The sequence below is a fragment of the Petromyzon marinus genome, unplaced genomic scaffold (genome assembly GCF_048934315.1).
Source record: "Petromyzon marinus isolate PM22_M1 ecotype Great Lakes invasive population unplaced genomic scaffold, UKy_Petmar_22M1.pri1.0 PM_G_Scaffold_6, whole genome shotgun sequence".
Taxonomy (NCBI): Eukaryota; Metazoa; Chordata; class Hyperoartia; order Petromyzontiformes; family Petromyzontidae; genus Petromyzon; species Petromyzon marinus.
This window is the reverse complement of record NW_027423013.1, coordinates 5,808,243-5,880,331: the sequence shown is the minus strand read 5'-3', so window position 1 is coordinate 5,880,331 and position 72,089 is coordinate 5,808,243. Positions and strand designations below refer to the sequence as shown.

The 72,089-nt window shown below is 47.4% G+C and overlaps 3 protein-coding genes, 1 long non-coding RNA gene and 1 pseudogene across 5 annotated transcripts; 2 read left to right on the top strand and 3 right to left on the bottom strand.

The window, feature by feature from the left end:
- Window positions 1–289: 289 nt before the first annotated feature.
- On the top strand, window positions 290–4,471 carry LOC142918280 (uncharacterized). The gene is made up of 3 exons (XM_076062414.1): window positions 290–354; window positions 635–703; window positions 1,830–4,471. Exon 3 carries the CDS (start codon window positions 1,844–1,846, stop codon window positions 3,131–3,133), a length of 1,290 nt encoding a protein of 429 aa, XP_075918529.1. The 5' UTR covers window positions 290–354; window positions 635–703; window positions 1,830–1,843; the 3' UTR covers window positions 3,134–4,471.
- A 20,557-nt stretch (window positions 4,472–25,028) lies between these two features.
- LOC142918278 (uncharacterized) lies at window positions 25,029–32,763 on the top strand. The gene is made up of 4 exons (XM_076062413.1): window positions 25,029–25,165; window positions 27,550–28,026; window positions 28,948–29,166; window positions 30,147–32,763. The coding sequence occupies exons 2-4, from the start codon at window positions 27,573–27,575 to the stop codon at window positions 30,443–30,445; spliced, it is 972 nt and encodes a 323-aa protein (XP_075918528.1). The 5' UTR covers window positions 25,029–25,165; window positions 27,550–27,572; the 3' UTR covers window positions 30,446–32,763.
- On the bottom strand, window positions 29,231–37,909 carry LOC142918279 (uncharacterized). Of its 2 annotated transcripts, none has more exons than XR_012937457.1 (3): window positions 37,824–37,909; window positions 36,619–36,681; window positions 29,231–30,476 (listed from the first exon to the last, which is right to left on the bottom strand). It is a non-coding gene; the product is annotated as an uncharacterized LOC142918279 (long non-coding RNA). The 2 variants fall into 2 exon arrangements; XR_012937458.1 differs by lacking the exon at window positions 29,231–30,476 and adding an exon at window positions 33,634–35,501.
- Window positions 37,910–40,095: 2,186 nt separating this feature from the next.
- LOC142918277 (uncharacterized) lies at window positions 40,096–45,013 on the bottom strand. The gene is made up of 2 exons (XM_076062412.1): window positions 44,949–45,013; window positions 40,096–43,190 (listed from the first exon to the last, which is right to left on the bottom strand). Exons 1-2 carry the CDS (start codon window positions 44,965–44,967, stop codon window positions 42,331–42,333), a joined length of 879 nt encoding a protein of 292 aa, XP_075918527.1. The 5' UTR covers window positions 44,968–45,013; the 3' UTR covers window positions 40,096–42,330.
- A 6,909-nt stretch (window positions 45,014–51,922) lies between these two features.
- LOC142918274 (uncharacterized) lies at window positions 51,923–54,758 on the bottom strand (annotated as a pseudogene).
- Window positions 54,759–72,089: the final 17,331 nt, after the last annotated feature.

Sequence of the window (72,089 nt, the reverse complement as noted above, 5' to 3'; positions counted from 1 at the left end):
CCCCAACCCCGTCCACGGCGCTCTTGATCGTGACGTCACCTCCGCTTGGGTTACTGCCGATATCAATCCAGTGGCAATCCTTATTTGGGCAAAGCTACGCCCAGTGACTGGCGGTTCATTAACATAATGTCTTCGTTGAAGCCGTCGAGAGTTTATTGCGATGGGTTCAGCAGCCACGCCCCATCCCTCGACATATGGGCCGGGCTCATTAACATAATTTATTCAGCTACAGAGCCGCTTATTATGGGAGGGGCGTGTCTCTTACCCAGGAAGTGACGTCATGTTACCTGCTGACCCGCGTGGTGTCGCGAGGTAACAGGAGGCTGCCGATCCGCGCTTGCACTGAAATCCGAGGTGAGAAATTCTCATGGTGGTGGTTGTTGTTGTTTACCAAGGTAGAGCCTCGCTCTCTCTCGTAGGGATGTCAGTTGAGTAGCAGCGAGCATGGGAATCGACGTCCAGGTTGGAACTTTAAAACGCGGGGCCTAGCCATGCGGGGCCTTGCCTCCTGCCCTCGCCTGATTGCATTCACTTTAATTATCTCGCTTAAGTTTAATTTGTCGTCACCCGGCTCGCCACTTTGTAACTTTGTTTTATTGTCAATTTTCACGCAGTTTTTATTTTCTTTTGTTAGCAGGCCAAGCCCGCTTAAGCTGCTATACCGCTCTTGTTACCAGAAGTGACCTGCCCACAACAACACAAGGTGAGGCATTGTCAACGTGTGTGAATGTTTTGACTTTAAACTGTGGTGACTGCAGCAATTAATATTCTTGGTTCTTTCGGTAAAGTCACGTAGATAGAAAGTTAAATGAAAATAACAATAAAATAAAAATTACAAATAATTGTAAATAAAGCAAAAAAAAACTCACGTCGTTTTGATCGCAACACAAGTGGTCTTTATTTCATGTAATTGTATTATCTGTTATTGTTATTTTCTATCTACGTAACTTTACCGAAATCAACAAGAATACGTGTGTCAATGTCTATCGGTCAAAGATGCTAAACGGAGTGACGCGCAAACTCCAAATATACAGCAGGCGTCAGGGTCGGGATCGAACCCACGACTTCCTGTATACCAGGTGAGGTAGTTAACATCTCACCACGGAGAGAGACACGCAAACTCCAGTTAGCCTCGGCTGTGTTCATTGATCCTCAATTAATTACTTGGTGGAGTGAGGAAGCATTCATGCCAAGCAGATGAAGGTGGCCAGGCATGATTCTAGACACGCCACCACCTGTTTACCCAGTGACAGTGTACAGTTTGTGTTTGCAGTAACGTCTATTAACTCTGTTGAACATGGAGGTTATAGCATAACAATAGTTTATTTTTGTTTTCCTCTGGAACTCTTTATAAGAATGGAAACAGGAAGTTAACACAGCACACACATTCAGCTGAAGTCGGAACTGTTCATCCCAGCATTTAAGGACATCTGAGCCTGGATTCACACCTCAAAGTTGCGATTGAACGTTAATTTATGCATTTCTGCCTAACACATATAGTATTGTTTTCACCACCCTTTGCTATGTCAGCTGAATTTAGCTCTCATAAATATTCCTTTTGTAGCCAGACAGCTGAAATTGTGTGCTCGGAGTTTTGGGTGGACATTCATTTTGAAAATACGAGGGCTTCCAGGCATGTTTATGACCATTTGCCCTCTCATTGTGTGCCATAACAGCCCTGTGATGAATTTGGGACACTTCTTCACTACTTCATGAATATATGAATAAGTATAGACGTGTAAGTCACGTGTTACTGTGTATATATTCATTCCTCTGTGCCTCGATACTGACGTGTAGATGATGTGGATATTATTTTTTTCTGTCTGCAGCTGACGCTGGTCTGATGGAGCAAGGGCACTCAGCGCAGCTCGGTACGACAAGGAAACAATGCGACCAGCGTGCATACAGCACGGATCGGACTGGAAATTTGACACGGCACCAGAGAACTCGCACGGGAGAGAAACCCTTCAAGTGCACTGTGTGTGGGAAGGCATTTGCATGGCCATCAGTTCTTGAGATCCACCAGAGAACACACACGGGAGAGAAACCCTTCAGGTGCACGGTGTGCGGGAAGGCATTTTCACAGTCATCACATCTGCAAAGACATCAGAGTACACACACAGGAGAGAAACCCTTCAAGTGCACTCTGTGCGGGAAGGCGTTTGCACAGTCCCCACATCTTTTAGTACACCAGAAAACACACACGGGAGAGAAACCCTTCAAGTGCAGTGTGTGTGGGAAGGCATTTTCACGGTCATCTGTTGTTAAAAGACACCAGAGAACACACACAGGAGAGAAACCCTTCAAGTGTAATCTGTGCAGGATGGCGTTTGCACAGCAACAACATCTTCAAGTACACCAGAGAACACACACGGGAGAAAAACCCTTCAAGTGCAGTGTGTGTGGGAAGGAGTTTGCACATTCATCTGCTCTGGTAACACACCAGAGAACACACACGGGAGAGAAACCCTTCAAGTGCACTCTGTGCGGGAAGCCGTTTGCACTTTCATCACATCTTCAAGTACACCATAGAACACACACGGGAGAGAAACCCTTCAAGTGCAGTGTGTGTGGGAAGGCGTTTGCACGTTCATCTGCTCTTAAAAAACGCCAGAGAGCACACACAGGAGAGAAACCCTTCAGGTACACTCTGTGCGGGATGGCGTTTGCACAGTCATCACATCTTCAAGTACACCAGAGAACGCACAAGCATCAGAAGGTCCACAAGGAGTGGAGTCTGAAATCAGCTTGTGAAAGTCAAAGTGCCACAATAAGCCCATCCCTCATGAAACAAGAACCGAAAGAAAATCCCAGCTTGGACACTTTTAAAGGTATCGAGGTGAAATATGAAGAGGTGATGGTGAAGAGGGAAGAAGTGATGGTGAAGAGCAAAGAAGTGAAGGTGAAATGTGAAGAAGTGATGGTGAAGAGCGAAGAAGTGAAGGTGAAATATGAAGATGAAGATTCAACTCCAAAATGGGACCTTCACATCGATGGAGGCAACGTGAAGCAGAAGGAGAATTCTGACTGTGAGGCAGAGCGAGGCAACTCCCAGCAGTTTGTGGAAGTGGAGGTGTGGGTGGACTTCCTCCAAGACAATACAAAGTCAAGTGGAGACCCGGTAGATGTGTAAACTTTGCGTTTTAATAATTGTGTTATTTTATTTTGGGCACCTTTATAATATATGCCACAGGACCCGCACGAGCTTAATCCGGCAATGTCCGGGATACCGTTCCAGTGGCCAACCAGGCAGTGTTGAAAACACTGCGGGTGGAGTTGAGGGTGACGGTGGAGGGCGCGAAGGGGCCGAGTGATGCCGATCGGCGGCGAGAGGGTCACCCGAGAGGATGCCCAGTGGGGAGACGAAGCAATGAAATCGCTACACGTGTCAGGCGCTGGGTGGATCACCGCACAGCGGCATCGTGGGAGGTGGCGACGGCACGGGAAAGTCTCTACCCGCCAGTGGATTGACCGTGGCTGATGGTGATGACGACGACGATGGATGTTACTCACTCAACTTTGCGACGTACGAAACGACGGAGACGCGCGGCGATGTGCGGGGTGTTCAGCGGCACGGTGGAGCCGATGGCCTCCTTGCAGCCGCTGTACAGCTGACGCACGACGTGGAGCAGGGCAGGGAGCACGCTGTCCACTATGTCCTGGCAGCTGCCGCTCAGCTGACCCATAGCCTGCACTAGGGCAGGGGGCACGCTGTCCACTATGTCCTCACTGTGGCTACTGTACAGCTGACCCATAGCCTGCACTAGGGCAGGGAGCACGCTGTCCACTATGTCCTGGCAGCTGCCGCTCAGCTGACCCATAGCCTGCACTAGGGCAGGGGGCACGCTGTCCACTATGTCCTCACTGTGGCTACTGTACAGCTGACCCATAGCCTGCACTAGGGCAGGGAGCACGCTGTCCACTATGTCCTGGCAGCTGCTGTACAGCTGACCCATAGCCTGCAGTAGGGCAGGGAGCACGCTGTCCACAATGTCCTCACTGTGGCTACTGCACAGCTGACCCATAGCCTGCACTAGGGCAGGGAGCACGCTGTCCACAATGTCCTCACTGTGGCTACTGCACAGCTGACCCGCAGCGTGCAGGAGAGGAGTCGGCGCGCTGGCCATGAGCCAGGACATCCCGGGGGGGCAGGCTGGGCCGTCCCTCTCCTGTCCGTCTGCGTGGCCGCTGGTGAACATCGGTCCCCAGGTGGCGACCGCTGCCGGTGGAGAGACATCCTTCACGAGTCCCGAGTAGTTCATATTCTTAGTTTTTTCGGTAAAGTCACGTTGAAGAGAAACAACAAAATAACAAAATATATATAAAACAATAAAAATTCTCACGACGTTTCGACCATAACTCAAACGGTCATCATCAGGTGTGTCGGTTTGCATAAATGTATTTTGAAAACGGCATATTTATTTATTTATATAAAAATAACGTTTGCGTCACGCGCAACGATTGGCTGTTTGCCAGGACTACTCCCGAGTAGTTGTTGATCGTGGTGGTGGCGGTGGAGCCGTTGATGTTCGTACCCCCACGCCGAGATCCTCCGAGGAGTTCAACCACTGGCTGCGTGAGCAGCAGAACCACAGTGAGCACAGCCGTGAAGATCGCCACGCTGGTGGTGGTGGCGAAGTTCTCCGCAGACCTCGAAGTGGAGGAGCAGCGTGGGGCAAGGTGGTTGCCTCTCCCGGAGCCGACTCCACTCTGGTCGCTCCAATGGATGCACCTTAGTCACAGGCCTTTAATGACAAGAACGTGAAGTTGAACACTCAGTTCCTAGGTTAAACCTGCATGGTGAGAGCGGCCAGTCTTTGTGGACCTGTGGGTTGGGTTGATCTCTAACCATGAGCGAGAGCCAATAAGCTCCCAAGCATTCACTCGGTTTTAATAATTCCATTCTAGATTTGAAGCTTTCGTGACTGCAAGGATCCATACTCTTTGGTTCTATTCGGTAAAGTCACGTAGGTAAAAAGATAAAGTAACAAAAATCACGACGTTTCGGCCACAACACAAGTGGCCTTCATCATGACAGCACGGTCCCTTCACCTGATGAAGGCCACTTGTGTTGTGGCCGAAACGTCGTGATTTTTGTTATTTAATAATTCCACTTATATGGTGCTTGCTTAATCGCCTCTGGCAATTCGGAGTTTTGTATCTCGTCTCAGACACACGAAGAGCATCCCCAAGTAGCAGCTGCCCCTGTGTGGCACAAGGTGGTGGCCCTGCACCAGCCTGCATGTGGACAAGAGCCTGTCAGTAGGGGGCGATGGTTGATGTGGCATCTTAGTTGTGGAGTTTGTAGGTAATGTTTAGAATTTGATAAATTTTGACTCAGACGCCAGCATGCAATGGCCTACTCGTTTTGAATGACGCAACAATAGTACGTTGTACATACACTGTTAAGCAGACGGTGCGTATTTTTTTAAATAGCTTCTTGTTAATGCGATGTAACGTGATGCAGTATATTTCAGTGCAGTAATTAAATTTTGTTAATATGCCTGTCAATAATTTAGAATGAATACTTGTTTGATTGTGTGCGTACATGTAACATTTTGTCTGAGGGTCAAACATTGAATAAATGATGTTAGGACAAAGTGTGTGTGTGTGTTTGGAAGTAACCTGTACAGATAACTCAGGTGACACTCATTGTTCTTGTGATACAGGTCAAAGGGTATTTTTGTTTTTCGATTTAAAGCTTTCGTGACTGCAAGGATTCATCTTCTGTGGTTCTTTCGGTAAAGTCATGTAGAATGAGAATAAAATATTAAATTGATAAAATAAAATAACACAATAAAATTATGACGTTTCGGCCACAACACAAGTGGCCTTCAACAGGTGAAGGGACGAGACTGTCTGGAGGAAAGAACCAAAGAAGGGTATTTTTGTGTTTTCAGGAAGCATCTCCCTCTGGAGCAACTCATTGTCTTTGAAATAGGGAGAACACTCGGATCATTAATCAGTTACATGGCACACCACTCAAAGGTTACACGTAGAGGAGGTTCATTCTCTGCAACACGAATTGTAGTTTTGTATTACGTGTTGACGTAGATTTTGTCGAACTAGGACATAGTTCATTTATTTGGTATAGCCCTGTGAGCCATTCGGCTCTTGAATCGGGTGCAACCACAACAAACAAAAAACATGAACAAGAAAACATCTTAAAGTGACTTTGTGTGACTGTGCAAACAGAAAATACAGGAAAAAAATATCAAAATATTCCTGAAATAGCACCATACACCAACGCTGTATGCAAAAATCCCAGTGGGATGCAAGTCAAATAACAACAACCACAAGACAACTAAGATTAAGGCGATCAGTCTAACTCCGTACTACAATAAAGAAAAACATGGCCAAAACAAAACAAACTTTTCGAAATCACCAAAATAAAAGCCATAAATCCAATGTAACAGTGATCATAGGGACTGTGACCGAATTTTTAACAATAAACTACATAAATTATAACACCAAAATCTAGAGCCATATTTTAGGCCACTGAATAGCAGTGGCAGCTAGGGTTGTACAACTCCTCTAGAGCAGTTTTGAGTGAAAATCTCATAGGTAGTGATTCAAGTTGCAGTTTATTGGCAATAGCATTCCAGACCCTGGGGGCATCAATAGCAAAGGACCTTCCTCCAGTTTTTGTACGGCAATAGGGAATGTGAAGCTGGTAAATGAGCGAAGACCTGAGGTCAAATTTGTTCTTTGAAACAGGAGATCCAGTAGGTAGTCTGCGGAATTTTTTGTAAGTACATCGTGAATAAATAAGATCTGGTGCACAAGCCGTCGAACATTAAGAGATGTTAAGTTTGACCCAGTGTAGAGATCACAGTGGTGAGTCCTATATGGGCAGTTCAATGCAAATCTTAAGGCCGAGTGATAGATGGAATGAAGCTTCTTCAGTACAGTACTTGGGGCTGATTTATACACAATGTCACAGTAGTCAAGTAGAGGCAGTATTGTAGCTTTTATCAATTCCAAACGGAACATTGGGGGGAAGCAGTGCTTGTGTCGATACAGAAAACCAATTTTTATTTTTGTCTTTTTACCAATATAATCAATGTGATCTTCAAAACTAAGTTTTGAATCCAGGATGACCCCAAGATACTTATAGATCTTGACTTGCTCTATTTGATAATTATTCAAGGAATTATAATTGGGGAAAAATAACTTCCTGCTTTAGTCCCGGAGAGAAGCATAGCACCTTGGTTTTGGAGGTATTCAGGACTAGATTAAGAGAAACTAGCTGATGTTGTAGTTTGTTGAAATCACCCTGGAGCTTAGCAATCACGTCATCCGGAGAGCGGCCAGCAGTAATCAGTATCGTGACATCTGCAAGAAGATTTACCCTGGAATGATCCAGTTCAGTGCCCAAGTCATTGACATAAAGAGAGAACAAGAGGGGGCCGAGGATGGAACCCTGTGGAACCCCTTTTGTTATCTTAACACTGTTTGACCTCCAACCATCTGTGAATACAGTTTGGGTGCGAGAAAAGAGGTAATTTTTTAACCATTGTACTGTGTTCTCGGAAAAACCGAGGCAACTTAGTTTACTAAGCAGGGTGTTGTGGTCAACTATCAAAAGCTTTGGACAGGTCAAGAAAAAGACAGGCACAGTACTACTTATTATCAAGGCTATTGTAAATTTGATTCAAAGAGTCTAATGCAGCAGATGTGGTGCTGTATTTTTTCTGGAACCCAGATTGTTTTAGATCTAGTAGATTGTTGGTGGACAGGAAACTGCTAATTTGGTAGTTCAATAATTTTTCCAAAATTTTCATCAATGGGGACAAAATTGAGACAGGTCGGTAGTTATTGGGATCATCTTTAGGGCCCCCTTTGTAAAGTGGACGGACGTAGGAATGTTTCCATTCTAGAGGAACTGATGCTTCTTTGATGGACAGGTTGAAAATATGGGCTATAGGTTTGTATATTAGGTGACCAACAGTTAGTAGAGCAAAGACGGGAAAACTATCTGCTCCGGTAGAGGAGGACCCTTTGAGGTAGGACAGTTGTTTCAGAACATTATTTTCGTGGATTGGTTGGAAACTAAATTCGTTTAATGTTTGGACAGGGGTGTAGGAATTTGCAGGAGCAGGGGTGACTCCCAATACATTATCAAAAAGATTACCAGCTTCAGAAAAATGAAGGTTAAAATTGTCAACTATTTTTTTGGGATCTGAAAAATATTCCCCATTTCGGTGAAGCTCAACAGGCAGATTTTCTGTTTTGGATGCCTTTTCGATAGATTTGATTGTTTTCCAAAAAATCCTGGCATTTCTATGTGATTCCAGGAGAGTGGAGGAAAAATAGGCATTTTTTGCATGCCGTATTTTTTACGCATCTATTCCTTAAAATCCTGTATTCTAGCCAGTCATTTACCAAATTACTTTTCTGAGCACATGCCCAAGCCTTGTCCCTAGTTTTCATGAGCTTTGTAATCAAAGGATCATACCATGGTGGGCGGTTGCCTTTTGTTTTAAATCTAACCAACGGAGCATGTTTGTTAAGAATTTGGAGAAACGTGTACCTGAAAGTCTCCCAAGCCGTAGTCAGGTTGGGGATATCACAGACCTTATCAATATCCGAGTGAAGCACATCATTTGTAAATGCCTGAGTGCTGAAGTGCCTCAAAGAGTGCTTCTCAACAATTTTAAGGGGGGCTTTGGGTCTGGCTGATGATCTCACACCAAAAATGAAGGAGTGATCACTAAGTTTCGATTTAAAGCTTTCGTGACTGCAATGATTCATCTTCTTTGGTTCTTTCGGTAAAGTCACGTAGAATGATAATACAATAATAAATTGATAAAATAAAATTACACGACTCTAAGGTAATACCAACCGCATTTACACTAACCTCTGCTGTTGCAACTTCTCTCAATGCAAAACGAATTCTAGCTAGAACTAGCTTCGCTCTTATCTCGGAAAAAATCAGACTTACACGCACCGAACTCGATCAGACAAGACACTCTACAAATCACACTTAAAATTGACAGCAACAATGTCTACATCGGATTGGGAACATGTAGACAATATGACTACCTCTTCGGCTGCCACTATGTCGAACAAATGTAGGGAAAATTTGATTCCCAAATTCAATCACCTCTCCAGCAAAAAATCGGATCCACACACCGAAAAGATAGACGTCAACAAAGTCGTATTTAATCGCAGTAACAGTTCCATTTCTGATGGTCTGAAATCCGTTTTAGCTAAAGGTCTAAACTTTGCTGTCACACCGAGACACTTACCGGTTAATGATATCATTGCCCATGTCGACGTTGCACTCAAGGGCTTGAGTCACATCTCTGCAGACGTAGCAAGATCTGAAATCGCTGCAACCCTCAAAAACGCTAAGTTGCCACCCAGCAACATCAGCAAAGACGAACGTTTTTAATTATCTCAATTAAAAAATAGGGATGATATTGTCGTCCTCTCAGCCGACAAAGGCAATGCCACTGTCATCATGGACAAAACAGAATATAACAACAAAATTCAAGAACTACTCAACGATGGCAGCTACACAAAAATAAAAAGAGATCCCACCAACAGCCTGGTCACCAAAACGAACAAAATAATCTCTGATTCAACAGCATTAATTGATGAGATCAAACAGTTCTCGTTGAAGCCCTTTGCTGCCAGACCACCAAGATTATATGGCCTTCCAAAGATACACAAAGAAGATACACCCCTTCGTCCCATCGTCTCTACTATCAGATCCCCCACCTACAAACTGGCACGTTTTCTTGCTGATATACTGCGACCTTTCACTGGAAAAACCACCTCTGCGGTACTAAATTCTACTCACCTGGTATCGACAATCAAAGGCATTTCCCTGTCCCCAAACGACCTGCTTGTCAGTTTTGATGTGGTGTCCTTGTTCACCAAAGTCCCGGTACCTGACACCATCGCTATCATTGAAGACCTGGTTCATCAAGGACTGCATACTGATATACCCCCCCTGGTGAGACATTGCTTAACCAACACTTACTTCACCTGGAATGGAACTTTCTACAAACAAACTGAGGGCACCCCAATGGGCTCCCCCCTATCTCCGGTTGTAGCCAACGTATTCATGGAAAATTTTGAAACTGACGCCATCCAGACTGCCACTCTACGCCCGACCTTATGGAAGAGGTACGTTGATGACACCTTTGTCATCTGGCCACATGGCCAGCCTGCTCTAGACCAATTCCGCGACCACATCAATTCCATACACCCAGCCATCAGATTTACCATGGAGGTCGAAAAAGATGGCAAACTACCCTTTTTGGATGTCTTAATTAAAAGAAGACATGATGGTTCAATGAGCCACTCTGTCTACAGGAAAGCTACCCATACAGATGCTTACTTGAAACCGGATTCCCACCACCATCCATCCCAGAAGAACTCCCTCATCAAGACTCTATACCATAGAGCCCAATGCATTTCCGACCAGGAACACATTACCAGTGAACTCAAGCACGTACACCAGGCTCTCAGGGCTAATGGCTACTCCGACTACACAATCCGCAAAGCCATCACTCCAGTCATGAAGAAGGATTCTCTTGTGGATCCACTCAAAACCATCACCTTACCCTACATTGCAGGGGTCACTAAAAAGATCTCCAAAATCCTGAACAAACACAAGATCCAGGTCCGATTCAACACAGTACATAAAATCCGTGATTTAGTTCCATCTGTAAAAGATGCTGTTCCAGACATACAGTACCCGGGCGTTTACAAACTAAAGTGCCTCTGTGGTAGTAGCTACATTGGAGAAACCAAAATACATATCTGGGACCGCATCCGCGAACACAAAGCAGACTTGAAACATGGTAGGACGAACTCCTCTGCCGTGGCAGATCACTGTTATAATTCAGTGGGCTCACATGACATTGACTTCTCCAAGACGGAGGTTCTTTGCAAACCAACGGCTACCATGAGAGATTCATTCATGAGGCCATTCACATATACAAGCACAGAGACAATTTCAACCGAGAAGATGGATTCAGGCTTAGTAACCACTGGAAAGATGTTTTAAATCATTTCTGTTCTTAATTAATTGTATTTTTACGATGACCATCAGACCACAGCTCTTTCGCCAGCATTGCCTCTTAATACCTCTCACACCACGGTTAATGGTATAGTTTTACAATATGGAGCATACTAGGGCCTCGCAGCTGTCTCTCTCCCCCTCCTCTGTTCCGACCATGGACGAACTCGTCCGTCTGAACGGGACCCGTAGCTATCCGTGGTGCTGAAATTTGAGGGTAAGAATCCACCCATTTTTTCGCCATATAGCATTGTCATATATAACGACTTATTGTTGGTAGCTTAGCTGATTGGAGAATATAGAGTTTATTGATAACATGAAGGTAATTTATATTTTAGTTTTTATTGGTTCACTATATAGTACTGTGAATAGCTCAGATGTGTAGTCATTTCTGTGACCAGTCACTAGCTAATCACTCAGTTGTTTCAATGCTGGATTCGCCTAGTTATTTCAATGCTAAATTCTCCTGTTTGATTTGTACTAAGGGCCTCGGTGAATGTGTATGCTCTGACTTTAACGTAGCTATTTCTGCAGCAGGTACAAGCTCTATTTCTGCAGCAGGTACAAGCTAACCACTCAGCTATCTCAATGCTAAATTCTATGCTAATTCCATTGTCAAGATGTGTATGCCTTAACTTAGCTATTTCAATGCTAAATTCTATGCTAATCCCTTTAACAATGGGTGCCTCTGCGGGTGTGTATGCTTTAACTTTTAACATAGCTATTTCTGTGATCAGTCACAAGCTAATCATTGAGCCATTTCAATGCTAAATTATATGCTAATTCCTTTGTCAAGGCGCTTTGTTCCTCTCACACAGCTTAAAGGTCGTATCTGAACGTGGCTCTTTCACTCCAGCGCTGTCCTACCAGACAGTCTCGCCCCCTTCACTTGATGAAGGCCGCTTGTGTTGTGGCCGAAACGTCGTGAGAATATTATTGTGTTATTTAATTTTATCAATTTATTATTTTATTATCATTCTACGTGACTTTACCGAAAGAACCAAAGAAAGTGATCACTAAGGTTATTACCCAGAACACCAGTCAGTGCGAAATTGTGAGGGGCATTTGTCAATAGGACGTCAAGCAGAGTTGACTGTCCCGGATTTTTTAGGTTGGGTCTTGTGGGGACATTTATTAATTGAAACAAGTTAAATTCATCTGTAAAATTTGTGGCCACGGCCGGCGGGTTTAGCCAATTCCAATTTATATCACCCACTAAAATTATTTCACCTTTAGGGAGGCCCCCAAAAAGCTCTCTCAGTGCCGATGCAGCTTCAACATCCTTCCCACAAGGCAGTCTATAGCAGCACACTACCAATATCTGTTGATTATTTGGGAGAGTTATTCTGAGAGCCAGACGTTCAAAGCAACATTTTTTAAACAAGGAGTGAGCTGGTGAACATGCAATAGTGTTACGAACATAGATGGCAATTCCACCTCCTTTAGATCCTCGGTCAAGCCGAAAAAGGTTGTAGTTTTCAATCGTAATCTGCAAGTCATTGACGGCTGGAGTGAGAAATGTTTCTGTTAGGCAAAAAAAGTCCGGGTCAAGATTTGCCACTTCTAGTTTTAGTTGACTTAATTTAATCACAAGCCCTCTGATGTTGACATGTAGAACACCAACACCTTTCCTGCCAGAAAAATCTACAGAATTATACGAGCTCTTTTCATTTGGGCCAGGATGAAGCTCAATACCACCCAGAAATAAGAAAAGTAGAATTAACAGTTTGCATAAGTATTTTCTGTGAAAGGATGAAGAGCGGCGAACCTTGGACGAATAGCAGCAGCTCGCAGATGGTGTTATTTTTAAGAGCAGAATGAAGTTTGGAAGGAGTGCTGGTGAAGTAATGGGACAAAGATAGGGTTTAAAAGGATACAATGATGGAGTGTAGAAGTGTCTATGAGCTGTTTCATTTGCAGGTGTAGTGGCAAATCGAGCAACAAGTATTGACGCAAAATAACGAGGGTAGCCGTTTGTAGAGTTGAGTGTGGCACTAGATATGGCCGGGAGGGACAGCAGTAGGACACACAGCAGGAGAATTGCCATCTCTAAAATATCCGGGGTATACACAGATTTACACACACGTGGAATAGAAAAATATATATATATACTTGTAGGCCGAGCGTGAGAAAAACGTCTTGCCGCACTCGTCACACATGCACGGCTTCTCGCCCATGTGCTAGGGTTTAACAGCGCCCACCCCCCTCTCCCAGACAGCAGATTCTTGGCTGTTGTGGGCTCGGCTGAACCGCTTGCACCGCCTCCTTTCCCCGCCGCAAGATGGTGCTCGAGCTAGCCCTCCTTGAGCTCAGCCCACGACTGGAATGTCGTTTCTTGGCCTGCTCCACGTGAATGAGTTAGCTGCGGGGTTCGCCACGGTGTGACACATCAGCTGAGCGTCAGCACGCTCCAGGTACCACTGTCAGCGGCAGGTGGGTAGGCCTCCCAGCAGGTGGGTAGGCCTCCCAGCGGCAGGTGGGTAGGCCTCCCAGCAGGTGGGTAGGCCTCCCAGCAGGTGGGTAGGGCTCTCCAGCGGCAGGTGGGTAGGCCTCCCAGCAGGTGGGTAGGCCTCCCAGCAGGTGGGTAGAGCTCTCCAGCGGCAGGTGGGTAGGCCTCCCAGCAGGTGGGTAGGCCTCCCAGCGGTAGGTGGGTAGGCCTCCCAGCAGGTGGGTAGGCCTCCCAGCAGGTGGGTAGGCCTCCCAGCAGGTGGGTAGGCCTCCCAGCGGCAGGTGGGTAGGCCTCCCAGCAGGTGGGTAGGCCACTCCAGCGGCAGGTGGGTAGGCCTCTCCAGCGGCAGGTGGGTAGGCCTCCCAGCAGGTGGGTAGGCCTCCCAGCGGCAGGTGGGTAGGCCTCCCAGCGGCAGGTGGGTAGGCCTCCCAGCAGGTGGGTAGGCCTCCCAGCGGCAGGTGGGTAGGCCTCTCCAGCGGCAGGTGGGTAGGCCTCCCAGCAGGTGGGTAGGCCTCCCAGCGGCAGGTGGGTAGGCCTCCCAGCGGCAGGTGGGTAGGCCTCCCAGCGGCAGGTGGGTAGGCCTCCCAGCAGGTGGGTAGGCCTCTCCGGGGCACAGTGTGGTGAGCAGTGTGTGTGAACAGTGTGTGTGAACAGTGTGGTGAGCGTTTGTGGTGAGTGTGGTGAGTGTGTGGTGTGGTGAGTGTAGTGTGGTGTGTGTGGTGTGTGTGTGGTGAGTGTATGGTGAGCGTTTGTGGTGAGTGTGTGGTGAGTGTGTGGTGTGTGTTTGTGGTGAGTGTGGTGTGTGTGGTGTGTGTGTGTGGTGAGTGTGATGAGTGTGTGTGGTGTGTGGTGTGTGTGGTGAGCGTTTGTGGTGAGCGTGGTGAGTGGGTGTGGTGTGTGTGGTGTGTGTTTGTGGTGAGTGTGGTGTGTGTGTGTGTGGTGAGTGTGGTGTGTGGTGTGTGTGTGGTGAGTGTGGTGTGTGTGGTGAGCGTGGTGAGCGTGGTGAGTGTGGTGAGTGTGGTGAGCGTGTGTGGTGAGTGTGGTGAGTGTGGTGGTGGTGTGTGGTAGTGGTGGTGTGGTGGTGGTGGTGTGGGGTGTGGTGGTGGTGTGGGGTGTGGTAGTGGTGGTGTGGGGTGTGGTGATTTGGGGTGTGGTGGTGTGGGGTGTAGGGGAGGTGGTGTGTGAGTGTGGTGTGGGGTGTGGTGGTGTGGTGGTGGTGGTGTGGGGGAGGTGGTGTGGGGTGTAGGGGAGGTGGTGTGGTGTGGGGTGTGGTGGTGTGGGGGAGGTGGTGTGGGGTGTAGGGGAGGTGGTGTGGTGGTGTGGTGTGGGGTGTGGTGGTGTGGTGGTGGTGTGCGGTGTGGTGGTGTGGGGTGTGGTGGTGTGGGGTGTGGTGGTGGTGGTGTGGTGGTGGGGTGTGGTGGTGGTGTGGGGTGTGGTGGTGGTGGTGGTGTGGGGTGTGGTGGTGGTGTGGTGGGGTGTGGTGGTGTGGGGGCTGTGGTAGAGGTGGTGTGGTGGTGGTGGTGGTGGTGTGGGGTGTGGTGGTGGTGGTGTGGGGTGTGGTAGTGGTGGTGGTGTGGTGGTGGTGTGGGGTGTGGTGGTGGTGGTGTGGGGTGTGGTGGTGGTGTGGGGTGTGGTGGTGGTGGTTGTGGGGTATGGTGGTGGTGGTGTGGGGTGTGGTAGTGGTGGTGTGGGGTGTGGTGGTTTTGGGTGTGGTGGTGGTGGTGGTGGTGTAGGGGAGGTGGTGGTGGTGTGGGGTGTGGTAGTGGTGGTGTGGTGGTGGTGTGGGGTGTGGTGGTGGTGGTGGTCTGGGGTGTGGTGGTGGTGTGGTGGTGGTGGTGTGGGGTGTGGTGTGGTGGTGGTGTGGGGTGTGGTGGTGGTGTGGGGTGTGGTGTGATGGTGGTGGTGTGGGGTGTGGTAGTCGTGGTGTGGGTGAGGTGGTGTGGTGGTGGTGTGGGGTGTGGTAGTGGTGGTGTGGGGTGTGGTGGTGGTGGTGTGGTGGGGTGTGGTGGTGTGGGGGCTGTGGTAGTGGTGGTGTGGTGGTGGTGGTGGTGTGGGGTGTGGTGGTGGTGGTGTGGGGTGTGGTAGTGGTGGTGGTGTGGTGGTGGTGTGGAGTGTGGTGGTGGTGGTGTGGGGTGTGGTGGTGGTGTGGGGTGTGGTGGTGGTGGTGTGGGGTATGGTGGTGGTGGTGTGGGGTGTGGTAGTGGTGGTGTGGGGTGTGGTGGTTTTGGGTGTGGTGGTGGTGGTGGTGGTGTAGGGGAGGTGGTGGTGGTGTGGGGTGTGGTAGTGGTGGTGTGGTGGTGGTGTGGGGTGTGGTGGTGGTGGTGGTCTGGGGTGTGGTGGTGGTGTGGTGGTGGTGGTGTGGGGTGTGGTGTGGTGGTGGTGTGGGGTGTGGTGGTGGTGTGGGGTGTGGTGTGATGGTGGTGGTGTGGGGTGTGGTAGTCGTGGTGTGGGTGAGGTGGTGTGGTGGTGGTGTGGGGTGTGGTGGTGGTGTGGGGTGTGGTGGTGGTGGTGTGGTGGGGTGTGGTGGTGTGGGGGCTGTGGTAGTGGTGGTGTGGTGGTGGTGGTGGTGTGGGGTGTGGTGGTGGTGGTGTGGGGTGTGGTAGTGGTGGTGGTGTGGTGGTGGTGTGGAGTGTGGTGGTGGTGGTGTGGGGTGTGGTGGTGGTGGTGTGGGGTATGGTGGTGGTGGTGTGGGGTGTGGTAGTGGTGGTGTGGGGTGTGGTGGTTTTGGGTGTGGTGGTGGTGGTGGTGGTGTAGGGGAGGTGGTGGTGGTGTGGGGTGTGGTAGTGGTGGTGTGGTGGTGGTGTGGGGTGTGGTGGTGGTGGTGGTCTGGGGTGTGGTGGTGGTGTGGTGGTGGTGGTGTGGGGTGTGGTGTGGTGGTGGTGTGGGGTGTGGTGGTGGTGTGGGGTGTGGTGTGATGGTGGTGGTGTGGGGTGTGGTAGTCGTGGTGTGGGTGAGGTGGTGTGGTGGTGGTGTGGGGTGTGGTAGTGGTGGTGTGGGGTGTGGGTGAGGTGGTGTGGGGTGTGGTGGTGGTGGTGGTGTGGGGTGTGGTGGTGGTGTGGGGTGTGGTGGTGGTGGTGAGGTGGTGGTGGTGGTGTGGGGTGTAGTAGTGGTGTGGGGTGTGGGGGACGTGGTGTGGTGGAGGTGGTGTGGGGTGAAGGTGGTGGTGTGGTGGTGGTGGTGGTGTTGTGGTGGTGTTGGTGTTCTTTGTGTTTGAGCGGGGAATGTTTTCTCATGCCAGGACGTACTTCTGTGGACCGCCGTTCACTTCGTTGGGATTTCGATTTTACGATTCTGGTGGTTTGGTTGTGGTGGTGGTGAATTTGAATGGTTTTAAGATCGCTAACTTGGTTGAACACAGGCACATAGTGTAGAATTGTTGTTGTTAGATTGTTGAATGTGCGTAAAGTGTGTTTTGGTGTCATCTCGGGATATTCATAATGAATGGTCATTCAGTCCATGCTTTTTTAATCCATTTAGAATGCAGTTAGACTGCAATAGTTACGTTGCATCATGGATATGTTGGTTAATATCTGATGCGGAAAGTGACTGATGGATACAGCAGACTCGGCCAAATTTGTGGATTCACCGCGAATTCTCAGATTTTGACGTGAATTAACAACTCGTGGATTTTCACCTCCTCGGCCAAAATGTGTAAATCTAACAACAGTGAAACCAACATTGGCGTTCTTGAAAATCCACGTGGCCGCCCCTACAGTGGAGCAATTGCATTTGTTTTACTGATTGTCCGTGTCGGGCGGTGGTGGTGGTGGTGGAGGGTTACGACACATTAACAATAACGCGAACTAACCCCCAAAAACATTCACGAATAATGCTGCTCGCGAAAAGCCTACGCGTTACACGAGTTGCATTTGTTTACAATGTGTGGGCAGAGTTTGATGCCGGTGGGGTGTGGCTCTGCTATCCACGTCGTGGGCCTGGTCTTCTGCGGCGTTCCGCAGGAATTGTCATCACCGATTTGGTCGTTTAGTGCTACACGTTTTAGTTTTTTCGTTTGCAAACTCGAGCGAACTCTGCAGAGACCCCGAGTTGGATTTCCTTGCTCACGGCCCAAAAACCGGTGTGACAATTATACTCTTTGGTTCTATTCGGTAAAAGTCACGTAGGTAAAAAAATAAAAACAACAAAAAATCTAGAAGTGTGACAATTATCTGAACCGGTCGTGGGCCTCCCCGAGATCGACTCCGCCTAAAAGTAGTACCTTGTGTGACATGTCAAACATCACCGCTGGGGAGACAAAGGGGTGCTGGGCGTGGTTTCTGGCCACCCACCCCCCTCGTGTGCCACAGTGCCGGTAGCCTTCGTAGGTGCTGCTGCTCGCCACTAACAGCGCTTGCCCCCGACAGCCTGTTCGAGGCTACACGGGGGAGCTTTGGCGGCGGCGGCGGCGGTGCAGGAGGTGTGCGCAGGAGGCCGAACGGCGTCCGGAGGAGCGAGGAGACGCGACCCGCGGAGAGCTTCCATGGAGAGAGGCGGGAGCGGGGCGAGGGAGAGAGGTGGCCAAGGAACGGGGCGAGGGAGGCCTGAGGGAGAGCATCGAAGGGGGGCCGACGAACGGCCGCGAGGGACCGGGGCTCGCTTCGAGGGGCACAGGAACTTGGCGGAACCGGGGAGCGGGAGGGGAAGAGGGGAGAGAGAGACGGGGCGAGCGGGAGGCAGCGAGACCTGACGGCGTGGGGGATGCAGCGAGAGAGAGATCGCCATCAGAGGAATTTCATGCAACGATTTTTAAGGGAAAGGTTAGGGGCGCACAGTTCGGAAGGAGCGAGAGAGACGACGGGGCTGGAAGAGTCGAAGGGCAAAGACGTGGCGAGAGAGAGGCAAAGAGACGGGGAGGCGAGGGCACGGCAGGAAGAGAGAGAGAGACATCAGAGGACGCCTCACCTTCAGCGACTTGTAAGCGAGAGGTTAGGGGGGTTCAGTTGGGAAGGAGGGATAGAGACGGGGGGGCAGGGAGGGAGAGAGACGGGGGGGCAGGGAGGGAGAGAGATGGGGGGGGCAGGGAGGGAGAGAGATGGGGGGGCAGGGAGGGAGAGAGTGAGGTGTGGAGGGGGGCTTCGATCTACGACCCTTGAGGGACAGTTTACCCCAAGTGGGTGAAGAGAGGGGGGAAGGGAGACAGGAAGTAGTGGGAGAGTAGCGTGGGGGCGTGGGGAGCAGGACGGAAGAGAAATGATTATCTGAACCTGTCCTGGGTCTCCCCTATGTCGATTCAGCCTCAAATGAGTACCTGGTGCAATGTTTAAACATCATCACTGGGGAGACAAAGGCGGACGGGCGTGGTGTTGGCCACCCACCCCCTCGTGTGCCACAGTGCCGGCCTTCATAGGTGCTCGCTGACAGCGCTTGCCCCGACAGTCTGTGTAGGTTCCGTGGTGGGGGGGGGGGGGTCTTTGTCTTTGTTACCGTATTATTAACATTTTCTCAAGTAAAGCTTTTGATCAGAAGCAACCTGGCCACAAATGACAGCTCAACGAAGTGGCCCATCGTAACGTGAAACTTTATGGCAGCCAGATAGTCTGAAATCGGGACGTTGATTTAGAATCTGGAGGGTGGAAAAACAGAGAACCCAGATAAAAATCCACGCGATGAGTTGGGGAGAGACAGGGAAACTCCGAATGTGCAGCAGGCGTTAGGATCAAACTCACGACCTCCTCTATAACCAGGTGAAGTAATCCACATCTTTTAGACACCGTTGTGTCATTTACGTTTTTAATTTCTCAGCGTTTCCGTTCCTTCATTCTCGCGAGTCACGTACGGTTGCGTTGGAACGTTCGCCAGCCACTGATTGCGCTACGTAACGCAATCTTTTTTGTTTCCTGGATCGTCGGTGTTACTGCCTAATCGCTTATGCCTAAAAAGTTTACAAATATATACGAAGGTGACATCGTCACGGCGGTGACGCGCTTCGCCGCTCCTGACGCGGTTGTCTGACTTGACCGCCCGAATGTGACATTGGTGTCGTTGCCCTGCGTCTACATCAGCAGCCGTGCGGCAAGAACAAGCACGTGACACGTGGACACGCTGCACGATGGCCACTCGAGCAAGGTCTTTATCAGGGTAGATGTACATTTTTTGTGGGAAATCTACAAATCAACTCAAATTAAAATATATCAGTGGTCCGAAGGTAGCGACAACAGGAATTGTAAATCCGCTGCCAGCAGCGGATATTGGAAGATTTGCGGATAATATGCCGACGTGAAAGAGGAGGCCTACAGGGCTTGAAAAACTGACTGCCCCCAAAAGTACAAATACCGTGGGATTTGGACCCGGGCTAGGATTATGGCTGTACTGTGAGAAGATTCGGTTTCTAGCTTACGCAGTGCTGTTGTTAGACAGCACAACTCGCATTTGGATGGGTTAAAAGTTAAAATCCTTGGTCAGGAATGAAGTCAGCTCATGGTCTCTCTGGTGATTGCTAACGCGTCGCTTTTGTGGCCAGGTCACTTGCGGTTATGCTCCACATTATCCAATCCTGGCCATATGAATGTGGAATGTCCACCTGTAACTCAGATCCACCAACAAAGTTGAGCGCCAACCCAATTTCGAGTTAAAGCTTTCGTGACTGCAGTGATTCATATTCTTGGTTCTTTCGGTAAAGTCACCACGTAGAAGGGAAACAATAAAATAATAAAAATATATAAAACAATAAAATTCTCACGTTTCGACAGTAACACAAACATTCATCATCAGGTGTGAAAAAACCAACAGCAAGATGATGACTGTGTTACAGTCGAAACGTCGTGAGAATTGTATTGTTTTATATATATTTTATTGTTTTATTGTTTCCCTTCAACGTGACTTTACCGAAAGAACCAAGAATATCACCAACCACAATGCCAATGTCGAGCAGGGGGACACTATTGCTTACATTTCAGATGACCGAGTTTCACTCTGGTGTTACGTGTTTAGTGTCGGCCGTACGTTCATGCACAGGGTAACTGTGCAAACACATGGGGAAGTACTGTGCTCATTTTACATTAAAACACACACACAACTGGAAACAGCAGATTAATGCTCACCTGGGACAGCTTTTTAAGATGGACCAGGATCAAAATATTTACGTAAAAAGGTAGATGTGAGCAAGTTGGAGTTTAGAACGCTGAACTTGACAATTCAACACTTAGGCTTTCGTGACCAATATCCATAGGTTTTTTATATATACGGAAACAGGAGGATTTCTCCATAGCTCTGGCTGCTGCTGCCTGATGAGGCTGGCTGTAATTACTGGCAAAACATCACAGTACTCGAATTGTAAATGTTGTGTGGGGGTTTATTATCCAACACACAACCAACCGGTGTGCTGAATTGGCATGCTTTGTTTACGTGACAAACCTTGCTGATTGGCTGTGTTGCGGGGTGGTGGTGGATGTAACGACACATTTACGTGAGCTAACCCAAAAAAAAACCTCATGGTTGATAAATAAAGGTAACATAGCAACGTGGCCTGAAGACTAAAATGTTGAATTGGTGCGTACTGCCTGCTGTGATATACGGTTTAGAGACACAGCCATCAACCGACAACAACATTGAACGAAAACTGGAAATTATGTAAACAGGCTTGTCGAGACGCACATTTGGAAATTGTGCCGAGAGACAGGAAGAAGAACACGTGGATCAGAAAACAAGCAGGTTGATGAAAACATTCAAAAGTGAGCGGGCTTGGGCAGGACACATCACTGGAAGGGTTTCATGACCAACATTCAAGAACACTCGATGGAGTGGAAGCCAAGAAACGAGATTCCTCCGAATGGAGACGAAGTGATGAAATCATTCATAATAAAGGTGATGAAATCATTCATAATAAAGGTGATGAAATCATTCATAATAAAGGTGATGAAATCATTCATAATAAAGGTGATGAAATCACTTTAACATAGCTACTTCTGTGACCAGTCACAAGCTAATCCCTCAACTGTTTCAATGCTAAACTCTCCTGTTTGATATGTAAACCCCTTTGTCAAGGTGCCTCACTTCTCTCAACCAGCTTAAAAGATGCTGCGAAGCTTAGCAGCGTTCATTGTAGCTCTGTCGTCCCGACAGATTTGTTCCTTTCACCTGAAGAAGGCCACTTGTGTTGTGGCCGAAACGTCGTGAGAATTTTATTGTTTTATTTTATTATTTTATTCTCATTCTAAGTGACTTTACCGAAAGAACCAAAGAAAATGATGAAATCAGCTCACGTGCTGTGGGTTGATCGTTGCATCGGCACAATCGTGAGAAGTGGTGGCGGTGGCTTGAGGCCTTCATCCAGCAGTGAATTTGATCGTTGATTTATTTACGATGTTTAAATTTAATCGCAGGGCAATCTTACACGTAACAGGGTCACCCAGCTGTAGCCTTTCAGCTGTGGCCGGTGCAGTCGTGAACTGCCTCCACCTTTGGCGAAGACTGCAGAGAATTTCACATGAAACTCTGGCATCACTCTGTGTAAGCTGCGTATACGCCACTACGCTCAACTGATTATATTTTAAATCACTAAATAAGCAACTGCAAAGTATGTCAATTGTACGTGTGGTATAGGCCGCGCTTTGCATATTCACAGTGTGGTGCCTGTATTTTATGGAATCATTTTCTGTTTGTAAAAAGGGCTTAAGGCCATCCTCTTAAAACGCCTAACTTGGCGATCATGCTATTGTGGATATCAGGAGGTAATTCGCCCCGAACTGCCCGTCTTAAATAGCGTTGTGCATGTGCCCGTATGTATGCCGGCCTAAAAAAAGAAAAAAATCACCTAACAGGTGTCCCGTTGAAGAATTTGCCCGTCGTACAACAGCAGTACCCTGCCTTGCTAAATGCAGAAAATGTGTTACGTAATAATAATAAGCCTTCGCCGTGCACATGGGCGGTTCAGGGCAACTCACCTCCAGATATACAACAATACCACGATCGCCAAGTTAGGCGTTTTAAGAGGATGGCCTTAAGCCCTTTTTTTTTAATCCGAACCGGGACCTGGGGAATGCGCAGGTCCCCGGTTCGGATAATAATAATATTCACTGGCGTTGGCCGCGAGCGGGAATCGAACTCGGGTTGGCAGGTTCGTAGCGCAGCGCGCTGACCGCTACACCACCGCTCCCCTTCGCCAGGAGCACGGCGACGTCACCACTCCAACCACAGCCGCACAATCAACAACAACAACCGCACAATCAACAACCGCACAAACAACAACAACAACCGCACAATCAACAACAGCAACGCGCGTCGCGACGCGAAGCCGCTTGTGAACGCCTCGGCGGGGCGCGTTGTGGCGGTGCCCTCTTTGCGAGGCTTTCTAAGATTGGTTTCACACGACGGCTGTCTCCCCACAAGTAATCTGTCTCATCGTGCCGCAGGGCCCAGGTGCCGCTAGCGGGCGCGACGTTCGCCACGGCCGTTTGAATTTGGGTTCTCGAGCGTGCGATTGGAATCGGGTGAATTAATGTTCAACGCTGTTTTTTTCATCTCTCTCGTAACGTTGAGCGTAGGCGATCAAACCGGCCTGCAACCACAGCCACCTGGGGTGGTTTACTCTCCCCCCACCCCCCGGTTGTTGCAGCCTTTCCAGAATTCCTGCCTAAATTAAAACGTCGAGTTTAAATTTCGCTTTAAAGCTTTCGTGACTGCAAGGATTCATCTTCTTTGGTTCTTTCGGTAAGGTCACGTAGAATGAGAATAAAATAATAAAATAACACAATAAAATTCTCACGACGTTTCGGCCACAACGCAAGCGGCCGTCTTCAGGTGAAAGGTACAGACCTGTCGGGACAACAGAGCTTCAATGTCTGTCATCCCGTTAGGTCTGTACCTTTCACCTGAAGACGGCCGCTTGCGTTGTGGCCGAAACGTCGTGAGACTTTTATTGTTATTTTGATGTTGAGTTTGCGTGCTAAGATTGGTCCACAGCCACACACCAAGATCCTACAGGGACGTCTCTCTCTTTAATGTGGAACACCGGAATGGAGTGAAGTCACAGCTGACGCATCTGAAGGCATTCCTGTATTCCCCCGGGGAACGTTTCACCCCACACGTACGTGTGTGCGTATATACGTCTCTTTATAAAATGAGTGCAAACCTGCAAGGGAGGAAATATTAATATAATTACGTGTAAGTTGAAATGGATTTTTGTTGTTGTCAAGGACAATGTATGCCATTTGAGCCTCTGATGCAGCCGGACGTCATCAGTAAATGTCAAAGCAGCCAGACGAACTTCCCTCAACACGAGCAGCAGAGAGATTGTCAACACCGCTGGCGTTTCCCTTTGTACCCCAACTCCCATCGCTCGCCTCTTTTATTTTTACGCACAATTAAAGAGTCATTGCCCGAAACGCCGCCGACTGCATACACGTTTAAACATTTTGATTTAAAGCTTTCGTGACTGCAGTGATTCATATTCTTAACTCTTTCGGTAAAGTCACATAGAAGAGAAACAATAAAATAATAAAATATATAAAATAATATATCTTCTTTGGTTCTTTCGGTAAAGTCACGTAGAATGAGAATAAAATAATAAATTAATAAAATAACGCAATAAAATCCTCATATATTTTATTATTTTGTATCCCTTCAACGTGACTTTACCGAAAGAGCTAAGAATATATACGTTTAAACATTCTAAGGCCACGGTGTTGTTAAACGTTTTGCTGTTGTGGGTAATTATAACCGTCATCAGGTTGCGAGTGTGACATTTAAAATGCTTATTGCCGCATGAGCCGAGTGGAGCGGTGGCGCAGTGGTTAGCACACCGCCCGGATTCGATTCCTCGCCCACGGCGGCGCGCATCAGTGGCAATATTCGAACCGGTCCTGGACCTGCCCACCCACCCCTCCCTCCCCACACACCCCTCCCTCCCCACACTTCACCAGCCCCCACTGGCCAGAGTGGTCAAATATGGTGAATCACCCCCCCACCACCACCATCACGACCGACAACAACGGCGTGCGGAAGGGGTGAAGTGACCGTGACCATCATCCAGCAGTGGGTCAATCAAGGACTGACTTCAATCTTTATTTAAAGATTTCGTGACTGCAGGAATCCATACGTAGTAGGTAGAAAATAAAAATATATATTTTATTTTATACCTACGTATAAAATAAAATGTTCTTTCGGTAAAGTCACGTGGCTTTTCCGAAAGAACCAAAGCGTAAGGACTGACTTGGTCCTTACATTACGGAACACATGACAAGCCACAGCAATGAGCATCACCCCCCCTGTCCCCCCCACCCCACACACACTTCCGCTCATACACGTCACTTCCGCCCACGCCCCTCACTATCACTTCCTGCCCACGCCCGTCACTCTCTGCCCACGCCTCACTTCCGCCCAATTACGTCACTTCCGCCCACGCCCGTCACTTTCACTTCCTGCCCACGCCTCACTTCCTGCCCACGCCTCACTTCCGCCCACACCTCACTTCCTGCCCACACCTCACTTCCTGCCCACGCCTCACTTCCGCTCACGCCTCAATTCCTGCCCACGCCTCACTTCCTGCCCACGCCCGTCACTTCCGCCCACGCCACTTGGCTCTGCTGTTCGGTGGCTGAGCACGTGGGTGGGGTGGGGGTGGTGGTGGGGGTGGGGAGTTTCCCACAAGTCGACGAGAAGCGAGCGAGTGGCGAGCGGCACATCCGAAGGGCGACTCCACTCACAGTCGCCCGGGGCTCCGCACCGCCTCCACGCCCCCCGAGGTAAGAGACGGGACGCGGCGAGGATGGAGCGGTGGGGACGCCCGCGCCGTTCCTGGCCGTGCCCCCCGGTGGTCGACTCGGCCTCGAGTGAGCTCCTCGTCGGGTGCGGCCCTGGCGCTTGGTCCACCCTCCCGCCTCGTGCAACCTTTCCCCGGCCTTCGCGGCCCTGCTCGCCGGCAGCGCTTTGCCCCCGGCGGTCTTGCCGGAGGCTACCCGGGGGATCTTTGTCTTTGGGTACATCGAGCGTGACCTGAGACAGTGGGGGCCGAAGTTTGACTCCCTGCCGCGGTGAACGCGACGAGCGGAGAGAGCCTCGTGGCGTGTACACAAATCGATTAAAAAGCACAAGTCGGAATTTCGATTGAAAGCTTTCGTGACTGCAAGGATTAATCTTCTTTGGTTCTTTCGGTAAAGTCACCAACACGTAGAATAAGAATAAAAATAATAAATTGATTAAATAAAATAATAAAATTCTCACGACGTTTCGGCCACAACACAAGCCGTTTCAATGCTAAATGCTATGCTAATTCCTTTGTCAAGGCGCTCTGTTTCTTCTCACACAGCTTAAAGGTCTGAGCTTGGCTTTGTTCGCTCCAGCGCTGTCCTCCAGACAGTCTTGTCCCTTCACCTGATGAAGGCCACTTGTGTTGTGGCCAAAACGTCGTGAGAATTTTATTGTGTTATTTTATCAATTTATTATTTTATTCTCATTCTACGTGGTGACTTTACACAATACCTCCAGTCAAAATGTAAACAAAAAACATACTATGATAATATATAATGCATTGACCTTGAAACTGGTTGGTCCACACCAAGGGACGGCTTTCTTTCTAAGGGACAATGCCACATATATTATCATAGTATGTTTTTTGTTTGCATTTTGACTGCAGGTATTGTGGTTAATGCAGTAGACATGATTCCTTGTTAAAAGGTTTCAGTTTTGTTGCCAGAAAAAAAGGGGAAAAACCCTATTATTATTACAAATCGTGCGATTGATAAAGAGTTGGAGCCGTGATTGGAATACGTGATTGTAGCGTTTGACCAAGGCGAAATGCCGAAGTCGCTCGCGACACTGCCCCAGGCTTGGGGCTTGAGTCCCCTGCTGATGTCTCTGTGCGGCAGGATGTGGAGATCCACTCGGCATACAACCTCGCACTCCCCACCAAACATTCCCCGTATCCCTCCCCCCACCTCGATGTCCCAAGATCCCCGTCCTCTCATCCACCCCCCCCCCCACCACCACGATCCGATTGTGTCGAGAAGATTCCAGAAGAATGGATTATTTAATAAAGAATTACAGCTTTCGTGACTGCATAAATTAGTTACTGGTTTTTTCGGTAAAGTCACGTATGTAGGAATACCATAACGTTATATTAAAATAAATCAATCACGATGTAAAGGTAACTTCCCCGTAGAAGTGTGTTAATAAAGAATTAAAGCTTCTGTGACTGCATAAATTACTCATTGGTTTTTTCGGTAAAGTCACGTATGTAGGAATACCATAACGTTATATTAAAACAAATAAATCACGACGTTTCCTCCTGCCCCGTCCTTTCTCTCTGGCCCCTCCCCCCACCTTCACTTCTTATTTAAGGCTTCCGTTTCATCCGACCTCACTTCTCTGTCCGTCCTTGCCTCTTGGTGTCTCTGTATTTCTGACTTGTACCTCGTATTTGTTCACTCTGTCTATGCTGGTATGTTCAATCCAGAGGTTGAACACGAAATTTAACACTCTTCTGAAATTCGTGGTCCGCCAGGTAAGTGTCTGTGTTGTTGACCTGACTGGTTGTGTATCACGTAATTTTCCTTAGGTTTGTTGAATTCTCGTCTCTCCTTGTTGTATTTGCCTCCGTGATTCGTTTCTTACGCCTGATGAGGATCGCTTGTGTTGCGGTCGAAACATCGTGATTGATTTGTTTTAATATAATGTTATGGTATTCCTACACACGTGACTTTACCGAAAAAACACAATGAGTAATGTATAATTTGTCTCATTGTTTTATCCCCGTTGTCTGTGAACTCGCGTTTGAATTCTGCGGTTTTGCCTTCGTCTCGTTGCGCCCCCGCGCGGTCCGTCTCTTTGCCGAACAACACTTGTGGTGATCGCATCGGTGCCCATCGAATGGTCGGCGATGATACCGCCCCCCCCGCCTTGCTGATCTCGACGCGGCGGTCATCGTTGTCGTCAGCCACGCGGTCATCGTTGTCGTCAGCCACGCTCGATCCTTGGCGGAGATGAAGACGCTCCCGCCAACCCACGGCCGTCTCTCAGCGGTCGCTGGTGACGACGCACCAGCGATGTAACGCGATGCACGGCATCTCCCGCCCGCCTGTGCTTAAACACAAAACGTGCGCGCTCCTCCCGCACCCCCCCCCCCTCGCAGATCGCATCGGGGCTACGCTAGCGATGACAATGATGACGACGATGACGACGACGATGTTGCTGCTGCTGCTGGTGGTGATGACGGGGGCGGCGGCGGCGGCGTCGGTAGACGTCTCGCCGATGCCTTCACCGTCCCAGCCGCCGTGCGGGCTGTGTCCCCCGGGCCACCACGTCTCGCTGCCGTGTTCCACCAAGGCCAGCGAGCAGCAGCAGCAACAGCTCCTCCTGGAGGACGCGTCCGACGTGGAGGCGCGTTGCACGCCGTGCCCGCCGCGCCACTACACGCAGTTCTGGAACTCCCTGGACCGGTGTCTCTACTGCGGCCCGCCGTGCAAGGAGGGCCAGCGGCTCGCGAAGGAGTGCAGCCCCACGCACGACCGCGTGTGCGAGTGCGAGCCGGGCACCTTCCTGACGCTGCCGCAGGAGTTCTGCGAGCGGCACAGCGGCTGTGCCGCCGGGCACGGCGTCGTCACCAAAGGCACGCGCGGGGTGGGGGGCGGGGCGGGGTGGGCGGGGAGGGGCTGGGCTACACTACGTGTGTCGTTGCCATTCGTCCGGCGATCGATTCGCCCGTGACCAAAGACGCCGCTCAATCGTTGCGTCCGATTTAATTAGTTGAATCGATAAGGGTTCGTTCCGCGTGGCCTCCCCCGTCAACAGATCCCTGCGGCGAAAAACGCACGAACGCCCAAACTCCCCGTTCATGCATTCTTCATTCATTGGCTAGAGGTTAAATCGTTCACGTTCCATCGGGACAGAGCTCCTTCGCGCGCAGCGCGAGATTTCTACCCCACTCAGAAATCAATTGGTTCCTACTTTCACTCCTTTGATGATCATTCATTTGTAAACGTATTTACTGTGCCCCGCCGGCCAGTGCTCGTCAAGTCGGGGGGAATCTTATCTCCACTCTCCTATCTCCCAGCTATCTCCCGGCGCCAATTTGTGCCTATTCTTCTTCTTCTTTGGTTATTTCGGTAAAGTCACCCCGTAGAATGGGAATAAAATAATAAAATAACACAATAAAATTATCACGACGTTTCGGCCACAACGCAAGTGCCCTTCAGGTGAAAGGAACAGACCTGTCGGGACGACAGAGCTTCAAGTCGTCCCGACAGGTCTGTTCCTTTCACCTGAAGAAGGCCACTTGTGTTGTGGCCGAAACGTCGTGAGAATTTTATTGTGTTAATTTATTATTTTATTCTCATTCTACGTGGTAACTTTACCGAAAGAACCAAAGAAGATGAATCCTTGCAGTCACGAAAGCTTTAAATCGAAATTTATGCCTATTCTCTTCTCATCTTTCTCTCTCTACGCATCTCTACATCTCTACATTTTGTCCCGCGTCTCTGCCTGCCCGTGCCCCCCCCCCCCCCCGTCTCGCGTCTCCGTTGTTCTGCAGGATCCCCGCGCGAAGACACGCGCTGCGCCCCGTGCCCTCGGGGATTCTTCTCCCCCGAGGCGTCGGCGGACGCCCCGTGCCGCCCACACACAAACTGCTCCGGCCCGGGCTCCGTGGAGCTGCTGCCCGGGGCCTCCACGCACGACGCGCTCTGCTGGTCCTGCCACCGGCGGCGGGCGCCCGCGCAGAGTCGCGAGCGCGGGGACGCGGGGCCGGCAGGTGACCGCTCTCCCGCTCGCTTTTTTTCCACACGGACGCGTCGTTTTAGCAGCAACCGTAGATCGACGGCATCAAATTTTTATTTAAAGCTTTCGTGACGGCAGTGGATTCATATTCTTGGTTCTTTCGGTAAAGTCACCACGTAGAAGGGAAACGATAAAATAATAAAAATATATAAAACAATAAAATTCTCACGACGTTTCGACCGTAACACAAGCAGTCATCATCAGGTGTGAAAAAAACAACGGTCGTGAGAATTGTATTGTTTTATATATATTTTATTGTTTCCCTTCAACGTGACTTTACCGAAAGAACCGGGTTGGACACGCGTTCGCAATCTGGTCCACGGTCACGTATTTATCCGTTTAAAAAGACTACTACAACCGCAGTACATTTTGGATGTATGTGTGCATGTACGTCTTTGAGAAATTCTAACGTAATCGTGAAGAGGTCGCCGGTTCATTCTCCACGTTGCAGGAATAGAAAACGATCGGAACGTTCGCCACTTGAACGAGACGCTAAATTCCACGCGATGGGACGTGACCGACCGGTAGCACAGCGAGAGGTTCGCCGACGCGGTCTCGCTGGCTATGGAAGCATTTTCTGAGTCCATGCTCTTTGGTTCTATTCGGTAAAGTCACGTAGGTAAAAAATAAAACAACAAAAATCACGACGTTTTGGCCACAAAACAAGCGGCCTTCATCAGGTAAACGGACCAGGCTGTCTCGAGGACAGCGCTGGAGTGAAACACAGCCACGCTCAGACCGCGACCTTTAAGCTGAGTATGGATCCTTGCAGTCACGAAAGCTTTAAATCTATAATTTTCTGAGTCGCCAACCTGGAACGGATCTCGGTCGCCTGACTGCAAGCTGGCACGACGCCCGCGCCTCCCAATTGGCGAACGAGCTGGCTCGTCCACCTTGCGAAAGGTGATCTCGGAACAACGCGCTTTACATCTCTCTCCCTTCCTTCCGCTGCAGAGCCTCCGCCGCCGTCGCCGTTGCCGCCACCTCGTCCGCCGCCCCGGCCGGAGGGCCCGTGCGACGCCGCGACCCTGCGGTTCGCGGGCGGCGTCCGCCGCCTGCTCCTGTCGTGCCTGGCCCGCCGCGGCGCAGGGAAGGCCGCCCACGTCCGGGAGCTGCTGCTCGTCGCCGTGGGCGACGCGGGGCGGCGGCGGCGCGGGCGCGGGAAGCAGTGGGGGAGGAGGCTGGAGAAGCACTTGAAGCTGCTGCTCCGGGTTTGCGCAAGGAGACCGCCCCGCCGGGAGGAGGGTCGGTGAGGATGCACGGTTCGCCGTTGCGGAGAAAGACCTGGTCGAACAAGACGGGGGTGGGGGGGCGGGGGAAGGGTCTTTTAAATGGTCGTGTTGTAGTAGTCACGAACCGAGCGTGAGGGCTCAGAAACATTGATATAGCAACCATTTAAATCAATGTTTCAGCTGCCCAGCCGTGATTATATTGGGTTCTTAAGTTCGGCGAGTTGACTGCGCAAACATTGCCATCTTAAAGTTGTATTCTTAGCTCTTTCGGTAAAGTCACGTTGAAGGGAAACAATAAAATCATTAAACATATAACTTATTATTTTATTGTTTCCCTTCAACGTGACTTTACCGAAAGAGCTAAGAATATGAATTACTGCAGTCACGAAAGCTTTAAATCAAAATCTTAAAGTTGATTTGTCGAATAATTCTGGGTTTCAGAATTTAAAATGTTGGTTGGATCGCCATGCGCGTAGGGAAGCCGTGGCTCCTGGTGGTAGTTCCGCGTGACATGCTTCTGTGGGCCGTTGGGCAAACTGCAGAAACATTTTTGCGAAAGAGATGACAGTTTTATATAAGCTGTAGCCGGAGTCTTTCAAGCCCGTCGATTGAAGCCCTCTAAATTATCCAATATAGAACACTCATCGCATTAATTAAATCGACTGTAGAGGGTTAAATAATTACACGATGAGTGGTGATGATGAGGTATGATTAATTAAATTTCAATCCGTAAATTGAGACGTAGCTTGTAACAGAGGACACACATTAAGGTTATCGCATGCCACAAACTGCTTTGGGGACAACATAACAGTGACTAACTTTAATAAGCCCACATTATTAACAAACGCTTCCTCACGACTGAAACCTTTAATCGCTGAACATTTCAGACAGTTTGCCCTGCTATAAGGTGCAGAAGAGTACGGCGTAGTTACGAACAGCGACCACTGTGACAGCTAAAATGTTACAAAAATCCCTGATTTGAAGAAGGTTAATCGATAAACACATTCCTGCGGAGGGAGCTGGTAGGAACGTTGGGTTGCTCGGTCAATGGCCAGGGTCAACGGCGGCACCACCACGTGGTGTATTCCACAAATAGGTCCGACTGTGAGGGCGGGCACAAGCCGGCGTGAGTATGTAAAACGTTGAGTTTTATAAGGGCACCACGGGGTGACCAGCCCCTCCCCACCCAGTCCCACCCCTCCCACCCCCCACCCAGCCCCATCCTCCCCACCCAGCCGCTCCCCACCCAGCCCCTCCCCACCCTCCCCTCCCCACCCAGACCCTCCCTCCCCATCCAGCCCCTCCCCTCCCATTTTTGGATGCACGACGGACGGACACAATAATCCCCTGTGGGCTGGTAGTGTAATAACCAGGAGGTTCCTACCAGTACAAGCATTTGTGTTTCACGTGAAGAGAGAATGGAAATATATTTCAGCAGTATTCACAATCTCTCCTACAAGCAGGGCTCTCAACGTTTCCCTAGAACGCGTGCTGGCTTGGGAGTGAGGAATTATTAGCAGGAGGCACTGCACCCAGAGAGTGTGAGATACACCCATCGTAAGAGTCCATGTTGTTGTGTAGGCCAATCAGCTTAAAGGGCAATGCATACATTACCGAAGTATATTTGTTTGAGCGGTTTACCGCAAGTATGTGTGGTTAATGCAGACTGGATGCCTTGTAACAGGGGTCCATTTGGTGTTTGAACATCTTAACACCTGCCGCCTTATTGCCAGTAAGGGTAAATCCTTCTTTTTGTATTATTCCACCGCTGTGTTTATTGCACCAAATATCCTTACAATCAATCCAATGAGGGCTTTATACAAGAACAATGATGATACACGAGGATATGGCTCGTCAAAGATCCCAGAAGAGTGTTGATGTAAACACAAAATAACAAAAAAATATTTCGTTGGTGAGATTCCTCGAGAAACATTTCTGAAGCGGAGCGTAATGTACCTCTAAGTACTGGGGGACTGGTTAACGCAGTTACCTCCACATGTTTGTTGACAGCACAGTATTTTTATAGTTGCGTGTGCACACGCGTCACATGACGTGTGCACGCGCGTCACATGACGTGTGTGCACACGCGTCACATGACGTGCACGCGCGTCACATGACGTGTGCACGCGCATCACATGACGTGTGTGCACGCACGACTTTTTTTGGAATGTTCAATGTGTTTCTGTAATTGTCACGGATGGTTACGTGTCGACTGTTGAAACCTATGAATAAAAGTTGCACGAAATGGACGCGCGTTCAAAATTCCTCGCCAATTCGGAGCGGATCCGAAATCCGCAAATACGTCGTCAGCTACGATCTGTCGTTTTCCGGCTGAATACCTCCCTTCAATCGTGGCTGCGGTGGCAAAAAAGCCACCAAGCTTTTTCTGCCCGTGAGCTGTGATCTTACCGCCTCGTCTGCGTTCATCGGTTATCGCCCCCTTATCGCCGTGCCGCCCTGGCCAAACTCACCAGGACGCCTCCACGGTAATATTATATTGTTCTGAGAGGCGTTATGGTCGTCCTGAAGCCAACTCTACCAGAGCAAGAGAGAGAGAGAGGAGTCAGTGTGCGTAGAGTTGTGGTGGGCCCTCGAAAGTTCACCGCGACAAGTCAGGGGCCCCGATGCTGATGGGAAGATCGCCAGTTGGGGTAGACACGTGGCCGCGCCTCACCACGTGATTCCCCCGCGCGTGACCTCTTGACCTGCACGACCTAATCTCTAAGGCTACGCGAGCACCCCGCACCCTTCCCGTGCGCTTACAAGAACAGAACCCACACCCCCCAGTAGTCCCCCCCCCCCAGCCTTAACAGCGTGTTAGGGCAAATACTAATAGGAGTTCACTGAAGACAGAGCCGGATTAAGATTGTGTAAGCCCCCTGGGCTACAGGTACCGTGAGGCCCCCCGGTAAAAATGTTCAAAAGGAAAACAAAGTTAAAGAAAAATAAAAAGTATTTTTTTTTACAAGGCTAACGACGAATAAAATTCGGCATGCGCAACTGAAATCACTTTTCACTTCATCTCTGGAGGCGCTTCAGCTGGACGAGGCCCCTGGGCTGCAGCCCCTGAAGCCCCCCCCCCCCCACGCCCGAATCCGGCCCCAATGTTGGATGTTGGTGGATGAGTGAGCGAGTGAGGACGAGTGAGTGAGAGAGAGTGAGAGAGGGGAGTGTGAGTGAGGACGAGTGAGTGATGTAAGCGCTATCGGTTCATCCGGCGGTTGTTTATTTTAGCGTTTCGGACGAATCGCGCGGCGGCAAACGTGCGATCGGGGCGACAAGCTCGTACGCGCGGAACGTTGCAAATCACGTGGCTGTGGAAACTTTAGCTGACGTGAAAATAAGTCGATAATCCTTCGACGCGCCCGCGCACACAAAAACCAGAACGCCGCGCAAATTCGAGAATGGTGTTGAAACCGCGTCAACGATTGGGGGAAAACAATAAATCTCGAGGCTCACTCAAATAACAAATATTAAGGAACGCGACCCTAAATAACAAACCGTGGGGCGGCGTGGCGCGCTCGCGAGTCCCGACGTACCGCGGCGACGGTGCCGAAGCAGATGAGCAAAAAAATTCTAGATTTGAAGATTTAGTGACCGCGAGGATCCACACACTCTTTGGTTCTATTAGGTAAAGTCACGTGGGTAAAAAAAATAAAACAATAAAAAATCACGACGTTTCGGCCACAGCACGAGCGGACGTCAAAGGTCTCGCAACGGAGCCCACGCCACTGGGTGGCGGGCCAAGGAGCTCGGGGAACGAGCGGCGAGGGTCGTCGAGCGTTCGGGCAAAACTCGTAGCCACCTACCCGGCGGGTAACGGGGGCGGTTCCGTGTACACAACGCGTGTGCACGTGGCATCGTGACGTGTACACAACGTGTGCACGTGGCATCGTGATGTGTACACAACGTGTGCACGTGGCATCGTGACGTGTACACAACACGTGTGCACGTGGCATCGTGACGTGTACACAACACGTGTGCACGTGGCATCGTGACGTGTGCACGTGGCATCATGACGTGTGCACGTGGCATCGTGACGTGTGCACGTGGCATCATGACGTGTGCACGTGGCATCGTGACGCGTGCACGTGGCATCGTGACGTGTGCACGTGTGCACGTGGCATCGTGACGTGTACACAACGTGTGCACGTAGCATCGTGACGTGTGCACGTGGCATCGTGACGTGTGCACGTGGCATCGTGACGTGTGCACGTGGCATAGTGACGTGTACACAACGTGTGCACGTGGCATCGTGGCGTGTGCACGTGGCATCGTGACGTGTGCACGTGGCATAGTGACGTGTGCACAAAGTAAAGGATTGGCGACGTTGTTGCCGGCGGTTTGGTGACGATGTTTCTCGCGTTGCTTAACGGAGATCGAGAAAGTTTTGATTTAAAGCTTTCGTGACTGCGGCGATTCATATTCTTGGTTCTTTCGGTGAAGTCACCACGTTGAAGGGAAACAATAAAATAATAAAATATGTTTAATTATTTTAAAATATATATTTTATTATTTTATTGTTTCCCTTCAATGTGACTTTACCGAAAGAACCAAGAATATGAATATACATTTTGATTTAAAGCTTTCGTGACTGCAGCGATTCATATTCTTGGTTCTTTCGGTAAATTCACGTTGAAGGGAAACAATAAAATATATATTTTATCAACAAAATATTTATTTTATTAATAATATATGTAAATATTTTATTAATAAAATATATATTTTATTGTTTCATTATTTGTATTGTTTCCCTTCTTGGTTCTTTCGGTGAAGTCACGTTGAAGGGCAACAATAAAATAATAAAATATATATTATTAATAAAAAATGTATGGTTTATATTTTATTATTTAATTGTTTCCCTTCAATGCGGTGACTTTACCGAAAGAACCAAGAAGATGAATCCCTGCAGTCACGAAAGCTTTAAATCGAAAAATTACCTACAAACTCCACAACTAAGATGCCACATCAACCAACGACCCCTACTGACAGGCTCTTGTCCACATGCAGGCCGGTGCAGGGCCACCACCTTGTGCCACACAGGGGCAGCTGCTACTTGGGGATGCTCTTCGAGTGTCTGAAACGAGATACAAAACTCTGAGTTGCTGAGGCAATCTTGATTTGAAGTTTGTGACTGCAGGGATCCATTCTCCTTGGTTCTTTCGGTAAAGTCACGTAGAGGCGATTAAGCAAGCACCATATAAATGCAATTGATAAAATAGTGAATGCTTGGGAGCTTATTGGCTCTCGCTCCTGGTTAGAGATTAACCCAACCCACAAGTCCACAAAGACTGGCCGCTCGCTCTTACTCTGCAGGTTGAACCTAGGAATTGAGTGTTCAACTTCGCGTTCTTTTCATTAAAGGCCTGTGACAAAGGTGCATCTATTGTAGCGACTGTCTCAAGCTTACACATCTACCGGGTCTCCACTTGACTTTGTATTGTCTAGGAAGTCCACCCACACCTCCACTTCCACAAACTGCTGGGAGTTGCCTCGCTCTGCCTCAGTCAGAATTCTCCTGCTTCACGTTGCCTCCATCAATGTGAAGGTCCCATTTTGGAGTTGAATCTTCATCTTCACATTTCACCTTCACTTCTTCCCTCTTCACCATCACTTCTTCACTCTTCACCATCACTTCTTCACATTTCACCATCACCTCTTCATATTTCACCTCGATAACTTTAAAAGTCTCCAAGCTGGGATTTTTTTCCGGTTCGTGTTTCATGAGGGATGGGCTCATGGTGGCACTTTGACTTTCACAAACTGATTTCAGACTGCACTACTTGTGGATCTTCTGATGTGTGTGCGTTCTCTGGTGTACTTGAAGATTTGATGAATGTGCAAACGCCTTCCTGCACAGAGTGCACTTGAAGGGTTTCTCTCCTGTGTGTGTTCTCTGGTGTATTACAAGATTAGATGAACTTGCAAATGCCTTCCCACACACAGTGCACTTGAAGGGTTTCTCTCCCGTGTGTGTTCTCTGGTGTACTTGAAGATGTGGAGCCTGTGCAAACGCCATCCCGCACAGAGTGCACCTGAAGGGTTTCTCTCCTGTGTGTGTTCTCTGGTGTCTTTTAACAACAGATGAATGTGAAAACGCCTTCCCACACACAGTGCACTTGAAGGGTTTCTCTCCTGTGTGAGTTCTCTCGTGCCGAGTCAAATTTCCAGTACGATCCGTGCTGTATGCATACCGGTCGCATTGGAGCCTTGTCATACCGAGCTGCGCTGAGTGCATTTGCTCCAGCAGACCAATTCTGCGGAGGAAGCGTCAGAGGAAGCGTCAGCTGCAGAATGAAAAAAATAATATCCACACCATCTACACGTCAGTATCGAGGCACAGAGGAATGCATATATATACACAGTAACACGTGACTTACACGTCTATACTTATTCATATATTCATGATGTAGTAAAAACGTTTCCCAAATTCATCACAGGGCTGTTATGGCACACAATGAGAGGGCAAATGTCATAAACATGCCTGGAAGCCCTCGTATCTTCAAAATGAATGTTCACCCAAAACTCCGAGCACACAATTTCAGCTGTCTGGCTACAAAAGGAATATATATGAAAGCTAAATTCAGCTGACATAGCAAAGGGTGTTGAAAACAATACTATTTGTGTTATGCATAAATTAATGTTCAATCGCAACTTAGAGGTGTGAATCCAGGCTCAGATGTCCTTAAATGCTGGGATGAACAGTTCCGATTTCAGCTGCATGTGCATACTGTGTTAACTTCCTGTTTCCATTCTTATAAAGAGTTCCAGAGGAAAACAAAAGTAAACTATTGTTACGCTATAACCTCCGTGTTCAACAGAGTTAATAGACGTTACTGCAAACACAAACTGTACACTGTCACTGGGTAAACAGGCGGTGGCGTGTCTAGAATCACGCCTGGCCACCTTCATCTGCTTGGCATGAATGCTTCCTCACTCCACCAAGTAATTAATTGAGGATCAACGAACATAGCTGAGGCTAACTGGAGTTTGCGTGTCTCTCTCCGTGGTGAGATGTTAACTACCTCACCTGGTATACAGGAAGTCGTGGGTTCGATCCCGACCCTGACGCCTGCTGTATATTTGGAGTTTGCGCGTCACTCCGTTTAGCGTCTTTGACCGATAAGACATTGACACACGTATTCTTGTTGATTTCGGTAAAGTTACGTAGATAGAAAATAACAATAACAGATAATACAATTACATTAAATAAAGAGCACTTGTGTTGCGATCAAAACGACGTGAGTTTTTTGCTTTACTTACAATTATTTGTTCATTTTATTGTTATTTTTATTTAATTTTCTATCTACGTGACTTTACCGACAGAACCAAGAATATTAATTCCTGCAGTCACCAAAGTTTTAAGTCAAAACATTCACACACGTTGACAAAGCCTCACCTTGTGTTGTTGTGGGCAGGTCGCTTCTGATAACAAGAGCGGTATAGCAGCTCAAGCGGGCTTGGCCTGGTGAAAAAAAAATAAAAACTGCGTGAATATTTACAATAAAACAAAGTTACAAAGTGGCGAGCCGGGTGAAGACAAATTAAACTTAAGAGATATAATTAAAGTGAATGCAATCAGGCGAGGGCAGGAGGCTAGGCCCCGCGTTGTAAAGTTCCAACCTGGACATCGATTCCCATGCTCACTGCTACTCAACCGACATCCCTACGAGAGAGAGGCTCTACCTTGGTAAACAACAACAACAACCACCACCACGACCACCACCACCACCACAACGATGAGAATTTCTCACCTCGGATTTCAGTGCAAGCGCGCACACGGCAGCTTCCTGTTACCTCGCGACAGCAGGAAGTAGTATGACTTCACTTCTCTCCCAAGAGCGGCTCTCCAACTGAATAAATTATGTTAATGAGGCCGCCCCATTTGTGGAGGGATGGGGGCGTGGGCGCTGAACCCGTCGCAATAAAATCGCGACGGCTTTAACGGACACATTATGTTAATGAGCCGCCAGTCACTGGGCGTGATGAGTACTAGGTGCCTCGGTGAATGTATATGCTCTGACTTTAACATAGCTATTTCTGTGACCAGTTACAAGCTAATCACTCAGCTATTTCAATGCTAAATTCTATGCTAATTCCTTTGTCAAGGGGTACCTCTGCGGATGTGTATACTTTAACTTAGCTATTTCAATGAGCCATTTCAATGCTAAATTATATGCTAATTCCTTTGTCAAGGCGCTTGGTCTTTGTCTTCTCACACAGCTTAAAGGTCATGATCTAAGCATGGCTTCTTCCACTCCAGCGCTGTCCTCCAGACAGTCTCGTCCCTTCACCTGATGAAGGCCGATTATGTTGTGGCCGAAACGTCGAGATTTTTTGTTTATTTTATTATTTTATTTTCACCTACCTGACTTTACCCAATAGAACCAAAGAGTATGGATCCGAGCAGTCACGAAAGCTTTAAATCTAGAATTTACCCAATAGAACCAAAGAGTACTGGGCGTAGCTTTGCCCAAATAAGGATTGCCACTGGAAAGATATCGGCAGTGACCCAAGCGGAGGTGACGTCATGCTCAAGAGCGCGTGGACGGGGTTGGGGTGAATACCTTGGTGACATGACGTCACTAGCGATGTACACCTCCCCCTGGCGTTTCACGCCGATGAGGTCATGCAGAGTGGTGACGTCACAGAGTTGGAGTTTCAGTTGATTTAGATTCATTTTCCATTGCTCCCTCCCTTGGGTGCGTGGGCTCAGCAACGTGGACATTATTGTGTATACACTGTGTGTACATTATGTGTGTACACTGTGTGTGTGTACACTGTGTGTGTACACTGTGTGTGTGTACACTATGTGTGTGTACACTGTGTCACTGTGTGTCACTGTGTGTGTACACTGTGTGTGTACAGTGTGTATGTACACTGTGTGTACGTATATACATTGTGTGTGTACACTGTGTGTATACACTGTGTGTGTCACTGTGTGTCACTGTGTGTCGCTGTGTGTGTCACTGTGTCACTGTGTGTGTGTCACTGTGCCTGGCACAAGCGTCGTGGTGACGTCACCGCCACTTAGTGGCGAATGGCGGTTGTTATGTCACAGTGTCACTGTGTGTATGTCACTGTGTCACTGTGTGTACACTGTGTGTGTACACTGTGTGTCACTGTGTCACTGTGTGTGCACACTATGTGTGTCACTGTGTCACTGTCACTGTGTGTGTACACTGTGTGTGTTTACACTGTGTGTGTGTACACTGTGTATACACTGTGTGTCACTGTGTGTGTACACTGTGTGTGTGTACACTGTGTATACACTGTGTGTCACTTTGTGTCACTGTGTGTGTCACTGTGTGTGTGTCACTGTGCCTGGCACAAGCGTCGTGGTGACGTCACCGCCACTTAGTGGCGAATGGCGGTTGTTGTTGTGTCACTGTGTGTCACTGAGTGTGTACACTGTGTGTGTGTACACACAGTGTACACACACACAGTTTACACTTTGTGTGTGACACAGTGTGACACAGTGTGTACACTGCGTGTGCACACTGTGTCACTGTGTGCCACTGTGTGTGTGTACACTGTGTACACTGTGTGTGTATATACTGTGTATGTACCCTGTTTGTGTCCACATTGAACCAAACCCCCGGCAAGGCCATCTACTTAATGACGAGAGAAAATTCACACGAAATGTCCTTTTCAATGAAGTCTTCCAGATGTAAATTGAAACAAGCTTTTAATGAGGAAATGAAATCATCTAATTCAAAACACAACACAATTCAAAGATGTTTCATTTCAAAACTTCAAAAACGGAGCATGGGGTACTTGCGTGAATGCGTCCTTCGTGTGCAAATGTTGTGACTTTCCTGGCCTGAAGGCCGTCAATGTGTTGGACCCTTATTGGTGCACAGCGTCTCAACAACAGCAGTGGGGTTTGCTTCAACCGATGGTTACGAACATCCAGACGTCAATCAGCAAGGAGCATTTCTTGTCCCAGTTAGACAAAATCTACGTCAACACGTAAGACAAAACTACAATTCGTGTTGTAGAGAATGTACCTCCTCCTATACGTGTAACCTTTAAGTGGTATGCCTTGTAACTGATGAATGATCCGAGCGAGCTACCTATTTCAAAGACAATGAGTTGCTCCAGATGCTTTGTGGAACACAAAAACACCGTTTGACCTGTATCACAAGAACAACGGGTCTCACCTGAGTTCTCTGTACAGGTTACTTTCCAACACACACACACACACACTTTGTCCTAACATCACTTATTCAATGTTTGACCCTTATAGATCAAATGTTACAAGTATGCACAAAACCAGACAAGTATACATTCTAAATTATTGACAGGCATATTAACAAAATTGGATTACTGCAGTGAAATATACTGCATCACGTTACATCGTATTAACAAGAAGCTTTTTAAAAAAGTGGCACAGTCTGCTTCACAGTGTATGTAAAACATACTATTGTGTCATTCAAAACGAGTAGGCCATTGCATGCTGGCGTCTGAGTGAAAATGTAGCAAATTTTAAACATTACCTACAAACTACACAACTGAGATGACGCAACAATCATCGCCCCCTACTGACAGGCTCTTTTTTTCGATTTAAAGCTTTCGTGACTGCAAGGATTCATCTTCTTTGGTTCTTTCGGTAAAGTCACGTAGAATCTTAGCAGCGTTCATTGTAGCTCTGTCGTCCCGACAGGTTTGTTCCTTTCACCTGAAGGCCACTTGTGTTGTGGCCGAAACGTCGTGAGAATTTTATTGTTTTATTTCATTATTTTATTCTCATTCTACGTGACTTTACTGAAAGAACCAAAGAAGATGACAGGCTCTTGTCCACATGCAGGCCGGTGCAGGGACACCACCTTGTACCACACAGGGGCAGCTGCTACTTGGGGATGCTCTTCGAGCGTGAGATGGGATACAAAACTTCGAGTTGCTGAGGCGATTAAGCAAGCACCATGTAAAAGCAAATATTATGATAACATAGTGAATTCTTGGGAGCTTATTGGCTCTTGCTCCTGGTTAGAGATCTACCCAACCCACGGGCCCACAAAGTGTTCAACTTCACGTTCTTGTCATTAAAGGCCTGTGACAAAGGTGCATCTATTGTAGCGACATCGTCTCTGGCTTACACATCTACCGGGTCTCCGCTTGACTTTGTATTGTCTAGGAGCAAGTCCACCCACACCTCCACTTCCACAAACTGCTGGGAGTTGCCTCACTCTGACTCACAGTCAGAATTCTCCTCCTGCTTCACGATGTGAAGGTCCCATTTTGGAGTTGAATCTTCATCTTCACATTTTACCTTCACTTCTTCGCTCATCACTTCTTCACATTTCACCATCACCTCTTCATATTTCACCTTGATACCTTTAAAAGTGTCCAAGCTGGGATTTTCGTCCGGTTCTTGTTTCATGAGGGATGGGCTCATTGCGGCACTTTGACTTTCACAAGCTGATTTCAGACTCCGACTCTGCTCCTTGTGGATCTTCCGATGCTTTTGTGTTCTCTGGTGTCTTCGAAGAGTTGATGAATCTGCAAACGGCTTCACGCACAGAGTACACTTGAAGGGTTTCCCTCCTGTGTGTGTTCTCTGGTGTTTTACAAGATCAGATGATTGTGCAAACGCCTTCACGCACACACTGCACTTGAAGGGTTTCTCTCCCGTGTGTGTTCTCTGGTGTTTTTTAAGAGAAGATGACCATGAAAATGCCTTCCCACAAACACTGCACTGGAAGGGTTTCTCTCCCGTGTGTGTTCTCTGGTGTAATACGAGATGATATGACTGTGTAAACGCCATCCCGCAGATCGTGCACCTGAAGGGTTTCTCTCCCGTGTGTGTTCTCTGGTGTTTTTTAAGAGCAGATGAATCTGAAAATGTCTTCCCACACACACTGCACCTGAAGGGTTTCTCTCCTGTGTGTGTTCTCTGGTGTGATTTAAGAGCAGATGAATGTGCAAATGCCTTCACGCACACACTGCACTTGAAGGGTTTCTCTCCCGTGTGTTCTATGGTGTACTATAAGATGTGGTGACTGTGCAAACGCCATCCCGCACAGAGTACACTTGAAGGGCTTCTCTCCCGTGTGTGTTCTCTGGTGTTTTACAAGATTACATGACTGTGTAAACGCCATCCCGCACATCGTGCACCTGAAGGGTTTCTCTCCCGTGTGTGTTCTATGGTGTACTATAAGATGTGGTGACTGTGCAAACGCCATCCCACACAGAGTACACTTGAAGGGTTTCTCTCCCGTGTGTGTTCTCTGGTGTTTTACAAGATCAGATGAACTTGCAAATGCCTTCCCACACACAGTGCACTTGAAGGGTTTCTCTCCCGTGTGTGTTCTCTGGTGTACTTGAAGATGTGGAGACTGTGCAAACGCCATCCCGCACAGAGTGCACCTGAAGGATTTCTCTCCCGTGTGTGTTCTCTGGTGTTTTACAAGATCAGATGACTGTGCAAATGCCTTCATGCACACACTGCACTTGAAGGGTTTCTCTCCCGTGTGTGTTCTCTGGTGTACTTGAAGATGTGGTGACTGTGCTAACGCGATCCCGCACACAGTGCACTTGAAGGGTTTCTCTCCCGTGTGTGTTCTCTGGTGTTTTTTAAGAGTCGATGAATCTGAAAATGCCTTGTCACACACAGTGCACTTGAAGGGTTTCTCTCCTGTGCGAGTTCTCTGGTGCTGTGTCAAATTTCCAGTCCGATCCGTGCTGTATGCACGCTGGTCGCATTGTTGACTTGTCGTACCGAGCTGTTGTGCTGAGTGCCTTTGCTCCATCAGAACAGCGTCAGCTGCAGACAGAAAAAAAGAATATCCACACCATCTACACGTCAGTATCGAGGCACAGAGGAATGCAAATATATACAGTCACATATCACTTACACGTCTTTGCTTATTCATATATTCATGATATAGTGAAAAAGTTTCAAAAATTCATCACACGGGCTGTTGTGGCACACAATGAGAGGGCAAATGGTCATGAATATGCCTGGAAGCCCTCGTATCTTCAAAATGAATGTTCACCCAAAACTCCCAGCACACAATTTCGGTTGTCTGGCTACAAAAGGAATATTTATAAAAGCTAAATTCAGCTGACATAGCAAAGGGTATTGATGAAGCATACACAACACGGGGGGGTGGGACCTCAAGGCCAGCACCCAGCGGCAAGGTAAACAGTGGGGTGGGAGGGAAAAGCCCCTAGGCAGATAAGAGTTGACTTAAGTTGGAGGGAGCGAGGGGATTATCGATGAGTCAACGGCGAGGAACGCAGGCACAGAGACAATGGGAAGGGGGGGGGGATGACGCGACCCCACCTCCCCCCCAACGGCCAGAGCGCTCAAAATGTCTGCAAAGAGGATTCGATTGGATGCGCAGGATGACGTCATGTGACCCGGGGGTTAAGGGGGGCTTTGGAGACATAAGGGGGCCGGAGGGGCGGATTGAATCAGAGTCCTTCTGGAGCGGCGGAGGAGACCAGTCGTCCTCAGCGTCCGTCCGACCAATGCAGGGTGGAGCTGGAAACGGTCGGACAGAAAAAGTCCCCGAGGCGAGCATCTTCCCCAGCCCCCATGGGGCAGCTGAAGAGGTGAGTGGGTACGGGAAGGGGGGCCAATTCAGTCAGCTCGAGCTTGGGGGATAGACGCACTCTGCGACGGCCAGGTGACAGGAGGTTAGGCGCTGTCCGAAGGGTGCTTGCTGGAGGGGGCCATAAACGGGGGTCCCTATTCGGAAATAAATCTTAGCACAGACTGACGTTGTGACGCGTGGTGCATGTGTGCGTGTGAAGAGCGGTGGGACAGCGATCGGCGTACGACGGTGTGTGGGTGACTATAAATCAGTGTGGGTGTGACGCGTGCGCATATTAAAATACCAACGGTGGCCCGCGGCGGCACGTGTCTGTGCGTGCACCGCAGTGTTAACGGTGAGACACACACGAGTGTCACACGTGTCTGTGTGTGCACCGCAGTGTTAACGGTGAGACACACACGAGTGTCACTAGTGTCTGTGCGTGCACCGCAGTGTTAACGGTGAGACACACACGAGTGTCACACGTGTCTGTGTGTGCACCGCAGTGTTAACGGTGAGACACACAGGAGTGTCACTAGTGTCTGTGTGTGCACCGCGGTGTTAACGGTGAGACACACACGAGTGTCACTAGTGTCTGTGTGTGCACCGCAGTGTTAACGGTGAGACACATGCTAGTATCACTAGTGTCTGTGTGTGCACCACGGTGTTAACGGTGAGACACACACGAGTGTCACTAGTGTCTGTGCGTGCACCACGGTGTTAACGGTGAGACACACACGAGTGTCACTAGTGTCTGTGCTCGTAGATAGAAAATAAAAATAACAGATTCAATTTAATAAGATAAAGACCACTTGTGTTGCGATCGAAACGTCGTGGGTTTATTACTTTATTTAAAAAAACACATTTTATTTTATTATGTTATTTTCTATCTACGTGACTTTACCTAAAGAACCAAGAATATTAATTCCTGCAGTCACCAAAGTTTTAAGTCAAAACATTCACACACGTTGACAAAGCCTCACCTTGTGTTGTTGTGGGCATGTCGCTTCTGATAACAAGAGCGGTATAGCAGCTCAAGCGGGCTTGGCCTGCTAACAAAAGAAAATAAAAACTGCGTGAATATTTACAATAAAACAAAGTTACAAAGTGGCGAGCCGGGTGAAGACAAATTAAACTTAAGCGAGATAATTAAAGTGAATGCCATCAGGCGAGGGCAGGAGGCAAGGCCCCGCGTGGCTAGGCCCCGCGTTGTAAAGTTCCAACCTGGACATCGATTCCCATGCTCGCTGCTACTCAACTGACATCCCTACGAGAGAGAGCGAGGCTCTACCTTGGTAAACAACAACAACCACAAGCACTACCACAACGACCACCACCACAACGATGAGAATTTCTCACCTCGGATTTCAGTGCAAGCGCGCACACGGCAGCTTCCTGTTGCCTCGCGACAGCAGGAAGTAGTATGACGTCACTTCCCTCCCACAAGCGGCTCTGTAACTGAAGAAATTATGTTAATGAGGCCTGCCCATATGTCGAGGGATGGGGGCGTGGGCACTGAACCCGTCGCAATAAACTCGCGACGGCTTTAACGGATACATTATGTTAATGAGCCACCAGTCACTGGGCGTAGCTGTGCCCAAATTAGGATTGCCACTGGAACGATATCTGCAGTGACCCAAGCGGTGACGTCACGCTCAAGAGCGCGGTGGATGGGGGAGGAAAGAATACCTTGGTGACATGACATCACTAGCGAGGTACACCTCCCCCTTGCGTTTCACGCCGATGAGGTAATGCAGAGTGGTGACGTCACAGAGTTGGAGTTTAAGTTGATTTACATTAATTTTACATTGCTCCCTCCCTTGGGTGTGTGAGCTCAGCAACAACATTGTGGACATTATTGTGTGTACACTGTGTGTGTACACTGTGTGTGTGTGTATACTGTGTGTGTACATTGTGTGGGTGTACATTGTGTGTGTACACTGTGTGTGTACACTGTGTGTCAACACTGTGTACACTGTGTGTGTACACAGTGTACACTGTGTGTACAGTGTGTGTACACTGTGTGTGTACATTGTATGTGTAAACTGTGTGTGTACACTGTGTGTGTACACTCTGTGTGTGTACATTGTGTGTATGTACACGGTGGGGAGCAATAGTGTAGCGGTTAGCGCACTGCGCTATGAACCTGGCGACCCGGGTTCGATTCCCGCTCACGGCCAACACTAGTGACGATTATCTGAACCGGTCCCGGGCCTCCCCTAGGTCGACTCAGCCTCAAATGAGTACCTGGTGCGGTGTGTAGACATTGCCACTAGGGAGACAAAGGCGGTCGGGCGTGGTGCTGGCCACCCACCCCCTCGTGTACCGTTCCGGCCTTCATAGGTGCTCGCTAACAGCACTTGCTCCTACAGTCTGTAGGCTATACGGGGGATCTTTGTCTTTTTTTTGTGTGTATACACTGTGTGTACAGTGTGGGAACACTGTATGTACAGTGTGTGTACACTGTGTGTGTGTACACTGTGTGTGTGTGTACACTGTGTGTGTGTACACTGTGTGTGTGTACACTGTTTGTGTCCGCATTGAACCGAACCCCCGGCAAGGCCATCTACTTAACGTTGAGAGAAAATTCACACGAAATGTCCTTTTCAATGAAGTCTTCCAGATGTAAATTGATACAAGCTTTTAATGAAGAAATAAAATCATCTCATTCAAAACACAACACAAGTCAAAGATGTTTCATTTTAAAACTTCAAAACGGAGCATGGGGTACTTGCGTGAATGCGTCCTTCGTGTGCAAATGTTGTGACTTTCCTGGCCTGAAGGCCGTCAATGTGTTGGACCCTTTTTGGTGCACAGCGTCTCAACAACAGCAGTGGGGTTTGCTTCAACCGATAGGTACGAACATCCAGACGTGAATCAGCAAGGTGCATTTCTAGTCCCAGTTAGACAAAATCTACGTCAACACGTCAGACAAAACTACAATTCGTGTTGTAGAGAATGTACCTCCTCCTATACGTGTAACTTTCAAGTGGTATGCCTTGCAACTGATGAATGATCCGAGCGTGCTCCCTATTTCAAAGACGATGAGTTGCTCCAGAGGCAGACGCTTCGTGAAACACAAAAGTACCCTTTGACCCGTATCACAAGAACAACGTGTCTCACCCGAGTTCTCTGTACAGGTTACTTCCAAAACACACACACACACTTTGTCCTAACATCACTTATTCAATGTGTGACCCTCAGATAAAATGTTACATGTACGCGCACAATCAGACAAGTATTCATTCTAAATCATTGACGGGGATATTAACATTGAATTAATGCAGCTAAATTGACTGCATCACGTTACATCGTATTAACAAGAAGTAATTTTACAAATACGCACCGTCTGCTTCACAATGTATGTACACCGTACTGTTGCGTCATTCAAAACGAGTAGGCCGTTGCATGCTGGCGTCTGGGTCAAAATGTAGCAAATTCTAAACATTACGCTACAAATAATAGATCACGGCATTTAGATCGCAACACAAGCAATCGTCATCACGTGGGACAAGCACAGCAGCAATAAGCAGAAACTGCTGGAGTAGGCGCCTACTACTTCAGCAGTTTCTCTTGCTGTGGTTGTCCCACCGGATGACGATTGCTTGTGTTGTGATCTAAACGCCGTGATCTGTTATGTTTCTACCCACGTGGTGACTTTACCGAAATAACTCAAGAGTGTGGATTCCTGCAGTCACGACAGCTTCGAATCAAGATTACCTACAAACAACACAACTGAGATGACGCATCAATCATCGCCCCCTACTGACAGGCTCTTGTCCACATGCAGGCCGGTGCAGGGCCACCACCTTGTGCCACACAGGGGCAGCTGCTACTTGGGGATGCTCTTCGAGTGTTTCAGACGAGGTACGACACAAAACTTTGAGTTGCTGAGGCGATAAAGCAAGCACCGTGTAAATGCAATTGTTATAACATAGTGAATGCTTGGGAGCTTATTGTCTCTCGCTCCTGGTTACAGATCTACCCAACCCATGGGCCCACAAAGTGTTCAACTTCACGTTCTTGTCATTAAAGGCCTGTGACAAAGATGCATCTATTGGAGCGACATCGTCTCTGGCTTACACATCTACCGGGTCTCCACTTGATTTTGTATTGTCTCGGAGGAAGTCCACCCACACCTCCACTTCCACAAACTGCTGGGAATTGCCTCTCTCTGCCTCAGTCAGAATTCTCCTCCTGCATCACGTTGCCTTCATCAATGTAAAGGTCCCATTCTGGAGATGAATCTTCATCTTCACATTTCACCTTCACTTCTTCGCTCTTCACTTCTTCACATTTCACCTTCACTTCTTCCCTCTTCACCATCACTTCTTCCCTCTTCACCATCACCTCTTCATATTTCACCTCGATACCTTTAAAAGTGTCCAAGCTGGGATTTTCTTCTGGTTCATGTTTCATGAGGGATGGGCTCATTGCGGCACTTTGACTTTCACAAGCTGATTTCAGACTCCACTCCTTGTGGATCTTCTGATGCTTCTGTGTTCTCTGGTGTACTTGAAGATTTGATGAATTTGCAAACATCTGCCTGCACAGAGTGCACTTGAAGGGTTTCTCTCCCGTGTGTGTTCTCTGGTGTGTTACAAGAGCAGATGACTGTGAAAATGCCTTCACACACACAGTGCACTTGAAGGGTTTCTCTCCTGTGTGTGTTCTCTGGTGTATTTTAAGAACTGATGGCCATGCAAATGCCTTGTTACACACACTGCACTTGAAGTGTTTCTCTCCCGTGCGAGTTCTCTGGTGCTGTGTCAAATTTCCAGTCCGATCCGTGCTGTATGCACGCTGGTCGCATTGTTGACTTGTCATACCGAGCTGTGCTGACTGCCTTTGCTCAATCAGACCAGCGTCAGCTGCAGACTGAAAAAAATAATATCCACACCATCTACATGTCAGTATCGATGCACAGAGAAATGCATATATAGTAACATGTGACTTACACGTCTATACTTATTCATATATTCATGATGTAGTGAAAAGGTGTCCCAAATGCATCACACGGCTGTCATGGCACACAATGAGAGTGAAAATGTCATTAATATGCCTGGAAGCCCTCGTATCTTCAAGATGAATGTTCACCCAAAACTCTAAGTACACAATTTCGGCTGTCTGGCTACAAAAGGAATATTTAAAAGAGCTAAATTCAGCTGACATAGCAAAGGGTGTTGAAAACAATACTATTAATGTTATGCATAAATGCATGAATTAATGTTCAATCGCAACTTAGAGGTGTGAATCCAGGCTCAGATGTCCTTAAATGCTGGGAACAAACAGTTCCGACTTCAGCTGAATGTGTGTGCTGTGTTCACATCCTGTTTCCATTCTTATAAAGAGTTCCAGAGGAAAACAAAAATAAACTATTGTTTTGATATAACCTCCGTGTTCAATAGAGTTAATAGACTTTACTGCAAATACAGATGGAAAATAACAATAACAGATAATACAATTAAACTAAAAATAAAGACCACTTGTGTTGTGATCGAAACGTGTTTTTTTGCTTTATTTACAATTATTAATTATTTTTATGTTATTTTAATTTTATTTTCTATCTACGTGACTTTACCGAAAGAACCAAGAATATTAATTCCTGCAGTCACCAAAGTTTTAAGTCAAAACATTCACACACGTTGACAAAGCCTCACCTTGTGTTGTTGTGGGCAGGTCGCTTCTGATAACAAGAGCGGTATAGCAGCTCAAGCGGGCTTGGCCTGGTGAAAAAAGAAAATAAAAACTGCGTGAATATTTACAATAAAACAAAGTTACAAAGTGGCGAGCCGGGTGAAGACAAATTAAACTTAAGCGAGATAATTAAAGTAAACGCAATCAGGCGAGGGCAGGAGGCAAGGCCCAGCGTGGCTAGGCCCCGCGTTGTAAAGTTCCAACCTGGACATCGATTCCCATGCTCGCTGCTACTCAACTGACATCCCTACGAGAGAGAGAGAGGCTCTACCTTGGTAAACAACAACAACCACCACCACAACAACAACCACCACCACAACGACCACCACCACCACAAAGATGAGAATTTCTCACCTCGGATTTCAGTGCAAGCGCGCACACGGCAGCTTCCTGTTACCTAGCGACAGCAGGAAGTAGTATGACGTCACTTCCCTCCCACGAGCGGCTCTCTAACTGAATAAATTATGTTAATGAAGTCGGCCCAAACTGCGAGGGATGGGAGCGTGAGCGCCGAACCCGTCGCAATAAACTCGCGACGTCTTTAACGGACACATTATGTTAATGAGCCACCAGTCACTGGGCGTAACTGTGCCCAAATAAGGATTGCCACTGGAACGATATCGGCAGTGACCCATGCGGAGGGGACGTCACGCTCAAGAGCGCGGTGGACGTGGGAGGGGTGAATACCTTGGTGACATGACTTCACTAGCGAGGTACACCTCCGCCTGGCGTTTCACGCCGATGAGGTAATCCAGAGTGGTGACGTCACAGAGTTGGAGTTTAAGTTGATTTAGATTCATTTTCCATTGCTCCCTCTCTTGGGTGTGTGAGCTCAGCAACAACGTGGACATTATTGTGTATACACTGTGTGTGTGTACACTGTGTGTGTGTGTGTACACTGTGTGTGTGTACACTATGTGTATACACTGTCACTGTGTGTCACTGTGTGTGTGTCACTGTGTGTCACTGTGTGCATGTCACTGTGTGTGTATACACTGTGTGTACCCTGTGTGTGTACACTGTGTATACACTGTATGTACACGTGTGTACACTGTGTATACACTGTATGTACACCGTGTGTACACTGTGTGTGTGTACACTGTGTATACCCTGTGTGTGTGTACACTGTGTATACCCTGTGTGTGTACAGTGTGTGTGTACACTGTGTATACACTGTGTATACACTGTGTGTGTGTACAGTGTGTGTGTACACTGTGTGTATACACTGTGTGTGTGTACATTGTGTGTGTACAGTGTATGTGTACACTGTGTGTGTACACTGTGTATAAACTCTGTCACTGCGTGTGTGTACACTGTGTGTGTATATATACACTGTGTGTTTACCCTGTGTGTGTACACTGTGCATACACTGTGTGTGTACACTGTGTATACACTGTGTGTGTGTGTACACTGTGTGTGTGTACACTATGTGTATACACTGTGTGTGTACACTGTGTGTGTACACTATGTGTATACACTGTGTGTGTACACTGTGTGTGTACAATGTGTGTATAAACTGTGTCCACTGTGTGTGTACACTGTGTATACACTGTGTGTACATTGTGTGTGTACACTGTGTGTACACTGTGTGTGTGTACACTGTGTGTGTACATTGTGTGTGCACTGTGTGTCGCTGTGTGTGTCACTGTGTCACTGTGTGTGTCACTGTGTCTGGCACAAGCGTCGTGGTGACGTCACCACCACTTAGTGGCGAATGGCGATTGTTGTTGTGTCAGTGTCACTGTGCGTCTGTCACTGTGTGTGTCAGTGTGTGTACACTGTGTGTGTGTACACTATGTGTGTACACTGTGTGTGTACACTGTGTGTGTGTGTAAACTATGTATATACACTGTGTGTGTGTACACTGTGTGTGTGTACACTGTGTGTGTACAGTGTGTGTGTACACTGTTTGTGTATACTGTGTGTATACTGTGTGTGCACAGTGTGTTCACTGTGTGTATACACTGTGTGTGTACACTGTTTGTGTGTACACTGTGTGTGTACAGTTTGTGTATGTACACTGTGTGTACACTGTCTACACTGTGTGTGTACACTGTGTATATACTGTGTGTACACTGTGTGTGTGTACACTGTGTGTATACACTGTGTGTGTGTACACTGTGTATAAACTGTGTGTGTACATTGTGTATGTACCCTGTTTGTGTCCGCATTGAACCGAACCCCCGGCAAGGCCATCTACTTAATGACGAGAGAAAATTCACACGAAATGTCCTTTTCAATGAAGTCTTCCAGATGTAAATTGATACAAGCTTTTAATGAAGAAATAAAATCATCTAATTCAAAACACAACACAATTCAAGATGTTTCATTTTAAAACTTCAAAACGGAGCATGGGGTACTTGCGTGAATGCGTCCTTCGTGTGCAAATGTTGTGACTTTCCTGGCCTGAAGGCCGTCAATGTGTTGGACCATTAAATGGTGCACAGCGTCTCAACAGCAGTGGGGTTTGCTTCAACCGATGGTCACGAACATCCAGACGTGAATCAGCAAGGAGCATTTCTAGTCCCAGTTAGACAAAATCTACGTCAACACGTAAGACAAAACTACAATTCGTGTTGTAGAGAATGTACCTCGTCCTATACGTGTAACTTTTAAGTGGTATGCCTTGTGACTGATGAATGATCCGAGTGTGCTCCCTATTTCAAAGAGAATGAGTTGCTCCAGGGGCAGATGCTTCGTGAAACACAAAAGTACCCTTTGACCTGTATCACAAGAACAACGGGTCTCACCTGAGTTCTCTGTACAGGTTACTTCCAAAACAAACACACACTTTGTCCTAACATCACTTATTCAATGTTTGACCCTCACAGACAAAATGTTACCTGTACGCGCACAGTCAGACAAGTATTAATTCTAAATCATTGACGGGCATATTATCAACATTGAATTACTGCAGCGAAATTGACTGCATCACGTTACATCGTATTAACAAGAAGTTATTTTACAAATACGCACCGTCTGCTTAACCGTGTATGTACACCGTACTATTGTTGCGTCATTCAAAACGAGTAGGCCGTTGCATGCTGGCGTCTGGGTCAAAATGTATCAAATTCTAAACATTACGCTACAAATAATAAATCACGGCGTTTCGATGGCAACACAAGCAATCGTCATCAGGTGGGACAAGCACAGCAGCACTAATAAGAAACTGCTGGAGTAGGCGCCTACTACTTCAGCAGTTTCTCTTGCTGTGGTTGTCCCACCTGATGACGATTGCTTGTGTTGTGATCTAAACGCCGTGATCTGTTGTTTCTACCCACGTGGTGACTTTACCGAAATAACTCAAGAGTGTGGATTCCTGCAGTCACGAAAGCTTCGAATCAAGATTGCCTACAAACTACACAACCGAGATGACGCATCATCGCCCCCTACTAACAGGCTCTTGTCCACATGCAGGCTGGTGCAGGGCCACCACCTTGCGCCACACAGGGGAAGCTGCTATTTGGGGATGCTCTTCGAGTGTTTCAGACGAGATACAAAACTCCGAGTTGCTGAGGCGGTTAAGCAAGCACCGTGTAAATGCAATTATTATGATAACATAGTGAATGCTTGGGGGCTTATTGTCTCTCGCTCCTGGTTGGAGATCTACCCAACCCACGGGCCCACAAAGATTGGCCGCCCTTACTCTGCAGGATGAACCTAAGAAATGAGTGTCCAACTTCACATTATTGTCATTAAAGGCCTGTGACAAAGGTGCATCTATTGGAGCGACATCGTCTATGGCTTACACATCTACCGGGTCTCCACTTGACTTTGTATTGTCTAGGAGCAAGTCCACCCACACCTACACTTCCACAAACTGCTGGGAGTTGCCTCGCTCTGCCTCACAGTCAGAATTCTCCTCCTGCTTCACGTTGCCTCCATCGATGTGAAGGTCGGATTTTGAAGTTGAATCTCCATCTTCACATTTAACCTGCACTTCTTTACTCTTCACCATCACTTCTTCCCTCTTCACCATCACTTCTTCGCTCATCACTTCTTCCCTCTTCACCGTCACCTCTTCACATTTCACCTCGATACCTTTAAGTGTCAAAGCTGGGATTTTCCTCCGGTTCTTGTTTCATGAGGGATGGGCTCATTGCGGCACTTTGACTTTCACAAGCTGACTTCAGACTAAACTCCTTGTGGATCTTCCTATGCTTGTGCGTTCTCTGGTGCACTTGAAGATTTTATGAATCTGCAAACGCCTTCCAGCAGAGTGCACCTGAAGGGTTTCTCTCCTGTGTGTTCTCTGGTGTTTTTGAATAGATGAATGTGAGAATGCCTTTCCACACACACTGCACTTGAAGGGTTTCTCTCCCGTGTGTGTTCTCTGGTGTCTTTGACGATTTGATGAATCTGCAAATGGCTTCCCGCACAGAGTGCACCTGAAGGGTTTCTCTCCTGTGTGAGTTCTCTGGTGTACTTTAAGATGTGGCAACTGTGCAAACATAATCCCGCACAGAGTGCACTGGAAGGGTTTCTCTCCCGTGTGTGTTCTCTCGTGTCTTTGAAGAACTGATGGCCATGCAAATGCCTTCCCACACACAGTGCACTTGAAGGGTTTCTCTCCTGTGTGTTCTCTGGTGTACTTTAAGATGTGGTGACTGTGCAAACGCCATCCCACACACAGTGCACTTGAAGGGTTTCTCTCCTGTGTGTGTTCTCTGGTGTTTTTTAAGACCAGATGACTGTGAAAATGCCTTCCCACACACACTGCACTTGAAGGGTTTCTCTCCTGTGTGTGTTCTCTGGTGGGTCTGAACAACTGATGAATGGGCAAACGCCTTCCCGCACAAGGTGCACCTGAAGGGTTTCACTCCCGTGTGTGTTCTCTGGTGTCTTTTAAGAGCAGATGACCGTGAAAATGCCTTCCCACACACACTGCACTTGAAGGGTTTCTCTCCCGTGTGTGTTCTCTGGTGTATTTTAAGAGCAGATGACTGTGAAAATGCCTTCCCACACACAGTGCACTTGAAGGGTTTCTCTCCTGTGTGTGTTCTCTGGTGGGTCTCAAGAACTGATGGCCATGAAAATGCCTTGTCACACAGTGCACTTGAAGGGTTTCTCTCCTCTGCGAGTTCTCTGGTGCTGTGTCAAATTTCCAGTCCGATCCGTGCTGTATGCACGCTGGTCGCAATATTGACTTGTCGTACCGAGCTGCTGTGCTGACTGCCTTTGCTCCATCAGACCAGTGTCAGCTGCAGACAGAAAATAAGAATATGCACACCATCTACACGTCAGTATCGAGGCACAGAGGAATGCATATATACAGTCACATGTGACTTGCACGTCTATACTTATTTATATATTCATGATGCAGTGAAAAAGTTTCCCAAATACCTCACACGGGCTGTCATGGCACACAATGAGAGGGCAAATGGTAATAAATATGCCTGGAAGCCCTCGTATCTTCAAGATGAATGTTAACTCAAAACTCCGAGTACATAATTTCGGCAAAGGGTGTTGAAAACAAAACTATTTGTGTTATGCAGAAATGCATGAATTAATGTTCAATCGCAACTTAGAGGTGTGAATCCAGGCTCAGATGTCCTTAAATGCTGGGATGAACAGATCCGACTTCAGCTGAATGTGTGTGCTGTGTTCGCCTCCTGTTTCCATTCTTACAAAGACTTCCAGAGAAAAAAAAAACTATTGTTTTGATATAACTTCCGTGTTCAACAGAGTTAATAGATCTTCTTTGGTTCTTTTGGTAAAGTCACGTAGAATGAGAATAAAATAATAAAATAAAACAATAAAATTCTCACGACGTTTCGGCCACAACACAAGTGGCCTTCTTCAGGTGAAAGGAACAAACCTGTCGGGACGACAAAGCTACAATGAACGCTGCTAAGATTCGTAGCGTCTTTTAAACTGGTTGAGAGAAGTGAGGCACCTTGACAAAGGGGTTTACATAACAGGATAATTTAGCATAGACTTTACTGCAAACACAAACTTGACACTGTCACGGGTCAAGAGGCGGTGGCATGTCCAGAACCATGCCTGGCCACCTTCATCTGCTCAGCATTAATGCTTAATCACTCCACCAAGTAATTAATTGAGGATCAACAAACATAGCCGAGGCTAACTGGAGTTTGCGTGTCTCTCTCCGTGGTGAGATGTTAACTACCTCACCTGGTATACAGGAAGTCGTGGGTTCGATCCCGACCCTGACGCCTGCTGTATATTTGGAGTTTGCGCGTCTCTACGTATAGTGTCTTTGACCGATAGACATTGACACACGTATTCTTGGTTCTTTCGGTAAAGTTACGTAGATAGAAAATAACAATAACAGATAATACAATTACATTAAATAAAGACCACTTGTGTTGCAATCAAAACGTGGGGGTTTTTTGCTTTATTTACATTTTTTTATTTTTATTATGTTATTTTATTTTATTTTCTATCTACGTGACTTTACCGAAAGAACCAAGAATATTAATTCCTGCAGTCACCAAAGTTTTAAGTCAAAACATTCACACACGTTGACAAAGCCTCACCTTGTGTTGTTGTGGGCAGGTCGCTTCTGATAACAAGAGCGGTATAGCAGCTCAAGCGGGCTTGGCCTGGTGAAAAAAATAAAAACTGCGTGAATATTTACAATAAAACAAAGTTACACAGTGGCGAGCCGGGTGAAGACAAATTAAACTTAAGCGAGATAATTAAAGTGAACGCAATCAGGCGAGGGCAGGAGGCAAGGCCCCGCGTGGCGAGGCCCCGCGTTGTAAAGTTCCAACCTGGACATCGATTCCCATGCTCGCTGCTACTCAACTGACATCCCTACGAGAGAGAGAGAGGCTCTACCTTGGTAAACAACAACCACCATGACCACCATGAGAATTTCTCACCTCGGATTTCAGTCCAAGCGCGGATCGGCAGCCTCCTGTTACCTCGCGACGTCACGCGGGTAAGCAGGTATCATGACGTCACTTCCGGGGTAAGAGACACGCCCCTCCCACAATGAGCGGCTCTGTAACTGAATAAATTATATACTTAGTTTTTTCGGTAAAGTCACGTTGAAGAGAAACAACAAAATAATAAAATATATATAATCCAATAAAAAATTCTCATGACGTTTCGACCATAACTCAAACGGTCGTCTTCAGGTGTGTTGGTTTGCAAAAAAATATTTTTAAACGGCGCATTTATTTATTTATTAAAAAACGTTAGTGCCACGCGCAACGATTTGGCAGTTTACCCAGGACTAGTCCATCTATATTCTGAAAAGAGGAGGGGGGAGACGAAATTTGTTATAATGTATGCTGTCTGAAAGCCACTGTAAGCGTGAACAATCAATTAAGACCTGAAATGGTTTATCAAATCTTTCCAATGATTGCTAAGATAGAATCCATCTTCTCGGTTGAAATTGTCTCTGTGCTTGTATATGTGGATAGCCTCATGAACGAATCTCTCATGGAAGCCAGATGGCTTACAAAGAACCTCTGTCTTGGAAAAGTCAATGGCATGTGAGCCTACTGAATTAGAACAATGATCTGCCACGGCCGAGGTGTTGGTCCTACCGTGTTTAAGGTCTGCTTTGTGTTCACGAATGCGGTCCGAGACATGGCGTTTGGTTTCTCCAATGTAACTACTACCACAGAGGCAACTTAGTTTGTAGACACCAGGGTATTGTATGTCCGGAAGCACATCTTTTACAGACGGAACCAGATCACGGATTTTATGTAATGTGTTGAAACGGACCTGGATCTTGTGTTTATTCAAGATTTTGGAGATCTTTTTTGTGATCCCAGCAATGTAGGGTAAAGTGATGGTTTTGAAAGGCTCCTCAAGAGGGTTCTTCTTCATGGTTTGAGTGATAGCTTTGCGGATTATATAGTCGGAGTAACCATTAGCCCTAAGAGCTTGGTGTACGTGCTTGAGTTCACTGCTTATGTGTTCCTGGTCGGATATGCATTGGGCTCTATGATACAGAGTCTTGATGAGAGAATTCTTCTGTGATGGATGGTGGTGGGAATCCGGTTTCAGATAAGCATCCGTATGGGTAGCTTTCCTGTAGACAGAGTGGCTCATTGAACCATCAGGTCTCTTTTTAATTAGGACATCCAAAAAAGGTATCTTGCCATCTATTTCGACTTCCATGGTAAATCTGATGGCTGGGTGTATGGAATTGATGTGGTCGAAGAATTGGTCTAGAGCAGGCCGGCCATGTGGCCAGATGACAAAAGTGTCATCCACGTACCTCTTCCATAAGGTTGGGCGCAGAGTGGCAGTCTGGATGGCGTCAGTCTCAAATTTCTCCATGAAAATGTTAGCTATAACTGGAGAAAGGGGGGAGCCCATTGGGGTGCCCTCAGTTTGTTTGTAGAAAGTTCCATTCCAAGTGAAGTATGTATTGGTTAAACAATGTCTCACCAGGGGGGGTACCTCAGTGTTTAGTCCTTGATGAACTAAGTCTTCAATGATTGCAATGGTGTCAGGTACAGGAACCTTGGTGAATAAGGAAACTACATCAAAACTGACAAGCAGGTCGTCTGGGGACAGGGAAATACCCTTGATTGTCGATACCAGGTGAGTAGAATTTTGTACCGCAGAGGTGGTCTTTCCAGTGAAAGGATGCAGGATTTCAGACAAAAAACGAGCTAGTTTGTAGGTGGGGGAGCCGATAGTAGAGACTATGGGACGAAGGGGTGTATCTACTTTATGTATTTTTGGTAAGCCGTATAATCTTGGTGGCCTGGCAGCAGAAGGTTTCAACGAAAACTGTTTAGATTGATCAATTAATGCGGTTGAATCAGAAATTATTTTGTTGGTTTGTGTGACGAGGCTGTTGGTGGGATCTCTTTTTATTTTTGTATAACTACCATCGTCGAGTAATTCTTTAATTTTGTTGTTGTATTCTATTTTATCCATGATGACAGTAGCATTGCCTTTGTCAGCTGAGAGGACTACAATATCATTCCTCTTTTTTAATTTATATAATTCAAAACGCTCATCTTTGCTGAGGTTGCTAGCGCACTAACCGCTAGACTACCGCCACACACATTACACACACACGCACAGTACACACACACGGTGCACACACAGTGTACACACACACGGTACACACACACACAATACACACACACAGTACACACACACACACACACAGTACACACGCACAGTACACACACACACACACAGTACACACACACACAGTACACACACACACGGTACACACACACACAATACACACACGTTACACACACACACAGTACACACACACACAGTACACACACACAGTACACACACACACAGTACACACACACAGTACACACACGCACAGTACCCACACGCACGGGACACACACACGGTGCACACACACGCACGGTGCACACACACGCACAGTACACACACACACAGTACATACACACAGTACACACACAGTACACACACACGCACAGTACACACACACACAGTACACACACACAGTACACACACAGACGGTACACACACGTTACACACACCCACGCACAGTACACCCACACGCACAGTACACACACACAGTACACACACAAATGCACAGTACACACACGCACAGTACACACACACACACGCACGGTACACACACGCACGTTACACACACACATGCACGTTACACGCACACGCACGGTACACACACATGCACGGTACACACACACTCACGGTACACACACGCACGGTACACACGCACACATACGCACACGCACGGCACGCACACACACACATGGTACACACACGCACGGTACACACACACACTGTACACACACACACGGCACACACACACACGCACGGTACTCACACACACTCACAGTACACACACACAGTACACACACACAGTACACACACACGGTACACACACACGCACAGTAGACACACACAGTACACACACACACGCACAGTACACATACACGCAGTATATACACACACAAACGCACAGTACACACACGCACAGTACACACACAGTACACACACACACGCACGGTACACACACACACTGTACACACACACACGGCACACACACACACGCACGGTACTCACACACACTCACAGTACACACACACAGTACACACACACAGTACACACACACGGTACACACACACGCACAGTAGACACACACAGTACACACACACACGCACAGTACACATACACGCAGTATATACACACACAAACGCACAGTACACACACGCACAGTACACACACAGTACACACACACACGCACGGTACACACACGCACGTTACACACACACACACGCACGGCACGCACACACACGCATGGTACACACACGCACGGTACACACACACTGTACACACACACACACGCACGGCACACACACACACGCACGGTACTCACACACACTCACAGTACACACACACAGTACACACACACACGGTACACACACACATGCACGTTACACGCACGGTACACACACACACGCACGGTACACACACACTCACGGTACACACACGCACGGTACACACGCACACATACACACACGCACGGCACGCACACACACGCATGGTACACACACGCACGGTACACACACACACACACTGTACACACACACACACGCACAGCACACACACACACGCACGGTACTCACACACACTCACAGTACACACACACAGTACACACACACGGTACACACACACACACGGTACACACACACGCACAGTAGACACACACAGTACACACACGCACAGTACACACACACAGCACCTGCCCCGAGCACCTTAACAGACTGTTGGGGCAGGTGCTGTTAGCGAGCACCTGCCCTGACAACCTTAACAGACTGTTGGGGCAGGTGCTGTTAGCGGGCACCTGCCCCGAGCACCTTAACAGACTGTTGGGGCAGGCGCTGTTAGCGGGCACCTGCCCCGAGCACCTGAACAGACTGTCGGGGCAGGTGCTGTTAGCGAGCACCTGTGCAGGCCAGCACGGCTTGGTGAATGAGCTATTGTGTGTGTGTGCGAACTTGAGAGGGTGGGTAGGTGGTTTTGTGAGTGATTGATTTGTATAAATAAATATTCTGATGAATTTGCAACTTGGTATCTGAATTCAATATTTGGACGGCAGAACGTGTATTTACATTCGTATTCATGTGTGTCATGTATGAAGTGTATTTGTTGGGGTGTGTGTGTGCGCACCTTCTACCAACAGTCTGTTCAGAAGGGTGCGCGAGGCGCGTGCTAGTGGTTCGTGTGCTGGGCTCCTCTCTGATTCGTGCGCCAAGGAGCACGTGACGTGCCGTGCCGTCAGCCAAATAGCCGCGTTCTTGCGACGCTCAAGATTCCCGAAGAATGACCTCGTACGAGAAGATTGCACAGAAAGACATTGACATGGTGAGTGGAGTGAGTGTTGCTGTGTGTGTGTAGATTCCCGTGTGGGGAGTCGGCAGGATTAGCGCGAATTTATATTCCAGTTGTTGAGTTGTTTGTTTAAGTCATGGGCCTCCTCTACATCCAATCAGACTCAAAACGATTACAGCATCTGATTCAACGTGTTAAAACATTACCAATGTGGAGACCTCCCCTTGAAGGCATCAGCATAGGGGAGACAAAGGTGGCCAGGCGCGGTGTGCCGTGCTGGTCTTCAGCACAGCTCTGGCCCAAGGCTACCAGGCGGGGATCTTCGTCTCTGCAGCTGTACGTGAGGAGCGTGCTTAGTGGCACGCTTCACAACTTTTTTTTTCCTCCGCCCCCGGTTCCCTCCCTTTTGACTCCGGATTCTAAGAAGCCTGTGAGGTCCTCATCCACAGCCACTTGGGCCGAAGCGGTCGCGGTCTACGAGGCGAACCAAGGGTACTGAACATCTGTGAGAACGAGCTTTATAGTTCATCGTATTCCTCCAGTGTGAATATTGATTGAGATTCTGATTCTGACCAAAGGCAAGGACAGAAACCCCCCCCCCCCCCCGTGTAGCCGTAACAGACTTGGGGCAGGTGCTCATCGCGAGTAACCAATCAACACCCACCACTCAACTTGCTTCAGTGGGAAACAACTTTGACGTGCCCGCCCTTGCTCGACAGTAAACAATGATTTAATAGCGACGACGAGTACATTCATATGTAGAGTGACGCACCTTGAATGACGACATTCAAGGTGCGTCACTCTTTGGCCTGTGGCCGCACCTCCCAGCAATTTGCCTCTTTGGTTTTTCCTCTTAAAAACCTGGCGAGTTGCTATCTCTTAAACAAGTAATTTGGCAAGGATAGTCTCGCTAACAATAAGTAAATCAATGGTAAACGAGCGCTAATTTAATGGTGGCTTTCAGACAGCATGCATTAATTTTTCGTCTCCCCCCTCCTCTTTTCCGAACATACATGGACTCGTCCTTCTAAACCAGGGGTGTCCAAACTACGGCCCGCAGCAAATTCTGAAAATATAATAGAATATGGGCCGCACAAGAAGCTTGAGCTCAACTCTGTTGCACTTCTCAGTTTCAACACTAGATGGAGCCAGCCACTGAAAACCGTGCTTCTCCACTAAACAAAATTAAGCAAAGAAAAACTTTTACCGCGAGTCACCAGAAATGGCAGCACCGAAGAAACGCAAAATAGCAAGTGAGAGTAGAAGATTTCAAACACGGTGGGAAAATGAATATTTTTTCAAAGAAATCAACGGAAAGTGTGTCTGTTTGATTTGCAATGAAGATGTTGCTGTGATGAAAGAGTATAATGTCCGTCGGCACTATGAGACCAAACATCAGAGCTACACATCGTACACTGGTGCCGAACGAACACAGAAAGTCAAGCAAATGGCGGCTAGCCTGCAAGCTCAACAACAATTTTTTTCGTGCTAACAAAATACAGGAAAATGCCACAACAGCAAGCTATGAAGTCACTAAACTTATTGCCCAGCACGGCAAACCGTTCTCAGACGGGGATTTCATAAAGCAGTGCCTCATCAAAGTCACAGAAATAATGTGCCCGGAAAAAGTGCAGGATTTCAACAGCGTGAGCTTATCCAGAAATACAGTGGTGCGGAGAATCGAGGACTTGTCAGCTAACTTGAAACTTCAGCTGAGAGACAAAGCTTGTGCTTTTGATTTTTACTCGATAGCATGCGACGAGAGCACAGATGCCACAGACACCGCGCAGCTGTTAATTGTTTTGCGGGGAGTAGATGATAATTTTTGCTGTACGGAGGAACTGCTTGATATGATGAGCCTAAAAGGCACAACGACGGGTAGAGATATTTTTGAAGCTGTGTCAGAGGCAGTTGAAAAGATGGGGCTTAAATGGGACAAGCTCTGTGGAGTAACAACGGATGGAGCTCCGGCCATGACGGCCGAGCGCAAAGGAATGGCATCGATGGTGTGCGCCAAGGTAAAAGAGAGCGGAGGTGAGGCTGTTAGGATGCACTGTATAATCCACCAAGAAGCACTGTGTGCCAAGACTGTCCAGCTGGGCGATGTGATGAACACTTGTAAAAACTGTCAACATAATTCGAGCTAGAGGACTGTACCACAGAGAATTTCAAGCTTTCCTATCTGATGTGGATGCTGAATACGGGGATGTACTCTACCACTCTGATGTGCGCTGGCTCAGCCACGGCTCTCTGCTGCAGCAGTTTTATTCGCTGAGATCAGAAATCGACCAGTTTTTGAAAGAGAAGGGCCGACCTCTTCATGAACTGAGTGACCCTCTGTGGCTGGCAGACCTGGCATTTTTAGTTGATCTTACTCATCATCTGAATACACTGAACAAGAACCTACAAGGCAAAGAACAGCTGGTGCCACACCTGCATGCGCACATGAAAGCCTTCTGTGTAAAGCTACGCCTGTTTGAGAGACAACTACGAAGCTTTAATGCTGCACACTTCCCTGCGCTGTCTGAAATCAAGTCTGCTTTTCCAAAGGCCGACCTTTCTGCTAAAAAGGAGAAATGTGTCTGTGATTGTACCTCTCGTGACAGAATTCAACCAGCGTTTCCAATATTTTTCTGTCATTGAAAAACAAATCAAGCTGTTCTCGACCCCCTTCCTGGTGGATGCAGAATAAGTGGAAGAGAGTCTGCAGTTAGAACTGATTGAAATGCAATGTGATGATTCTCTGAAGAGTCAACATCAGCTTCTCTCCCTCCCTGACTTCTATCAGAGTTTGGATAATGCCAAGTTTCCTCTGATGAGACACCATGCAAAAAGAATGAGCCTGTTCGGCTCAACATACATATGTGAACAAACATATTCTCTGTTAAATAAGAACAAAGCAGACTGAGAACCAGAATGACTGATAGCCATCTCTGTGAAGTCCTTCGTGTCTCAACCACCAAACTTTCTCCTGACATGTCAGCCATCCTTCAATCCAACGGACAGCATCACTGCTCCCACTGAGTGCAATGTTCTTCACATTATGGGTGAGTTAGAAATACACACAGTATTCATGTGTCAATGTCACCTCTAGTGTGTGGCCCGGCCTTTTGTTTATTTTTCTGTATTTGGCCCTCACTAAAAAAACTTTGGACACCCCTGGTGTAGTGTATAGTAGTGTAGTGTATAGTGGAGTGTATAGTGTAGTGTATAGTTTAGTATACTAGTTATCACGTGACTAGTGTAGCTAGCCAGGTGGTGACCACACTCGTGCGTGCATCTCCACTCATCCGTGTTTACAAGTAAGCGCTCGTGTGTGTATGTGCACCCGCGTGTTTGTTCGTGTCTGTATGTACGCACACTGTTGCACATGGTTCGCTCGTGTGGGTGTGTAGTGGAACGCACTGCTCATGAAAACGTTGCCTCGTTACGCGGTAAATGATGCGGCACAACAGGAGGGAACTGCAGGGATGAGGCTCTCCGCTCTTGGTGCCGTGAATTAAAACAGCGCCAGGGTGGAGCGTCCCGTCCCTACAGCTCGTAGCTGTGACGGAGCGAGAGTGATCAGCGGACAGCCACCATGGTTGCCAGGTAAGCGGAGACTTCACCCGGAACTCGCCTCCACACGTGTTCCCCTTGAACGTTGTCGCAATAAACGTACAATCAGGAATGTTTAAAATATCAGACCTTTGTTGTTCTGCAAGAATATTAACGCTCAAACTCGTATCGAACTCTTCATGAATTCACTTGGTCAAACAGTTCAGGTACTCGGCAAAGCATTTCACCACCCGGTATGCAACAGTTAAACAATCTACTCCAAATCAACACCGAAATGTAAAATTATCATCCACCATTGATTTCCACATCGATGGAAGCCATTTGCCATGACGTCCAAGCCATTAAACACCGGAACAACAAACGTGCCATTCAAGTACATCTTGAAACCCATTATCTGAAGTACTTTGTATTAAACAATAACTAAATAAAAGAAACACTTTTACAATATTGAGCGAAGTTATAGTCACGGACTTTTTCCAACTTTAGCACAACAGCACCACAAAAGCTCAGATATGTGGTTCATAATAAATGAATCAATCTGATTGAAATCATCAACTGGCCAAACACTTTTCGATTTCAACATCACCTTATAAAAGAATAACATTTTAAATATGTTGTTTTATTTTTTACCTACGTGACTTTACCGAATAGAACCAAAGAGTATGGATCCTTGCAGTCACGAAAGCTTCAAATCTAGAAATAAGCGCGCAACTTTATCTGTGATGAGCGCTGCACTTTCCATTGTTTTCATGCAGGGGGCGCTGCAAACCTACGCACCCCCTGCATGGACGACGGAAGCGCAGGGACAGACGTTCGATTACGTTGGAATCGATCTGCAGACGGCGGTCTTCTCGCACGGCCAGCTCCGTGTCGCCTTATCTCGATCCCGCAATCCCAAACAGGTGAAGGGCCGCATCGAACCGAACCCCCGGCAAGGCCGTCTACTTAACGTTGAGAGAAAATTCACTCGGAATGTCCTTTTCAATGAAGTCTTCCAGATGTAAATTGATACAAGCTTTTAATGAAGAAATAAAATAATCTAATTCAAAACACAACACAATTCAAAGATGTTTCATTTTATAACTTCAAAACGGAGCATGGGGTGCTTGCGTGAATGCGTCCTTTGTGTGCAAATGTTGTGACTTTCCTGGCCTGAAGGCCGTCAATGTGTTGGACCATTAATTGGTGCACAGCGTCTCAACAACAGCAGTGGGGTTTCCTTCGAACATCCAGACGTGAATCAGCAAGGAGCATTTCTAGTCCTAGTTAGACAAAATCTACGTCAACACGTAAGACAAAACTACAATTCGTGTTGTAGAGAATGTACCTCCTCCTATACGTGTAACTTTCAAGTGGTATGCCTTGTAACTGATGAATGATCTGAGTGTGCTACCTATTTCAAAGACAATGAGCTGCTCCAGATGCTTCGTGGAACACAAAAACACCGTTTGACCTGTATCACAAGAACAACGGGTCTCACCTGAGTTCTCTGTACAGGTTACTTCCAAACAGACACGCTTTGTCCTAACATCACTTATTCAATGTTTGACCCTTACAGATCAAATGTTACAAGTATGCACAAAATCAGACAAGTATTCATTCTAAATTATTGACAGGCATATTAACAAAATTGGATTACTTCAGTGAAATATCCTGCATCACGTTACATCGTATTAACAAGAAGCTTTTAAAAAAAATGCACAGTCTGCTTCACAGTGTATGTAAAACATACTATCGTGTCATTCAAAACGAGTAGGCCATTGCATGCTGGCGTCTGAGTGAAAATGTAGCAAATTCTAAACATTACCTACAAACAACACAACTGAGATTACACATCAATCATCGCCCCCTACGGACAGGCTCTTGTCCACATGCAGGCCGGTGCAGGGCCACCACCTTGTGCCACACAGGGGCAGCTGCTACTTGGGGATGCTCTTTCAGTGTTTCAGGCGAGGTACGACACAGAACTCCGAGTTGCTGAGACGATTAAGCAAGCACCATGTAAAATAAATTATTATGATTACATAGTGAATGCTTGGGAGCTTATTGGCTCTTGCTCCTGGTTAGAGATCTACCCAACCCATGGGCCCACAAAGTGTTCAACTTCACATTCTTGTCATTAAAGGCCTGTGACAAAGGTGTATCTATTGTAGCGACATCGTCTCTGGCTTACACATCTACCAGGTCTCCACTTGACTTTGTATTGTCTAGGAGCAAGTCCACCCGCACCTCCACTTCCACAAACTGCTGGGAGTTGCCTCGCTCTGCCTCAGTCAGAATTCTCCTCCTGCTTCACGATGTGAAGGTCCCATTTTGGAGTTGGATCTTCATCTTCACATTTTACCTTCACTTCTTCGCTCATCACTTCTTCACATTTCACCATCACCTCTTCATATTTCACCTCGATACCTTTAAAAGTGTCCAAGCTGGGATTTTCGTCCGGTTCTTGTTTCATGAGGGATGGGCTCATTGCGGCACTTTGACTTTCACAAGCTGATCTCAGACTCCGACTCCGCTCCTTGTGGATCTTCCGATGCTTTTGTGTTCTCTGGTGTCTTCGAAGATTTGATGAATCTGCAAACGGCTTCCTGCACAGAGTACACCTGAAGGGTTTCTCTCCTGTGTGTGTTCTCTGGTGTTTTACAAGAGCAGATGACTGTGCAAACGCCTTCACGCACACACTGCACTTGAAGGGTTTCTCTCTCGTGTGTGTTCTCTGGTGTACTTCAAGATTTGATGAACGTTCAAACGCCTTCCCGCACAGAGTGCACCTGAAAGGTTTCTCTCCCGTGTGTGTTCTCTGGTGTTTTTTAAGAGCAGATGACCGTGAAAATGCCTTCCCACAAACACTGCACTTGAAGGGTTTCTCTCCCGTGTGTGTTCTCTGGTGTGTTACAAGATTACATGACTGTGTAAACGCCATCCCGCACATCGTGCACTTGAAGGGTTTCTCTCCCGTGTGTGTTCTCTGGTGTGTTACAAGATTACATGACTGTGCAAACGCCTTCCCACACACACTGCACCTGAAGGGTTTCTCTCCCGTGTGTGTTCTCTGGTGGGTCTCAAGAACTGATGGCCATGCACATGCCTTGTCACACACAGTGCACTTGAAGGGTTTCTCTCCTGTGTGAGTTCTCTGGTGCCGTGTCAAATTTCCAGTCCGATCCGTGCTGTATGCACGCTGGTCGCATTGTTGACTTGTCGTACCGAGCTGCGCTGAGTGCCTTTGCTCCATCAGACCAATTCTGCAGAGGAAGCGTCAGCTGCAGACAGAAAAAAAAGAATATCCACACCATCTACACGTCAGGCACAGAGGAATGCACACGAGACTTACACGTCTATACTTATTAATATATTCATGATGTAATGAAAAGTTTCCCAAATTCATCAGATTTGATGAACGTGCAAACGCCTTCCCGCACAGAGTGCACCTGAAGGGTTTCTCTCCACGGGCTGCTATGGCACACAGTGAGAGGGAAAATGTCATTAATCTGCCTGGAAGCCTTCATATCTTTAAGATGAATGTTAACCCAAAACTCTAAGCACACAATTTTGGCTGACTACAAAAGGAATACTCCGACTACACAATCCGCAAAGCCATCACTCCAGTCATGAAGAAGGATCCTCTTGTGGAGCCACTCAAAACCATCACCTTACCCTACATTGCAGGGGTCACTAAAAAGATCTCCAAAATCCTGAATAAACACAAGATCCAGGTCCGATTCAACACAGTACACAAAATCCATGATTTAGTTCCATCTGTAAAAGATGCTCTTCCAGACATACAGTACCCGGGCGTTTACAAACTAAAGTGCCTCTGTGGTAGTAGCTACATTGGAGAAACCAAAAGACATATCTCGGACCGCATCCGCGAACATAAAGCAGACTTGAAACACGGTAAGACGAACTCCTCTGCCGTGGCAGATCACTGTTACAATTCAGTGGGCTCACATGACATTGACTTCTCCAAGACGGAGGTTCTTTGCAAACCAACTGGCTACCATGAGAGATTCGTTCATGAGGCCATTCACATATACAAGCACAGAGACAATTTCAACCGAGAAGATGGATTCAGGCTTAGTAACCACTGGAAAGATGTGTTAAATCATTTCTGTTCTTAATTAATAGTAATTTTACGATGACCTTCAGACCGCAGCTCTTTCGCCAGCATTGCCTCTTAATACCTCTCACACCACGGTTAATGGTATGGTTTACAACATGGAGTATACTAGGGCTTCGCAGCTGTCTCTCTCCCCCTCCTCTGTTCCGACCATGGACGAACTCGTCCGTCTGAACGGGGCCCGTAGCTATCCGTGGTACGGAAATTTGAGGGTAAGAATCCACCCATTTTTTCGCCATATAGCATTGTGATATATAACGACTTATGGTTGGTAGCTTAGCTGATTGGAGAATATAGAGTTTATTGATAACATGAAGGTAATTTATATTTTAGTTTTTATTGGTTCACTATATAGTACTGTGAATAGCTCAATGCTAAATTCGCCTAGTTATTTCAATGCTAAATTCTCCTGTTTTGATTTGTACTAAGTGCCTCGGTGAATGTGTATGCTCTGACTTCAACGTAACTATTTCTGTAGCAGTTACAAGCGAATGCCTTAATTTAGCTATTTCAATGCTAAATTCTATGCTAATTCCTTTTAACAATGGGTGCCTCTGCGGAGGTGTATGCTTTAACTTTTAACATAGCTATTTCTGTGACCAGTCACAAGCTAATCATTCAGCCTTTTCAATGCTAAATTTTATGCTAATTCCTTCGTCAAGGCTCTTTGTTCCTCTCACACAGCTTAAAAGCCGTGATCTGAACGTGGCTCTCTCACTCCAGCGCTGTCCTACCAGACAGTCTCGCTCTCTTCACCTGATGAAGGCCGCTTGTGTTGTGGCCGAAACGTCGTGAGAATATTATTGTGTTATTTTATTTTATCAATTTATTATTTTATTCTCATTCTACGTGACTTTACCGAAAGAACCAAAGAAGATGAATCATTGCAGTCACGAAAGCTTTAAATCGAAATTTAACCGCCTCTACGGGGAGGGATTCCACACATCCTTAAGATCATTCAACAGACTTCGGGATAAGAAGGCTCAACTAATCGAGTCTCTCACCTTTCTGAAGAGATGCCGCGACTCTAAGGTAATACCAACCGCATTTACACTAACCTCTGCTGTTGCAACTTCTCTTAATGCAAAACGAATTCTAGCTAGAACTAGCTTCGCTCTTATCTCGGAAAAAATCAGACTTACACGCACCGAACTCGATCAGTTAGACAAGACACTCTACAAATCACACTTAAAATTGACAGCAACAATGTCTACATCGGATTGGGAACATGTAGACAATATGACTACCTCTTCGGCTGCCACTATGTCGAACAAATGTAGGGACAATTTGATTTCCAAATTCAATCACCTCTCCAGCAAAAAATCGGATCCACACACCGAAAAGATAGACGTCAACAAAGTCGTAATTAATCGCAGTAACAGTTCCATTTCTGATGGTCTGAAATCCGTTTTAGCTAAAGGTCTAAACTTTGCTGTCACACCGAGACACTTACCGGTTAATGATATCATTGCCCATGTCGACGTTGCACTCAAGGGCTTGAGTCACATCTCTGCAGACGTAGCAAGATCTGAAATCGCTGCAACCCTCAAAAACGCTAAGTTGCCACCTAGCAACATCAGCAAAGACGAACGTTTTGAATTATCTCAATTAAAAAAGAGGGATGATATTGTCGTTCTCTCAGCCGACAAAGGCAATGCCACTGTCATCATGGACAAAACAGAATATAACAACAAAATTCAAGAACTACTCAACGATGGCAGCTATACAAAAATAAAAAGAGATCCCACCAACAGCCTGGTCACCAAAACGAACAAAATTATCTCTGATTCAACAGCATTAATTGATGAGAACAAACAGTTCTTGTTGAAACCCTCTGCTGCCAGACCACCAAGATTATATGGCCTTCCAAAGATACACAAAGAAGATACACCCCTTCGTCCCATCGTCTCTACTATCAGCTCCCCCACCTACAAACTGGCACGTTTTCTGGCTGATATACTGCGACCTTCCACTGGAAAAACCACCTCTGCGGTACTAAATTCTACTCACCTGGTATCGACAATCAAAGACATTTCCCTGTCCCCAAACGACCTGCTTGTCAGTTTTGATGTGGTGTCCTTGTTCACCAAAGTCCCGGTACCTGACACCATCGCTATCATTGAAGACCTGGTTCATCAAGGACTGCATACTGATGTACCCCCCCTGGTGAGACATTGCTTAACCAACAAATACTTCACCTGGAATGGAACTTTCTACAAACAAACTGAGGGCACCCCAATGGGCTCCCCCCTATCTCCGGTTGTAGCCAACGTATTCATGGAAAAATTTGAAACTGACGCCATCCAGACTGCCACTCTACGCCCGACCTTATGGAAGAGGTACGTTGATGACACCTTTGTCATCTGGCCACATGGCCAGCCTGCTCTAGACCAATTCCGCGACCACATCAATTCCATACACCCAGCCATCAGATTTACCATGGAGGTCGAAAAAGATGGCAAACTACCCTTTCTGGATGTCTTAATTAAAAGGAGACATGATGGTTCAATGAGCCACTCTGTCTACAGGAAAGCTACCCATACAGATGCTTACTTGAAACCGGATTCCCACCACCATCCATCCCAGAAGAACTGCCTCATCAAGACTCTATACCATAGAGCCCAATGCATTTCCGACCAGGAACACATTACCAGTGAACTCAAGCACGTACACCAGGCTCTCAGGGCTAATGGCTACTCCGACTACACAATCCGCAAAGCCATCACTCCAGTCATGAAGAAGGATCCTCTTGTGGAGCCACTCAAAACCATCACCTTACCCTACATTGCAGGGGTCACTAAAAAGATCTCCAAAATCCTGAATAAACACAAGATCCAGGTCCGATTCAACACAATACACAAAATCCGTGATTTAGTTCCATCTGTAAAAGATGCTCTTCCAGACATACAGTACCCGGGCGTTTACAAACTAAAGTGCCTCTGTGGTAGTAGCTACATTGGAGAAACCAAAAGACATATCTCGGACCGCATCCGCGAACATAAAGCAGACTTGAAACACGGTAAGACGAACTCCTCTGCCGTGGCAGATCACTGTTACAATTCAGTGGGCTCACATGACATTGACTTCTCCAAGACGGAGGTTCTTTGCAAACCAACTGGCTACCATGAGAGATTCGTTCATGAGGCCATTCACATATACAAGCACAGAGACAATTTCAACCGAGAAGATGGATTCAGGCTTAGTAACCACTGGAAAGATGTGTTAAATCATTTCTGTTCTTAATTAATTGTAATTTTACGATGACCTTCAGACCGCAGCTCTTTCGCCAGCATTGCCTCTTAATACCTCTCACACCACGGTTAATGGTATGGTTTACAACATGGAGCATACTAGGGCTTCGCAGCTGTCTCTCTCCCCCTCCTCTGTTCCGACCATGGACGAACTCGTCCGTCTGAACGGGGCCCGTAGCTATCCGTGGTACGGAAATTTGAGGGTAAGAATC

What these genes read in the sequence shown, in the direction of transcription:
- LOC142918280 (XM_076062414.1), top strand. Translation starts at nt 1,844, where the DNA reads ATGGAGCAAGGGCACTCAGCGCAGCTCGGTACGACAAGGAAACAATGC.
- LOC142918278 (XM_076062413.1), top strand. Translation starts at nt 27,573, where the DNA reads ATGACAATGATGACGACGATGACGACGACGATGTTGCTGCTGCTGCTG. An exon ending in GCACGGCGTCGTCACCAAAG is followed by an intron (nt 28,027 to 28,947) that starts GCACGCGCGGGG and finishes GTTGTTCTGCAG; the next exon opens with GATCCCCGCGCGAAGACACG. An exon ending in CGGGGACGCGGGGCCGGCAG is followed by an intron (nt 29,167 to 30,146) that starts GTGACCGCTCTC and finishes CTTCCGCTGCAG; the next exon opens with AGCCTCCGCCGCCGTCGCCG.